At 39.1% G+C, this 72,089-nt stretch overlaps 3 protein-coding genes and 1 gene segment (V, D, J or C); 3 read left to right on the top strand and 1 right to left on the bottom strand.

The window, feature by feature from the left end:
- Window positions 1-13,188: 13,188 nt before the first annotated feature.
- On the top strand, window positions 13,189-16,116 carry LOC129621101 (T cell receptor alpha variable 1-1-like). The segment is given in 3 exon segments: window positions 13,189-13,312; window positions 14,934-15,055; window positions 15,359-16,116. Coding segments are annotated over 3 exon segments (579 nt in total).
- Window positions 16,117-40,113: 23,997 nt separating this feature from the next.
- LOC129621100 (olfactory receptor 1509) lies at window positions 40,114-41,055 on the top strand. Its single transcript, XM_055537121.1, has one exon. The coding sequence runs from the start codon at window positions 40,114-40,116 to the stop codon at window positions 41,053-41,055; it is 942 nt and encodes a 313-aa protein (XP_055393096.1).
- Window positions 41,056-44,979: 3,924 nt separating this feature from the next.
- On the bottom strand, window positions 44,980-49,700 carry LOC129621098 (olfactory receptor 4E1). Its single transcript, XM_055537120.1, has 2 exons — window positions 49,244-49,700; window positions 44,980-45,945 (listed from the first exon to the last, which is right to left on the bottom strand). Exon 2 carries the CDS (start codon window positions 45,925-45,927, stop codon window positions 44,980-44,982), a length of 948 nt encoding a protein of 315 aa, XP_055393095.1. The 5' UTR covers window positions 45,928-45,945; window positions 49,244-49,700.
- A 6,938-nt stretch (window positions 49,701-56,638) lies between these two features.
- LOC129622052 (histone H2B 1/2-like) lies at window positions 56,639-60,414 on the top strand. The gene is made up of 2 exons (XM_055538973.1): window positions 56,639-56,717; window positions 60,176-60,414. The coding sequence occupies exons 1-2, from the start codon at window positions 56,639-56,641 to the stop codon at window positions 60,412-60,414; spliced, it is 318 nt and encodes a 105-aa protein (XP_055394948.1).
- Window positions 60,415-72,089: the final 11,675 nt, after the last annotated feature.

Below are 72,089 nucleotides of genomic sequence, written 5' to 3'. Positions count from 1 at the left end.
CAAGGGACCATCTCATTCTGATGCATTATGGGTCTAGTTTTGTTATAAAAAACTCCAAAGACCTTTCACATTTTTTATTGCTCCAGGATATCATTTAGATTTATTAGTTGATTTATGTGGTTCATTGGTTTGGGATTGGATTTTTTTGGTAAAGTGTTTCAGAGGAATTCTTACTGTTTATTGTACAAGCTTTGATTAATGCAGGACTTAATCTTCAGTTTGTACATATATATAGAATTATAGCTAGATCTTGGTCTAGATATATTGTTGACTTTTGAACAACATGAGGGTTAGAGGCACTGACCCCTATGCTGTTAAAAATTGAGTATTGCTATCTCTGCCTCACAAACAAACAAACTGATTAATAGCTTGTGATAAATCATAATGGAAAGATAATGGAAAGAGATATAAAAAAATGTATATATATGTATGTATAACTGAATCATTTTGCTGTACAGCACAATTTAACATAACATTGTAAATCAACTGTACTTCAATTAAAAAAACAACCCCCCCCAAAAAAAACAACCCCCAAAACCCCACAAAGAAATTGATAAGTGTGTTACCAAGAGGTGGGAAGCATAAACACTTTGGATAGAATCAGGACTGGACCTTTTGATTCCACATGTTGTGATCTCTAATGGAACAAACTTTTCATGACTTTCCCTCTAACGTAATTAATTAAAATCTCTGTAAATTGAAAATACAGGTACTATATTGAAAAAAATCCAGTTATAAGTGAATCTACATAGCTCAAACCTGTGCTGTTCATGGATCTATTATATGTTGCCATTTACCATACAATAACACTCTCTGAAAACCTGAAAAGAATTTGAAGTACCTAATCCACAGGATAAGAAAAAACAGAGCGATGACATATGCTTGTTTCATTTATTTTCTCAAATATTCTATTTGAGATTTTTTTCCCCCTACTAGGGTTTGAGTGCTATCATCTGTCATTTTCCAATAAATTAACTTTGTTACTTAAATGTCTATTTTCAAGAAGGAATTAATGTAATAGAGATTAATTATAAATTATGTGGGAGTATTAGTAGATTTAACCATTTACTCTCCATCAGGAAAGTCATCAAGGTATTTTATCATGGTTATTTTATAAAATAACATAATTCATATATTAACATTTAAGAGATATTAATAGTAATAATGATACATAATAAACCTGGTTCTTCAGAAGCCATAGAAAATATTAAGCATACCCTTCTGCTTGCAAAGAAAGAAGAAACACCAGGTTTTTACTGTCTGAGTTTCAGGAAGACACTCCGATTTATTTGACAACTAATTGGATGACTATTTGGCTAGAATACAGTGAAGGGATAGAAAGAGTTGAATTAAGATTATGTTTAAAATGCAAATAATGAGCCAAGGTAATTTTTATTTTTGTCAATATATATGTGTAATACCAGTGTGCTTCCATTTAGGCAAGCAATACAGTCCTGAAGTGTTTTATGAAAATCAATTGTATATCAAATCAGACAGAACTGTAGCACTGGGAGAATTGTTTGGAGGATTTCCATAATATGTATTTATGTATAGTGAAAAAATTCTCCCTAATTTATCTGCTTTTCAAGTCTGATTTTTCCCATTTGTTGTGCATAAATCTGGTTCCACCTCTCCCAGATGCCCTGTTATATGAAAGCTTCCTTTACCTCTATGTTCTGGGAGAGGATGGCGGCTTTGACTTGGGGTATGGTGTTCTGGGGCTGCATAGGAGGGCAATCTGTGATTTAGAGAGATGGGCAGAGTAGATTTCCAGAAGGTGGATTTGGAAGAAACAGGTAATGTGTTTGATGAGGATTAAATCTCTCCATGAGAGAAACAGTCTGCCCCCACCGCCCCACCCCTCCCTGGCCCCTCTGCTGCAGTTTCATGTGTCTTTTTGTTTTAGGTCTGCTCCTGTTCTTTAGCTATGGAAACTTAGTATATTTAAAGCAAAGGAATAGACAGACTTAAAGAATTTCAAAAAATGAAAAACAATTTTAGTTTAGCCAATCAGGTAACAAACTAAACATTTCCCAAGTTTTAGACTTTTTGATGTTGCTAAAATCATGCGGTAAAATAGAAATGAAATATAAAGCCCATAAAAATAGCAAAGTGTTAAAATTCAGTATAAAAAAACACCTGAAAATAAGGGCCTAGTGATATTAGAGAATAAACAATACACACTTGAAAATCAATTATCCTGGAAACTCTAGGGAAAGGCTGTGGGGGGTGGTAGTGAAAAAGCGACACTGAGAAGATAAGGACAGGTTGGGGGAGAACACGGGCACCTTCTAGAGAGCTCTATGGACCCACAGGATCATGGGCTGGGCTGCTTTCTGAGCCTCCCATCCCTCCACTACCCATCCCCAAATCAGGCCAGTTTGTTTTGAGCACATCTCTTGCAGTAACCTTCCCATTTAGAAAGACTTAGAGGAGAGCAGTCTTCCATCAAACTGTTTGAAACTTTGAATTTCCTTTTTTTTTGAAACTTTGAATTTCTACAGCTAAATTTTGGGAGCTGGGCTATTGGGAACAGTTATAAAATCCTGAAGAGGAGGAATGAAGACTGGTCTAGTGTTGTGTTAGACACACTGGGATCAGAGGACTTCTGTATTTACCCCTAGGACAAGGCCCACCCCAAAACTGTTTCTGGAGAGTATATTCTCTTTTCTTCATTATCCATTCAGTAACTAAACATCCTGGTAGAGCTAGGGCAGAGCAGGGAAAATGGATCAGAAAAGGAAGTGGCAATCCACTCCAGTATTCCTGCAGGGAGAATCCCACAGACAGAGGAGCCTGGCAGGCTACAGTCCATAGGGTCCCAAAGAGTTGGACAGACTGAGTGACCGAGCACACGAAGGGAAATGGATAGAGTTTGTGGTGGCCTAGACATATTTTATCTCTTTTCAGAAAAAGAGGCTCTTGTCCTTCTGTGTGCGCTGTGTGCTAAGTCGCTTCAATCATGTCCTACTCTTTGTGACTCTGTGGACTGTAGCCCATCAGGCTCCTCTGTCCACGGGATTCTCCAGGCAAGAATACTGGAGTTGGTTGCCCTGCCCCCCTCTCCAGGATCTTCCCGAAGGTTAAAAAGAATGAGCTTGCTTGTAGACTGCTACTCTGTATCCTCTTCATTGGAGAAAGGAAAGACTAAGAATCTGGCCTATTTATGTTTGCATAATTACCAAAGAATTTTTTTCACAAAATCTATTACTTTATCACTGCCCAGCTCTGTTCTTTGTGACTGCCAGAGAGAGAGATAGAAAGATGCAGATGAGAGATGAGAGAAAGAGAAATGAAAATAAAATAGCATTTTCTTTTGAACCACTTCTCAACCCAAAAAAGAAATTCCCTAAGTTTGGAAAGAAAGAACTTAATGCTAGTAGTTTGAGAAAGAGTTGAGGAAAAAGATGGGGAAAAGAGACTAATTAACATTTTGGGAAAAACAACAGAATGTCTGAAGTTTCCATAGTTAGTTTGTGGCCTTATTCTGAAAGGAGCTGGTTTCAGGATTGCTTTCCCATCCTTGTAGACTCACATGTACAGACCTGCAAAATTGTGGAGGAGGCTGGGTGTCCTTGAGTTGAATGGTCCAGCGCATGGAGAGATGTCCTTCAGAGAATCAGTCTAACCTGTTGTAAAGGGCTCCCATATATGTGTTGGGAACCTTTAGGATTCTTTTAGGAGTTTTGCCTGGCAAATAAATATTTAGAATCTTTGCGAGCATCTGCCTTTCAGGGCTCTTTGATGAGTGTGACTTCCATATCTCTTGAGTCATACTTTACATTGCCTTTCATCAGCTGCTGCCTCTCTCACTCTGAATAAAAGGGGAAAAAAAACTGTCAAGAGATTTGAAGAAATATTCTAGCCTCAGAAGAATTTTACTACTCTAATGTGTTTCCCTAATGAGATTGTCCCTCCCCAAATCCTCGTTATTTTGTTTTGAGGGAAGAGAGCAGGAAATGTTTCTCGTAGACCTCCAGAAATAGGACTGTGGGGGATTACCTCGCCAGTATAGTTTTGGATGATTTCCAGGTTCTTAGAGGTGTTATAATCTCTCAGTGGATTACTTTCTTTCCCCATATACCCATCAGGGATCCTCCATCATTTCTTTTTTATTTTTTTTTTTAAGACTTCCTCCTGGTGATTTTTTTTTTCCTTTTTTTTTTTAAATTTTATTTTATTTTTAAACTTTACATAATTGTATTAGTTTTGCCAAATATCAAAATGAATCCACCACAGGTATACATGTGTTCCCCATCCTGAACCCTCCTCCCTCCTCCCTCCCCATTCCATCCCTCTGGGTCATCCCAGTGCACCAGCCCCAAGCATCCAGTATCGTGCATCGAACCTGGACTGGCAACTCGTTTCATACATGATATTTTACAAGTTTCAATGCCATTCTCCCAAATCTTCCCACCCTCTCCCTCTCTCACAGAGTCCATAAGACTGTTCTATACATCAGTGTCTCTTTTGCTGTCTCGTACACAGGGTTATTGTTACCATCTTTCTAAATTCCATATATATGCGTTAGTATACTGTATTGGTGTTTTTCTTTCTGGCTTACTTCACTCTGTATAATAGGCCCCAGTTTCATCCACCCCATTAGAACTTATTCAAATATATTCTTTTTAATGGCTGAGTAATACTCCATTGTGTATATGTACCACTGCTTTCTTATCCATTCATCTGCTGATGAACATCTAGGTTGCTTCCATGTCCTGGCTATTATAAACAGTGCCGCGATGAACATTGGGGTACACGTGTCTCTTTCCCTTCTGGTTTCCTCAGTGTGTATGCCCAGCAGTGGGATTGCTGGATCATAAGGCAGGTCTATTTCCAGTTTTTTAAGGAATCTCCACACTGTTCTCCATAGTGGCTATACTAGTTTGCATTCCCACCAACAGTGTAAGAGGGTTCCCTTTTCTCCACACCCTCTCCAGCATTTATTACTTGTAGACTTTTGGATCGCAGCCATTCTGACTGGCGTGAAATGGTACCTCATAGTGGTTTTGATTTGCATTTCTCTGATAAGGAGTGATGTTGAGCATCTTCTCATGTGTTTGTTAGCCATCTGTATGTCTTCTTTGGAGAAATGTCTATTTAGTTCTTTGGCCCATTTTTTGATTGGGTCATTTATTTTTCTGCAGTTGAGCTGTAGGAGTTGCTTGTATATTTTTGAGATTAGTTGTTTGTCAGTTGCTTCATTTGCTATTATCTTCTCCCATTCTGAAGGCTGTCTTTTCACCTTGCTAATAGTTTCCTTTGATGTGCAGAAGCTTTTAAGGTTAATTAGGTCCCATTTGTTTATTTTTGCTTTTATTTCCAATATTCTGGGAGGTGGGTCATAGAGGATCCTGCTGTGATGTATGTCAGAGAGTGTTTTGCCTATGTTCTCCTCTAGGAGTTTTATAGTTTCTGGTCTTACGTTGAGATCTTTAATCCATTTTGAGTTTATTTTTGTGTATGGTGTTAGAAAGTGTTCTAGTTTCATTCTTTTACAAGTGGTTGACCAGATTTCCCAGCACCACTTGTTAAAGAGATTGTTTTTAATCCATTGTATATTCTTGCCTCCTTTGTCAAAGATAAGGTGTCCATATGTGCGTGGATTTATCTCTGGGCTTTCTATTTTGTTCCATTGATCTCTATTTCTGTCTTTGTGCCAGTACCATACTGTCTTGATAACTGTGGCTTTGTAGTAGAGCCTGAAGTCAGGTAGGTTGATTCCTCCAGTTCCATTCTTCTTTCTCAAGATCGCTTTGGCTATTCGAGGTTTTTTGTATTTCCATACAAATTGTGAAATTATTTGTTCTAGCTCTGTGAAGAATGCTGTTGGTAGCTTGATAGGGATTGCATTGAATCTGTAGATTGCTTTGGGTAGTATACTCATTTTCACTATATTGATTCTTCCAATGCATGAACATGGTATATTTCTCCATCTGTTAGTGTCCTCTTTGATTTCTTTCACCATTGTTTTATAGTTTTCTATATATAGGTCTTTAGTTTCTTTAGGTAGATATATTCCTAAGTATTTTATTCTTTCCTTTGCAACAGTGAATGGAATTGTTTCCTTAATTTCTCTTTCTGTTTTCTCATTATTAGTGTATAGGAATGCAAGGGATTTCTGGGTGTTGATTTTATATCCTGCAACTTTACTATAGTCATTGATTAGTTCTAGTAATTTTCTGGTGGAGTCTTTAGGGTTTTCTATGTAGAGGATCATGTCATCTGCAAACAGTGAGAGCTTTACTTTTTCTTTTCCAATTTGGATTCCTTTTATTTCTTTTTCTGCTCTGATTGCTGTGGCCAAAACTTCCAAAACTATGTTGAATAGTAATGGTGAAAGTGGGCACCCTTGTCTTGTTCCTGACTTTAGAGGAAATGCTTTCAATTTTTCACCATTGAGGATAATGTTTGCTGTGGGTTTGTCATATATAGCTTTTATTATGTTGAGGTATGTTCCTTCTATTCCTGCTTTCTGGAGAGTTTTTGTCATAAATGGATGTTGAATTTTGTCAAAGGCTTTCTCTGCATCTATTGAGATAATCTTATGGTTTTTATTTTTCAGTTTGTTAATGTGGTGTCTTACATTGATTGATTTGCAGATATTGAAGAATCCTTGCATCCCTGGGATAAAGCCCACTTGGTCATGGTGTATGATCTTTTTAATGTGTTGTTGGATTCTGATTGCTAGAATTTTGTTACGGATTTTTGCATCTGTGTTCATCAGTAATATTGGCCTGTAGTTTTCTTTTTTTGTGGGATCTTTGTCAGGTTTTGGTATTAGGGTGATGGTGGCCTCATAGAATGAGTTTGGAAGTTTACCATCCTCTGCAATTTTCTGTAAGAGTTTGAGCAGGATAGGTGTTAGCTCTTCTCTAAATTTTTGGTAGAATTCAGCTGTGAAACTGTCTGGACCTGGGCTTTTGTTTGCTGGAAGATTTTTGATTACAGTTTCAATTTCCGTGCTTGTGATGGGTCTGTTAAGATTTTCTATTTCTTCCTGGTCGAGTTTTGGAAAGTTGTACTTTTCTAAGAATTTGTCCATTTCTTCCACGTTGTCCATTTTATTGGCATATAATTGTTGATAGTACTCTCTTATGATCCTTTGTATTTCTGTGTTGTCTGTTGTGATCTCTCCATTTTCATTTCTAATTTTATTGATTTGATTTTTCTCCCTTTGTTTCTTGATGAGTCTGGCTAATGGTTTGTCAATTTTATTTATCCTTTCAAAAAACCAGCTTTTGGTTTTGTTGATTTTTGCTATGATCTCTTTTGTTTCTTTTGCATTTATTTCTGCTCTAAGTTTTAAGATTTCTTTCCTTCTACTAACCCTGGGGTTCTTCATTTCTTCCTTTTCTAGTTGCTTTAGGTGTAGAGTTAGGTTATTTATTTGACTTTTTTCTTGTTTCTTGAGGTGTGCCTGTATTGCTATGAACTTTCCCCTTAGGACTGCTTTTACCGTGTCCCACAGGTTTTGGGTTGTTGTGTGTTCATTTTCATTCGTTTCCATGCAAATTTTGATTTCTTTTTTGATTTCTTCTGTGATTTGTTGGTTATTCAGCAGCGTGTTGTTCAGCCTCCATATGTTGGATTTTTTAATAGTTTTTCTCTTGTAATTGAGATCTAATCTTACTGCATTGTGGTCAGAAAAGATGCTTGGAATGATTTCTATTTTTTTGAATTTACCAAGGCTAGCTTTATGGCCCAGGATGTGATCTATCCTGGAGAAGGTTCCATGTGCACTTGAGAAAAAGGTGAAATTCATTGTTTTGGGATGAAATGTCCTATAGATATCAATTAGGTCTAACTGGTCTATTGTATCGTTTAAAGTTTGTGTTTCCTTGTTAATTTTCTGTTTAGTTAATCTATCCATAGGTGTGAGTAGGGTATTAAAGTCTCCCACTATTATTGTGTTATTGTTAATTTCTCCTTTCATACTTGTTAGCATTTGTCTTATGTACTGCGGTGCTGCCGTGTTGGGTGCATATATATTTATAATTGTTATATCTTCTTCTTGGATTGATCCTTTGATCATTATGTAGTGACCATCTTTGTCTCTTTTCACAGTCTTTGTTTTAAAGTCTATTTTATCTGATATGAGTATTGCTACTCCTGCTTTCTTTTGGTCCCTATTTGCATGGAAAATCTTTTTCCAGCCCTTCACTTTCAGTCTGTATGTGTCCCCTGTTTTGAGGTGGGTCTCTTGTAGACAACATATGTAGGGGTCTTGTTTTTGTATCCATTCAACCAGTCTTTGTCTTTTGGTTGGGGCATTCAACCCATTTACGTTTAAGGTAATTACTGATAAGTATGATCCCATTGCCATTTACTTTATTGTTTTGGGTTCGAATTTATACACCGTTTTTGTGTTTCCTGTCTAGAGAATATCCTTTAGTATTTGTTGGAGAGCTGGTTTGGTGGTGCAGAATTCTCTCAGCTTTTGCTTGTCTGAAAAGCTTTTGATTTCTCCTTCATACTTGAATGAGATCCTTGCTGGGTACAATAATTTGGGCTGTAGGTTATTTTCTTTCATCATTTTAAGTATGTCTTGCCATTCCCTCCTGGCTTGAAGAGTTTCTATTGAAAGATCAGCTGTTATCCTTATGGGTATTCCCTTGTGTGTTATTTGTTGTTTTTCCCTTGCTGCTTTTAATATTTGTTCTTTGTGTTTGATCTTTGTTAATTTGATTAATATGTGTCTTGGGGTGTTTTGCCTTGGGTTTATCCTGTTTGGGACTCTCTGGGTTTCTTGGACTTGGGTGATTATTTCCTTCCCCATTTTAGGGAAGTTTTCAACTATTATCTCCTCAAGTATTTTCTCATGGTCTTTCTTTTTGTCTTCTTCTTCTGGGACCCCTATGATTCGAATGTTGTAGCATTTAATATTGTCCTGGAGTTCTCTGAGATTGTCCTCATTTCTTTTAATTCGTTTTTCTTTTATCCTCTCTGATTCATTTATTTCTACCATTCTATCTTCTAATTCACTAATCCTGTCTTCTGCCTCTGTTATTCTACGATTTGTTGCCTCCAGAGTGTTTTTAATTTCACTTATTGCATTATTCATTATATATTGACTCTTTTTTATTTCTTCTAAGTCCTTGTTAAACCTTTCTTGCATCTTCTCAATCCTTGCCTCCAGGCTATTTATCTGTGATTCCATTTTAATTTCAAGATTTTGGATCAATTTTACTATCATTATTCGGAATTCTTTATCAGGTAGATTCCCTATCTCTTCCTCTTTTGTTTGGTTTGGTGGGCATTTATCCTGTTCCTTTATCTGCTGGCTATTCCTCTGTCTCTTCATCTTGTTTAAATTGCTGAGTTTGGGGTGTCCTTTCTGTATTCTGGCAGTTTGTGGAGTTCTCTTTATTGTGGTGGTTCCTCACTGTGTGTGGGTTTGTACAGGTGGCTTGTCAAGGTTTCCTGGTTAGGGAAGCTTGTGTCGATGTTCTGGTGGATGGAGCTGTATTTCTTCTCTCTGGAGTGTAATTTAGAAATGTCCAGTAATGAGGTATGAGATGTCTATGGATTTGGGGTGACTTTGGGCAGCCTGTATCTTGAAGCTCGGGGCTGTGTTCCTTTGTTGCTGGAGAATTTGCTTGGTATGTCTTGCCCTGGAACTTGTTGGCCCTTGTGTGGTGCTTGGTTTCAGTGTCGGTATGGAGGCGTTTGATGAGCTCCTGTCAATTAATGTTCCTTGGAGTCAGGAGTTCCTTGGAGTCAGGATTTGGACTTAAGCCTCCTACTTCCAGTTATCGGTCTTATTTTTACAGTAGTTTCAAAACTTCTCCTTCTATACAGCACCATTGATAAAACATCTACATTAAAGATGAAAAGTTTCTCTACTGTGAGGGTCACTCAGAGAGGTTCACAGCGTTACATGGAGAAGAGAAGTGGAAGGAGGGAGTTAGAGGTGACCCAAATGAGATGAGGTGGAATCAGTAGTGGAGAGAGTGGGCTAGCCAATAGTCACTTCCTTATGTGCACTCCACAACTGGACCGCTCAGAGATGTTCACGGAGTTATACAGAGAAGAGAAGAAGGAGGCAGGAGACAGAGGTGGCCAGAAGGATAAAAGGGGGAAATGAAAAGGAGGGAGACAGATCCAGCCAGTAATCAGTTCCCTAAGTGTTCTCCACCATCTGGAACACACAGAAATTCACAGAGTTGGGTAGAGTAGAGAGGGGTTAGGGAGGAGATACAGGCGACCTGGTGGAGAAAACGGAGAGTCCAAAGGGAGAGAGAGCAGTCAAGCCAGTAATCTCGTTCCCTAGTGAAAAATGGGTCCTGAAGATTGGGTTCTTAAAGGTACAAAATTGGTAACAAATACATAAAAGCAAAAATTAAAAATCTAGAGTAGAGTTTGGAATTTCAAAAATGTGATGTTAATGGAAAGAAGAAGGAAAAGAAAGAGAGAAAAAACGAACAAAGGAAAACAAACAAGGTCACGAAAATTAAAAAGAAATTACAGGTACAAAATTGATAACTAATACCAAAAAGCAAAAATTAAAAATCTAGAGTAGAGTTTGGAATTTCAAAAATACAATGTTAAAAAAAAAAAAAGAAGAAGAAAAATAAAGAGAGAAAACAAACAAACCAACAAAAACAATGTCGCAAATATTATAAAGAAAATACAGGTACAAAATTGATATCAAATACCAAAAAGCATAAATTAAAAATCTAGAGTAGAGTTTGGAATTTCAAAAATACAATGTTAAAAAAAAAAAAGAAGAAGAAAAATAAAGAGAGAAAACAAATAAACCAACAAAAACAATTTCGCAAATATTATAAAGAAAATACAGGTACAAAATTGATATCAAATACCAAAAAGCATAAATTAAAAATCTTGAGTAGAGCTTGGAATTGCAGATATACGATGTTATACAAAAGAGGAAGAGAAAGAAACAGAGGAAAAAAAAAAGTCACAGAAATTATGAAAAAAACTATAGGTACAAAATTGATAACATATACCAAAAGGCTAAAATTAAAAATCTAGAGTAGAGTTTGGAATTTCAAAAATACAATGTTAAAGAAAAGAAGAAAAAGAAAAAAAAAAAGAAAAACAAAAACACGGTCAAAAAATTATAAAATATATATATGAAGTTTGCTGAAGAAGAAAAAAAAATAGGGTCTTTTTTTTTTTTTTGCAAAGTAATAGTTATAAAAGTGAAAATTAAAGGACAATAGAGGACTTAAAATTTTTTTAAAAAAATTAAAAAAAAAAAGAAAAAAAGAAAGAAAGATTGATCGTAAAAATAGTAATAATATATCTAGGTCTTTCTCTGGTTTTGTTGTGAGTATTGTGGGTTCAGTTCATTTTTGGCTAGTTCCTTGGTCTGACTTATATTTCTCAAGATCTATAGGCCCCTTCCTATGTAGTCCGTAGTAATCACAGGGTTTTAATCTATGGCCTGTAGCTTCCAAGGCATTTCCCTCTGTTATAGCTTCTTCTGTTTGCTGGTCTCTTCAGTCTCTGGTTCCCGCCCTGACACAAAGGGGACGGTGGAGGACACTATTTTTTTAATTTTATTTAGGCTCACTTGTTCAGCCGCGCTGTGGGGAGGGAGGGAGGGATGCTGCAAACAGATAACACTGGCGTGTGCTTGCAGTGCCTCAGCCACACTGGGTCTGCCCCCGCTCACGGAGCTTGTAGCCTCCCTGCCCACACTGCTCGGGCTCTAGGTTGTTCCGCCGGGAACAATCAAAGGCCGGCCCTGGGCTGAGCTCCCAAGTCCAAGCCGCTCAGGTTCAGGCACTCAGGTAGTCCTCAGAGGCGCAGACTCGGTTGGGCCTGCGTTTTGTGCTCTTCCCAGATCCAAGCAGCTCAGGTGATGAGGTGTTTGGCGGGCGCCAATGCTGCGACTTATCGCCTCCCCGCCACTCGGTTATCTGGGTGTAAAACCAGCGCACCTTCTCAGTCAGATGTTGACCGTCCAGACCTCCAAGAAGTTTTAGTTAGCAAAGAAGCCTGCTTACAGTTTTATTGATAGTGTCTCTCTTGGGCTGCGATTGCCCCCTTCCGGCTCTGGCTGCCTGTCACCGGAGGGGGAAGGTCTGCAGCCGGCTATCTCTGTTCAGTCCTTTGTTCTGTGCACGGGCCTGGCGGTGTCTTAGGTTAGGGCTGGCTTTTCGCGTGGTAGATATCCCACAGTCTGGTTTGCTAGCCCAAATTATTTCGCTCAGATAGCGCTCAGGACATTCGGGCCCGATTCTTACTCTAAGGGACACAGCCTGCGCTGCGCTTCCCTGCCCAGCCCCCGCTGGCTAATGCCGTGTGCTGGCCTCTGCGCTGCTTCTCCGCTGGGGGAGTTACCGTAGAGCTCACAATCTGCGATTTTTAATTGTTTATTTATTTTTTTTTCTCCCTGTTATGTTGCCCTCTGTGCTTCCAAAGCTCGGCACAGATTCGGCAGTGAGAAGGTTTCCTGGTGTTTGGAAACTTCTCTCTTTTTAAGACTCCCTTCCCGGGACGGAACTCCATCCCTCCCTCTTTTGTCTCTTTTTTTGTCTTTTATATTTTTTCCTACCTCCTTTCGAAGAGTTGGGTTGCTTTTCTGGGTGCCTGATGTCCTCTGCCAGCATTCAGAAGTTGTTTTGTGAAATTTACTCGACGTTTAAATGCTCTTTTGATGAATTTGTGGGGGAGAAAGTGTTCTCCCCATCCTACTCCTCGGCCATCTTGGCTCCTCCCCCTCCTCCATCATTTCTTCCGGTTTCTCTTCACATGTGACCTGATCATTGAGGGTCTCTTGACTCTCTCACTCCCCCCCTCCACTTAGCATCATATGACAAATTATATTTTACTTTTTTACTTGTTTATTGTCTCCACTCACTAGAACGTAGGCTCCATGAGAGGAGGGAGTTTTTCTCACCAAGGAATCCCCAACACACACACATTGCCTGACATATAGTAAGTTCTCAATAAATACTTTTGAATGAATGAATGAGTAGGTGAAACTGTTACACATATTAAATGCTGTGGGCAGAAAAAAGCATTACTTTCAAATGTGAACCTCAAATTTAAAGTTACCAGGGGTTGATTTGGCCTCAAATTGATTCTCACATGCATGTGCAGGTCTAGGCAGCATATGCCGGTGTAAGTGGCTTTGGATATTCATTTGTTTATTTTACAAAAGAGTCCCTTAGGCTGCAAGGAGATCAAACCAGTCAATCTTAAAGGAAATCAACCCTGAATATTCATAGGAAGGACTGATGCTGAAGCTGAAGCTGAAGCTCCAATACTTTGGCCACCTGAGGCAAAGAACTGACCCATTGGAAAAGACCCTGATGCTGGGAAAGACTGAAGGCAAGAGGTGAGGATGACAGAGGATGAGATGGCTGGATGGCATCACCGACTTGATGGGCATGAATTTGAGAAGCTCCGGGTGTTGGTGATGAACAGGGAAGCCTGGTGTGCTGCAGTCCATGGGGTCACAAAGAGTCGGACACGACTGAGCAACTGAACTGAATTGAACTGAATTTTAATCTGAGTAACGTTAGGAAACTGGCTAGAAATGAAGAAATGAAGCTTGGAGTGTGATATAAGCTTCAGGAGCCTCCATTGTAAAACAACAAAGCTGTATAAAGATAGGATGATTTCTAAGATTCATTTAAATTGTTGTTACCAAAGTTGCAGTGCTACATCTGGCCACAAGATGACAGTGTTGTTTTTTTTTTTTTTTTTATTAAAACCAAGTGCTGTGTCTGCTGCTGCTGCTGCAAAGTCTCTTCAGTTGTATCCCACTCTGTGTGACCCCATAGACGGCAGCCCACCAGGCTCCCCCGTCCCTGGGATTCTCCAGGCAAGAACACTGGAGTGGGTTGCCATTTTCTTCTCCAATGCATGAAAGTGAAAAGTGAAAGTGAAGTGGCTCAGTCGTGTCTGACTTAGCGACCCCATGGACTGCAGCCTACCAGGCTCCTCAGTCCGTGGGATTTTCCAGGCAAGAGTACTGGAGTGGGTTGCCATTGTCTGCTAGGTGGAGTAAATAGAAATAAATCCAGAGGACTCATGAGAGGTATACATTTCTTTAGCAAAGATACTGTATTATCTTTATATTAACTTGGGATACATTAGCTTGGGAAAACTATGTATTGAAGAGATAATTTCCTTCTGTGACAATTGGGAAGTAGTTTGAAATATAGCTTTCCCTCTCCTTGTCTCCCTCCTCCCTCCCTCTTTTCTTCCTTCCTTCCTTCCCTCCATCCTTCCCTCTCTCGGTGCCTTCCTTCCTTTCCTTTCTAGCCTTCTTCTCTTTCTCCTTTTCTCTCGATTTCTTTCAACTTCTCACTTTATTACATAAAAATTACCAGTCAAAACAGAAGCGTATGAGAACAGGTTAATATTCTCACCATTTCCTTTTAATCCCAACTTTCTGAAGTAACTTAAGTGAATAATTTCCTTTCTTTTTCCATCACTTCTTCTATATTCATACATATGTACAGATAGATATCTTATATTTCTTTAGATCTTTAAAAAATATCTCATTGCCTCTTTGTTGGGAGACAGATTTAGATGGTAGAAAAACATGTCCATCTCTTCTTTGTTGTCACAAATACCACCACCACACCGTGTGCATAACCTGCCTCTAATCTCACTCCCGTTTCTATTTTCTCTTGCCTTCAGAAAGACAAATTCTCCGTATTGTCAAATTGACCATTTCTGCCTTTGCCTTTCTTCTTATTTGCCATCTCTGTTCTTTATACACAATTTTATTGTTTAATATTCACAAAATCACATAGATTAATACCTGTGGATTGATCAGTAGAAAATGTTCACGTGAAAACACTCCTGAAAGGAAACCCACAGCTGCTCCCATGGAAACTTAAACCCACAGCTGCTCCCACGGAAGCTCAGTCCTTCAAGAAAGCTCCACCCGCTGCATTTTCTTCTGGGTTTTGCATCCAGATTGAGATTTCCTCCCTCAACCACAGGGAGGGAACCCGCCTTCTTTTGGCTCCAGGGGCACAGGTGCGGAGGATGCAGTGCCTGGTTTGCGGTGTCCTGCAGCAGATGTGGAATTTTTTCCTTCTTTATGTTTCCCTGACAGTGAGAGGTGAGTCTCAAATTATTAGCAAACATTGCCAGGAACTTTCAGAATAATTTTCTTCCAGATAAATGATGGCAACTCTTAACTTTTGTAATGAAAGAGTCTTTCCCCATACATATTAGTGGTGCTAATTGTCCTTGTCCCCATCCTCATCCTTGTCCCATGTCTTTCTACCAGCATTTATTTCCACCTAAGGAACTCCTCTGTCAAAGGCAGTGTTTTTTTATGACCATGTGAGAACTATCCTCTTTAATAATGATGTGGTTTCCTGGAGTGCTACCCTGATAATGGTCATGGATGTTCTCATAGGCTCTGCAGGAAAAGGCGTTGAGCAGCCCACTGAGTTGATGGCTATAGAAGGAGCCTCTACCCAGGTCAACTGCACCTACCAGACATCTGGTTTCAATGGACTGTTCTGGTACCAGCAACACGATGGTGGAGCACCTGTGTTTCTCTCTTACAATGTTCTGGATGGTTGGGAGACGAGAGGTCATTTTTATTCATTCCTTAGACGCTCTGATGCACAGGGTTACCTCCTTCTGAAGGAACTCCACATGAAAGACTTTGCCTCTTACCTCTGTGCTGTGATAGACACGGTGACTGTGAGGGCTTTCCAGCTGCTCCAAAACTCAGGCAACCACACCAGTACAACAAACCTCGAATAGCCAAAGCAATCTTGAGAAAGAAGAATGGAATCAACCTGCCTGACTTCAGGCTCTACTACAAAGCCACAGTCATCAAGACAGTATGGTACAAAGACAGAAAATTAGATCAATGAAACAGAATAGAAAGTCCAGAGGTAAATCCACGCACCTATGGACACCTTATCTTTGACAAAGAAGGCAAGAATATACAATGGAGAAAAGACAATCTCTTTAACAAGTGGTCAACCGCTTGTAAAAGAATGAAACTAGAACACTTTCTAATACCATACACAAAAATAAACTCAAAATGGATTAAAGATCTAAACACAAGACCATAAACTATAAAACTCCTAGAGGAGAACATAGGCAAAACACTCTCTAACATAAATCACAGCAGGATCCTCTGTGACCCACCTCCCAGAATATTGGAAATAAAAGCAAAAATAATCAAATGGGACCTAATTAAAATTAAAAGCTTGGGCACAACAAAGGAAACTATAAGCAAGGTGAAAAGACAGCCTTCAGAATGGGAGAAAATAATAGCAAATGAAGCAACTGACAAAGAACTAATCTCAAAAATATACAAGCAACTCCTGCGGCTCAATTCCAGAAAAATAAGTGACCCAATCAAAAAATGGGCCAAAGAACTAAATAGACATTTCTCCAAAGAAGACATACAGATGGCTAACAAACACATGAGAAGATGCTCAACATCACTCCTTATCAGAGAAATGCAAATCAAAACCACAATGAGGTACCATTTCACGCCAGTCAGAATGGCTGCGATCCAAAAGTCTACAAGCAATAAATGCTGGAGAGGGTGTGGAGAAAAGGGAACCCTCTTACACTGTTGGTGGGAATGCAAACTAGTACAGCCACTATGGAGAACAGTGTGGAGATTCCTTAAAAAACTGGAAATAGAACTGCCTTATGACCCAGCAATCTCACTACTGGGCATACACACTGAGGAAACCAGAATTGAAAGAGACACGTGTACCCCAATGTTCCTCGCAGCACTGTTTATAATAGCCAGGACATGGAAGCAACCTAGATGTCCATCAGCAGATGAATGGATAAGAAAGCAGTGGTACATATACACAATGGAGTATTACTCAGCCATTAAAAAGAATATATTTGAATCAGTTCTAATGAGGTGGATGAAACTGGAGCCTATTATACAGAGTGAAGTAAGCCAGAAAGAAAAACACCAATACAGTATACTAACGCATATATATGGAATTTAGAAAGATGGTAACAATAACCCTGTGTATGAGACAGCAAAAGAGACACTGATGTGTAGAACGGTCTTTTGGACTCTGTGGAAGAGGGAGAGGGGTGGATGATTTGGGAGAATGGAATTGAAATATGTATAATATCATATATGAAATGAGCGGCCAGTCCAGGTTTGATGCATGATACAGGATGCTTGGGGCTGGATGACCTAGAGGGATGGCACTGGGAGGGAGGTGGGAGGGGGGTTCAGGATAGGGGACACACGTATACCCGTGGCAGATTCATGTTGATGTATGGCAAAACAATACAATATTGTAAAGTAATTAGCATCCAATTAAAATAAAAAATATGAGACAGCAAAAAGAAAAAAAGAAGTTATACTTCCTGAGTGTACACTTTGTATAAGTTGAGAGCAGGGGACTTTGCAACCAGACTTTTAAATTTTCAAAGCTTTGTTAAATGTTACACCAATACAGTATACTAAAGCATATATATGGAATATAGAAAGATAATAACAATAACCCTGTATGCGAGACAGCAAAAGAGACACAGATGTATAGAACAATCTTTTGGACTCTGTGGAAGAGGGCGAGGGTGGGATGATTTAGGAGAATGGCATTGAAACATGTATAATATCATATATGAAACGAATCGCCAGTCCAGGTTCGATGCAGGATACTGGATGCTTGGGGCTGGTGCACTGGGATGACCCAGAGGGATGGTACAGGGAGGGAGGTGGGAGGGGGGTTCAGGATGGGGAACACGTGTACACCTGTAGCGGATTCATGTTGATGTATGGCAAAACCAATACAATATTTTAAAGTAATTAGCCTCCAATTAAAATAAATAAATTTATATTAAAAAAAAAAGACTGTTGACAGCCTGAGTTCTTATCTGGAGCTCAGGTCCTTCTTCAAAGTTCATTTCTGTTGTCAGAATTCTGTTCCTTGCTCTTGTAGGACTGAGATCTCCATTTCCTTGCTGTCTCTTGGTGGGGAAGTCTTCAGCTCCTTAAGCTCACTTGCATTTCTTCTCACATGATCCATTCCATTTTCAAACCAGCAATAGCATTTCAAGTCCTTCTTATACTGAGCTTCTTACTTTATAGTCTGCCTTTCTTCTCTGCCACCAGAGAAAGTTAATGTGCTTTAAAGGTCTCATGTAATTAGGTTAGGCTTGCCTAGGTATCTCCCCCTTGTAAGGTGAGCTGTGGTATTTAATACAACACAGTCACCACAAGTGGTATTCTCTCACTTTCAAGGTTCTGGAGATTAGAGCATGGAATCTTGGTGACATTGTTTGAAATTCTACCTACCTCAAAGCCAATAAAAGACAGTTATAGAAACTGCATTAAAAACTTTTAGCTGTTTATGATACAATAATGAATCAAGTAGAGCAAAGTATATAGTTAAATACATAGAATAATTATAGCTGTGTAAAAATCCACAGACATAGAAAAAGATGGGAAAGAATACCCTCTCTCCAGCTTGTCCCTTACCTAAAGTCTTACTGTATATATGTTTTCTTCTCTCTCTCTCTTTGTGATCTATATCTATTTTTAAAGAGCTTAAACAACAGAGTTATGTAGGACAAATATTGATCTTGCAGTTGGTTCTAAGACCATAATTGTTATCGATCGTCTTTTTCTATCACTCATTCTAAATTCCCCCACACTGTCACTCAGCATTCCTGCTTGTCTGGGTTTCTTGCTCAGTGAGTGACCCAGACCTTCCTCTCTGAGGGGTTTAAGCCCTTGGGTACCTTAACTTTGTTACTGTTATTGCCTGCACACTATTATCACCAGATGTGGAAACACTGAGGTATGTTCCAGTGAACCTCTAAGTTCATTCATACTTCTCTGTCCCCGTTGCAAAGTGGGCAACTCTATCTTCTGTGCTTATACAGCATTTCTCTGTGATAATAGTCAATTATTTCTGCTGGTATAGTTTTGCCAAGTTTGGGAGGTTTTCAGTGATTATTTCTTTGAATACTTTCAAATCCAGCAATGAGCTGAGCCCCTACTCTTTCATGACCTTTTCCCTGCCTCTTCCCTCTCCTCCTTCTTCCCCTTCTTCTGGGATTCCAATGATATGCGTGTTAAACGATTTGCTATTGTCCCATAGGTCTTTGAGACTCTGTTCATTTTTTTCTCCAGTCTCTTTCTTCCCTTGCTGTTGTTCAGACTGGGTAAAGTCTATTGATCTGGTCTCAAGTTCAGATATTCTATCCCTTGTCATCTCCATGTTCCTACTGAACCCATCCAAAGAGCTTTGAGCTTCAGTTACTGAATCCCTCAGTTCTTTAATTTGTGCTTACTTCTTTATATAACTTTATTTTTGCTAAGATTTTTATCTTTTTTTTCCCATTTATTTCAAGAGAATTTATAGTTGTCTGTGGAAGCATTTTTATGATAGCTATTTTAAAATCTTTGTCCCAAATTTTAACATCTGATTCATTTTGGTGTTCACATTGATTGACTGTCTTTTCTCATTCATGTTACAGACTGGACTAATTGTCCAATCAGCCCTGAAATAAAAAGTAAGCCAACAGAATCTGTCTTCCTCCTCACTTTAATTTCCTCCTTTTTATCCTCTGATTCACTCAGTAGTGAACTGAGTGTGTGTGAATTCACACAGTAGCAAACTCCTACTGTGATACCAAGTTCTAGAAGCAATTTTTGTGTTGTGTTTTGGTCACAGTATGTATCACACTGGTTTATAAATGTGGCAGATATTGCCTGTAAATGAGTTTCTTATTTAATGTAAAAGATTTTTGTTTCCAGTATCATACTCTATGCAATATTACTCAACTTTAAAAAGAAATAGGAAACTTTAGATTTCAATCACAGATCAGTACTGGAAAGGAATTTTAAGTATGGGAGTTATATATTAGAAGATCTGGATACTCCTCATAGCTTGTGAGATCTGTGTTGATAACTGTTTTTGTGTTTATTTTTTAAAAAATAATTTGATTATTTATGGCTGTGCTCAGTCATCATTACTGTGAGGGCTTTTCTCTAGGTGCTGTGAGTAGGGACTACTCTAATTGCGGAGCACAGGCTCTCGGGCGCTCCCGCTTCAGCAGCTGCGGCAGGTGGGCTCAGTAGTTGCGGTTCCTGGGCTCTAGAGCGTAGGCTCAATAGTTGTGCTGCATGGGCTTAGCTGCTCCACCTCTGTGGGATCGTGCGGGATCAAGGATTGAACCTGTGTCGCCTGCATTGGCAGGCGAATTCTTTACCACTGAGCCACCAGGGATGTCCCTTCTGTTTGCTTCTAAACTTGAACACAACATATTGTTTTTTAAAATGAAATTTATTGAGGTATAATTTACAAAGAATACAATGCAGCCATTCTATTTTAATGACTTGACATTTTTATACATTGTGAAATGATCACCACAATGAATCTAGTCAACACCTGTCACCATATATAGTTATAGATTTTTCCTTATGATAAATCCTTTTAAGATTTACTCTTTTTAGCAATTTTCAAATATACAATACAGTATTATTAGCTATAGTCATTATGCTGTACATTACATCCCATGACTTATTTATTTTACAACTGAAAGTTGTATTGTTGACCCCCTTCATTCATTTTGCCTACCCTCCACCTCTGGCAGCCACCGATGTGTTCTTTGTATCTATAGCTTGGTCATGTGTGTGTGTGTTTAGATTTTACATATAGGTGAGATCATACAGTATTTGTCTTTCTCTGTCTGATTTATTTCCCTTATAAGAATGCCCTCAAGTTCCATCCATGTTGTTGCAAGTGGTTAGATTTCATTCTTCTTTATGGCTAAATAATATTTATCTGTATATACATTTATACACCACATCTTTATCCATCCATCCATTGGTGGACATAGGTCTTTAACATATCTTGGCTACTGTACATATTGAAAACACAGTCATTTTAACTGTACAGTTCCATATGTTCTGGCAAGTAAATATATCTGGATTTCTACCTCTACAATAAAAATATATGACATTTTCATCATCCCAAAAGGTCTCTTAGTTCTTTCTCTCAGTTAATCCTCCTTATTCTTAGCTCCTACCCACAACTTCAGCTCCTGGAAATCACTGATCTATTTTCTAATAGTTTTGTCTGCTCTAAAATTTTATATAAAAGGAATTATATAACATACCTTTCTGTGTTTGACTGTTTGACTTTTTTCACCCAGCACAATCCACTGTGTCTTGGTATTAGTAGTTTTATTAAGTAGTATAATATTGTATGCATGTACCCCAGATTGTTTAGCCACTCCTCTGGTAATTATATTTGACTTGCTTTCAGTTTTTTGCCATTATGGATAAGCTGCAAGGAATGTTTGTGTTCAAGTCTTGTATGAACATATACTCTCATTTCTCTTGGGTAAAGTTTCTGGAGTAGAACTGTTTGGACATATGGTAAGTATATGTTTAGTTTTATAAGAAATTGCCACTATCTTCCACAGTGATTGTAACATTTAAAATTCACACTAGCAATGTGTATGTAAATCACTATTGTTAAATGGCGTATTCACATGTCTAGCACCACAAATTGGTTGATAGAATGAGGTTATTATATCCTAGCTGATTTTCTGTTTAATCATTCTACCAATTACTAAAAGAAGGGTGATGAAATTAACTATGATAACCATTAATTTGCCTTTTCTCTTTCAGTTCTATCATCTTTGCTTCATGTACTTTGGACCTTTGTTATATGGTGAATATACATTTATGATGCTAAATCCTCTTGATAAACTGACTGTATTCTCTGGAAATGATCTCTTTTCCCACTGGCAATATGCTTGCCCTGAAGTATAGTCTTCTGATATTGATTAACCACATCAGCTTTAAAAAATATGATTATTTGTGACCCCTTTGAACAGGCAGATACTTACAGTTGTTGATTAAGATTTTGATACAAATTCTGATGTGTGTGTGTATATGTTTTTCTCACACCGCCAAACAAGGTGTCCTATAATTAAGCTCAATTATGATATTCTCTACCAGAGATAATGTCAAATTCCAAAGATTGAGGGCTTGGTCCTATAAGACTACATTCCACTTCAGATGTTACCTGGACTTCTGACTACACATTGGGGTCCCAGATCCTCTCCTTGGATTAGTTTGCTAGTTAGTTAGGCTAACAGGACTCAAGAAAACAGTTTGTGCGCTAGATTATAGATTTACTATGACAAGATAGAACTCAGGAGCAGCCAGATAGAAGAGATGCACAGGGCAAGGTATGAGGGAACAGTGTGGCTCTTCCTTCCATGCCTTCCTCGGGCTGCCACTCTCCCCAGATCTCTAAGGGTTTACCAACCTGGAAGCTCTCAGAACTCTGTCTGTTTGGATTTTTATGGAGGAACCATTACGCACGCGTTATTGATTACATCATTGGCTATTGGTGGTTGATTCAACCCCCAGCTGCTATCCCCTCCCTGGTGAGGGGTGTGTGAGTTTGGGTGGCACTGAATGTTCCAATCCTCTAATCTTATGGTTGAGAGGGCAACTAGCTCTCATCTTTAGGTGCTTTCCAAAGGTCACCTCATCACCATAATGAAAGACCCCTTAATGACTCTCAGGAAACGAAATTCCAAGGGTTTTAGGAGTGTCGACTTATAAAAAAAATCGTGAGAGTTGCAAGTTAAGTTTTACTGGGGGCAAAATGAGGAGTGCAGCCCATGAGACAGCACCTCAGATGGCTCTGAGAAACAGCTCCTAAGAGGCAGAGGGGAAAGATCAATATATATATGATTTTGGTAAAGGGGGAATACATGAAATCAGGCACCTATTTTTCTAAATGATGTCTACTAGTCTGGTGGAGCTTTTTGCTAGTCATGGGGAACAGTCATCACTATGGAGGATTTTAGTGCTTTTCTAGATATGGGGAGATACAAGAATTAGGCTCATAAAATTGGCTCCTGAAAATATCTAACTATCTGAAGACTTGTCCTGCCAGTTTTTCCCCCAAGCACAGAATGCCTCATTTCTGCTTTCCACCCTGAACTCCTTTCAGGGGATGTTGAAGGTCAGCAACTGAAACAGCACATGATTTAATGCTTGTAGAGGTAGATGCCAAGTGCCCACAGTAAGTGCAAATATGTAGTTGACAGGAGCTTTGTGCCAGAAAAGGAGATGAAAACTAAGTATGAATTTACTGTAAATCAGATTATCACAATTGACTTTAAAAATCAAGTCATAAAATTGTATTACAAATTAAAAATGAGCTTCTTAAAAAGTTCAGCTTGACCAGATATGAAACAATTAAAAAACCCTTAAAGGTGTATCAAGAAAAACAGGCTTAAAAAAAAAACACCTTACATTTGTTAGTATCCAAAAGATAGATCTTGTTGATCTGATATAAATAGACTACCAGATGTTTCTCCAGCAAAGATGGGTTTATTTGAGACAAGTGGAAAATTGCAATTTGGCGTCTGCAACCATTCATCCATGTGCAAGTCTCCACAAGGCAATAGAAGGAGGATGTTTTTATAGAGGAGAAGGAAGTTGGGAAAGCCCCAAGAAAGAAGACGTTTTCTTCTTCCTGTTGAACTCTGCTATTGTCACAGGGCACGAGAGCTCCCCATTCTAGTCTCTCAACTCTATTTCATGGAAATTTCCATTTACTAATATTAAAGTCTATGTTAAAAGTATTAAAAACCCTAAGCTGCATAGGTAATGCAGATACTTCTAATTATCTGCTCAGTGGGCAACAACCAAGCACTGGAGGGCGTTAGCTCCAACCTCTTGCCCATTTTTTACTGCTGAAATTCCATATTTATTTCTTCTTATTGGATGACTAAATAGTAAAGCTAACCTTTACTTAGGCCAGCTCTACTTAGCCTTAGGAACAGATGAGGGCTGGTTGCCCTCACAATCGTTAAGAATAGAGGATTGAAACTTTCAGTGCTACCTCCACTCACACTTAGGGTCAGCTACTTTTGTCTCTTTGCCATGTCATGGTTTAGGGTCTTCTGGGCATCAGCAGAGGTAACTAAGGGCTTCTCTGATGGCGCAGATGGTAAAGAATCCGCCCGCAATGCAGGACACCTGGCTTTGATTCCTAGATTGGGAAGATCCCCTGGAAGAGGGCATGGCAACCCACTCCAGTATTCTTGCCTGGAGAGTCCCCATGGATAGAGGAGCCTGGTGGGCTACAGTCCATGGGGTTGCAAAGAGTTGGACATGACTGAGTGACTAAGCACAGCACAGAGGTAACTGAATCTCTGCCAACCTTGAGGTGGCTGTTGACCTTGGACTCATCTCTTTGATTTTCCTTCACCTTTTTTTGCTGTCTTTTCTATGCTGTCTTTGGTGAGGAGGGTCCCTAAGAAATCATAATCTACAACTGCAATGCATATTCTGTCTCACTGCTATTAAAAAAACAAAATTTAAGTTTAAGTTTAAAGATCAAATTGGCTTTATTCAATGATTCATGATTCAGGCAGCATCCCACCTAGTGAATAGAAAAGCTGCTGAATAGGAAAGATTTTTGTAGACAGAAGGGGGCTGCTGCTGCTGCTAAGTCACTTCAGTCGTGTCCGACTCTGTGCGACCCCGTAGACGGCAGCCTACCAGGCTCCTCCGTCCGTGGGATTTTCCAGGCAAGGACACTGGAGTGGGTTGCCGTTTCCTTCTTCAATGCATGAAAGTGAAAAGTGAAAGTGAAGCCACTCAGTCATATCTGACTCTTAGCGATCCCATGGACTGCAGCCTACCAGGCTCCTCCGTCCATGGGATTTTCCAGGCAAGAGTACTGGAGTGGAGTGCCATTGCCTTCTCCGACAGAAGCGGGCAGGCAGGGGAAAAAAGTAGATTACCTAATCTTTCTTTGGGGGATGGAAGGGGTCTCTCAGGCAGGATTACCTCATTACCACTGACCAGGAAATTCCAGACTGACCAGTTAAGATCACATTCCTGTGGAAGACTGAAATTACAATTTGGTTTGGTATTAAGTTTTGGCTTGGTGAGGTCGGCTTAGCACAAGTGACTCCATTTTGGGTCTGATGTTTCTTTTAAAACATTAGTCGACCTTGATCTCCTATCTCCTGGTTATCAGCACGCTCCTCTGTTTTTTCCTGCACCAGAGGGTTAGAAGACTGTGGCTGTTGCTCATGGGGTCTCCATGTGTAGTACAGTGGGAGCTATGGCCTGAGGTTGGGCTGGCACTGTTGGGCCTGGTCTTCTGGACCATGCTCCCATGCCTTGGTCTCTTCCCTTTTCTTCTGTTTTGGTAATTCTGGTAATTGGCAGAGAACCCCATGTGGGTAGCATCTATAGTGGTTATCGTCTGCTGCATGTTTACTGCCTTGCGCTGAAACGCCAGTAAGGCCTATAACATTGGCTGCCTCCATACCCTTTTCTCCTCAACACCACCAAATTCCACCATGTTTCCATCTCCTACACTGCAAATCTGGATGCATGTTGTATCATGTATTACTACCTCATTCCTTTCTATTACTGAAATATTTAATTTTATGGCTATTCTACACTTTGTTTACCTGTTTGTCATTTGGTAGACATTTTGTTTTTTCCACTTTTGGGCTATTATGAATAGTACTACAATTAATATTTATAGAAAAATATTTATATGGATATACAGTTCCAGTTTTCTAGGGTATAGGAGTAGATTTGCTGGGTTATGATATCTCTGTGTTTAACATTTTGAGAAGCTGCCAAATTGTTTTCCAAAGTGTGTGCATCAATTTACATTCCTGCAGGTTAATTATGTTGAAAAAAATTTTTGTGGGCTTATTGGACTATTATATACCTTCTTTGGAGAAATGTCTAGTTAAATCCTTTGTCTAGCTACCATATGACACTGTAATCCCACTTCTGGGCATATATCTGGAGAAAAACGTGATCCAAAAGGATACCTGCACCCCACTGTTCATTGCAGTGCTGTTTACAACAGCCAAGACATGGAAGCAGCCTAAATGTCCATAGTTAGTCAGCTATACCCCAATACTAAATAAAAAGTTTAAAGTTCTGGGAAAAAAATCCTTTGTCTATTTTTAAGTTTGATTGTCTTTTGTTGTTGTTTTCTTTATATATTCTGGATATGAGCTAGACCATTTATATTTAACATGACTATTGATGGGGTTTGGTTGATTTGGATTTTGCTATTTGTTTCCTATTCTCACTTTTCCTCTTTTTCTTTTTTTTTTCATGTGGATTAATTGAGTTTTAAAAAATATTTTATTTTATCGTCACTATTACCTTATTAACTATACCACTTTATCTGTAGCTGTTTCTCTAGCATTTATAGTATACATCTTTAATGTAGCATGTCATCAAATAACATGATACCACTGGCTGTATTTATCTTCTTGGACTCCAAAATCACTGCAGATGGTGGCTGAAGTCATGAAATTAAAATGCTTGCTCTTTGGGAAAAAAGCTATGACAAATTTAAATAGCATATTTAAAAGCAGAGACATTACTTTGTCAACAAAGGTCTGTATAGTCAAAGTTGTGGTTTTTCCAGTAGTCATGTATGGATGTGAGAGTTGGACCATAAACAAGGCTGAGCACCGAAGAATTGGTGCTTTCAAATTGTAGTGCTGAAGATTCTTGAGAGTCCCTTGGACAGCAAGATCAAACCAGCCAATCCTAAAGGAAATCAACCCTGAATATTCATTGAAAGGACTGATGCTGAAGCTGAAGCTCCAATACTTTGGGCACCTGATTCAAGGAGCCGATGCATTGGAAAAGACCCTGATGCTGGGAAAGATGAGGGCAGGAGGAGAAGGAGGCGACAGAGGATGAGATGGCTGGATGGCATCATTGACTCAATGGACATGAGTTTGAGCAAGCTCTGAGAGATAGTGAAGGACAGAGAAGCCTGGCGTGCTGCTTCCATGGGATCACAAAGAGTCAGTCTTGACTTAGTGACTGAACAACAAGAATTGACTGTATGGTATAAGAATCTTTCAAACTTACATTTTTTTCTCCTCCCAGCTTTTTGTTATTATTTTCATGTATTTCACTCCTGCATGCCACAAATGCCACAACGCATCATTATTATCTTTGCTTTGAGTAGTCAAAAAATTTTTAAGTATTTTAAAAAATTAGCTGGTTACAAAGTATCTTGGTTATATTTTGCTTGTTTAAAGTGATTACTTCATGTAGGCAATCTGTGAAGTGATCTGTACTTTTTTTCTTTTGGCTCTAAACTTTTACTTAAGCAATAGAAAAAGCAGGTGTTGAGTCAGATAATTCTGGAAACTAAGTTCCAAGCTGCTTACTGGGCATTTTGGGAGCCCATGGATTGATACATCTTAGTAATCATGGGTGAACTTTCACCTGTCAGCAGACGTTGAATCCCTGGTGTGTATTGTAAATTGCCAAAGGTTTGGAACTCTTCCATATTTGAAGGTGCTAGTTTTATTGTCCATTTATTAAATTGCTAAGTGGATGGAACTAATAACAGGAAATTCATTGAAATAGAAAACTTAATAATACCCCTGAGGATTCATTGGTAGCAAGTTCAATTATAGTCATGCAATGATCACTTCAAAATCCTATGTCAGATAGATAAAAATCACAAAGCTTTCAAGCATGAGATCCACCTTGTACAGAATTTTGTGCTCTGTGATTTTACATCCTAGACTTCTGTAACAGAGTGTAAGAAGAGAACTGAGTCATATAGGAATAGATGGTAAGTGTTTGATATCAGAGGAAAATCTATTTTAAACAAGCAATGTAAGTTGGTAAACAAATGTTACCTATTAAACATTGAAAAATGTTATTTTGGCCTTTAAAAGAGAGTCCAGAATTTAGCAGAGCTTCTGGGTCAATTGATTTGACTTGATGACACAGAGTTTTCCTATCTTCTTTTTGTCTCACCTTTATAAAGTGGTAATGATAATTGCTACTTATTTAAAGAGGATATTGAGGTGGGGAAGAGAGGAGATAATAAGATCTTTAAGAGAAGTTTAACTTCCTAGAGTGGTAAATGAATAGTGGTCTTTCTGTATACCTAAATTTTCCTAAACCTAAGCCACATTGCCACGTTTAAAATCATTGCAAGGAAGGTAATTGTATTAGTTAGGGTTCTCTAAAGAAACATAATCAATAGGCTCTCAGTTTATATATATCAGTTTGTTATCTATCTATCTTAAATAAATTTTATATATAAGGAGAGAGAGGGAGAGAAGGAGAGAGAGACTTATCTTAAGGAATTGACTGGTGAGTTTCTGGGGCCTGACAGATCTGAAGTCTGCAGCACAGGCTGCAGACGGGATATTCTTCAGGAGTCAGTCTTTCAGTCTTGAGTCTAAAGACAGTCTGGAGGCCAAATTCCTTCTTTTGGGGTTCTTAATCTTTTGAGAATTTCCATTGATTGTATTAGACCTATCCACATTATTAAGGGTAATCTGTTTTACCCAAAGCCTACTGATTTAAAAGTTAATCACATTCTGAAAACATTGTCATAACAACATCTAGATGATACTTGACTGCACAACTGGGTATGATGGCCTTGCCAAATTGATGTATAAAATTAACTGTCACAATAATTAAAGGTGTAAAATTGTTACCTACTTTCCAGATAATGAATATAAAGTCAAGTGACTTGCCCAAGTGAGAGATAAGTTGATTAAAGGAGTAAAAAGAAGAATTGAAATTTTTAGATACATTAATGCATGAAATAGGTCGTCACTTTTTTTTTTTAATTCACCCTTTAAAATTATTTATTTATTTATTTTTGGCTGTACTGTATCTTCATTGCTCAGTGGGCTTTTCTCTAGTTGTCATGAGTGGTAGCTATTCTTTCAGTTGTGGTGCATGGGCTTCTCAGTGAAGTGGTTTCTTTTGTTGTGGAACGTGGGCTCTAAGGCATATGGGCTTCAGTAGTTGCTAATCTTGGGCTCTAGAACACAGGCTTAGTAGTCGCCACGTATGGGCTTGGTAAAGAATCTGCCTGCAATGTTGGAGACCTGGGTTCAATCTCTGGGTGGAGAAGATCCCCCTGGAGAAGGAAGTGGCAACCTGCTCCAGTATTCTTGCTTGGAGAATCCCACAGACAGAGGAGCCTGGTGGACTACAGTCCATGAGATTGCAGAGTCAGACATGACTTAACAACTAAACCACCACCATTGGCTTAGTTGCTGTGTGGTATGTGGGATCCTGAGCCACCAGGGAAGTGCAGGTCTTCACTTGATAATGTTTTTAATTCAGCAGGGCAATAGTAGAACCTAAAATTAACTGGATTTGATTTGACACAACTCCTTAAAAACTTTTATGTTTTCTTCCCCAGCTTTACTGAAGTATAACTGACAGATAAAAAGTATATATATTTAAGGTGACAATGTGGTGATTTGCTGCATATATATGTTGTGACATGATTACTAAAATCAAAACACTTTTACATATTCTTGACACAAAATTTCAAGCCTAAAGTTAATATCATGTCATATTTCATAAAATATGCAATTTATTTATATTAACTAAAGACAAATACTGTCTATAATAAATGTTTGTTGAATGAATGAACGGCCTTTGAGTAACAGATTCTGAGACTTATTCAAATATAGTTTAAATGGTTCTCATAGTAGTTAATGATTGAAACGGAATGGCAAATAGGCTTAGTTTTACCTTTCTTGGCCAGAAGAAGGCAAGGGTATTGAAAAGGAGAAATGCAAAATTTATAGAGAATGAAGGGGATTAACAAATTCAGAGACCAATATTAAAAGGGTGAAACTATTTAAATAGAAAACCATTTATTAATGTCCAAATCATAATGTTTAAACAGAAATGATATTGTAACAGATTCAATAAAGACTTTAAAAATGGTTCACATCAAAAATATCTAAAAAAATGAGTCTATGGCATTAAAAAAATAATGCAGTATGCTGTGAAGAATAAAATCTTTAAAAAGGAAACTGCTGCTGCTGCTGCTGCTGCTAAGTCGCTTCAGTCGTGTCCAACTCTGTGCGACCCCATAGACGGCAGCCCACCAGGCTCCCCCATCCCTGGGATTCTCCAGGCAAGAACACTGGAGTGGGTTGCCATTTCCTTCTCCAATGCATGTAAGTGAAAAGTGAAAGTGAAGTTGCTCAGTCATGTCTGACTCTTTGCGACCCCATGGACTGTAGCCTACCAGGCTCCTCCGTCCATGGGATTTTCCAGGCAAGAGTTATTGGAGTGGGGTGCCATGGCCTTCTCCGAAAAAGGAAACTAAGTAAAATATATTAATACTAAAAGATTTAGGAGTTCACCTAGCTCAGCTCTCTGGAGGCAACTGCTGAGTAGTGGAAAAATCCAAGGGCAGGGGAACTGGGACAGTCTCAATTCTGCCATGCAAAAGCTGGGCAAACCACAAACCATCTCTGAACTTAGCTGCACCCCACTTTATTAGAGAAATAAAGCTGTCAAAGTTTAGAGTGTCCCTAGGAGCTTCTGCTTTCTCTCTTCTTTAGGGTTTAAGCCCCTGGCTTTCAACTGACACAGGCACTTCTTTCATACAAGATGGCTCCAAGAAAGATCAGAGAAGGAGATATATCATATAACATCCCTTATATGTGGAATCTAAAAAGAAATGACACAAATGAACTCACAAAGCAGAAAGAGACTCACAGACTTAGAAGACAAACTTATGGTTGCTGGGGGAAGGGATAGTTAGGGAGTTCGGGAAGGTCATGTACACACTGCTATATTCAAAATGGATAACCAACAAAGATCTATTGTATGGCATATGGAACTCTATCTACTCAATGTTATGTGCCAGCCTGGTTGACGGAGGGTGGGGTGGGTGGAGGTTTGCGGGAAAATGGATACATGTATATGTATGGCTGAGTCCCTTCGCTGTTCACCTAAAACAACCACAACATTGTTCATTGGCTATGCATGCATGCGTGCTAAATCACTTCAGTCCTGTCTGACTGTGACACTATGGATGTAGCCTGCCAGGCTCCTCTGTACATGGAATTTTTCAGGCAAAAATACTGGAGTCGATTGCCATTCCCTTCTTCAGGGGATCTTCCCAACCCATATCTCTTACGTCTCCTGCATTGGTAGGTGGATTCTTTACCACTAGCGACACCTGGGAAGCCCGTATACCCTAACACAACATAAAAAGTTAAAATAAAAGATCGTGGCAACTCAGGGTTTTACAAATTCCCTTTTGAAGCTAAAATGATAATAGTCTACTGCGATGGAGCTCAGTTTCCCCTTGGCAAAGGGAGTCGTCGCTAAGTGTATCTTTGCCAAGGCTTGAGCCTGTAGTGCTGAACTAGATCAGGTGGGAACAAAGAGAGAAGAGGCAGGTAAAGATGGGGTTTGGAGTATCTCTGAGCAAACAGTAAAGATAACTGGACTGAAACTGGGGATTCATGAGTTACAGGAGGCTGCTGCTTACAATGTTTGATCCCTGACAATTCACTATACTCCTGAGAAGAGTGATTTCAAATATGGGAAAATTCTTACTGTCTCCATTGCAGAGCTGGTGTGGGAACTGTGGAGCTCTTGGGAGAAAGGCAGATGGCAGGGAAAGGATAGGAAGGGACAGATTTTTATTTTCTTGTAGCATTTTATGAAGAATACCAATAACATCAACATAACAACAGTGATATCCAGTGGGGACTCTAGTCCTTTTTGTTCAGTTGCCCCTTTGTAGATAAGATTTTTATGGTTTTCCTTAAAAATCTAGGCAAATATTTTAATGCACAGATCAACTTCCTCCCAAATTTTGAAACTTCATTTCAGTGTTACTTTACAAATATTTTTTTCAGTTAGTTCATGGAATATTTGGCGAGTTTCTCCTTTGTGCCACATACTTTACTATGTGGGTAGAAAAATGAATGAGATATTTACCTTCCTTCAGGAGGTGCATACTTGCACTTTCTTCCTCCTTAAAGGACATTTTATATTTTTTGCTTTTAAGCAGCATGGCACAGAGGCTGAGAGTGTAGGCTTTTGGAAATAGGAAAATCTTTTGAACAGGAAACTCAAATCCTATTTCAATCATCTGCTAACTGAGTGACCATGAATACATAAATTAACTCAACCCTGACAACATTTTGGAAAGCAGTTTGACAGCACTGTATTTTGAGTCACAATTTTTGAGCTAGTAAATTCATTTCTAATAATTTCTCAAAGTAATAATTTAAAATATTGGAGAGTTTATAATCATGCAAAAGTATTTGTTGAGCTAACACTGTTGTTCTATGTTTCTACACTTAAAGGTCCCCATCTGCAAAATTATTTATGGGTCGGTCCATCTGTGAGTTTACTGAATGACTCAAGGAAGGAGTGAAACTTAATGTGTTTACAGCAAGATAGCACTAATCATGGGTCACCAAAAACTAAGAAGAACAATGCTTTTTGTGTACATTTCTTCCCTGCAGGTATATTGGTCATTTCAATGTGCCTCACTTCTCTAACTTTTTGATTATAGTTCCTCAGCCCTCCAGACTTTTTTATTTTCAGGCAGAAGAGAAAATATAGAACAGATATAAAATATAATATAAATATAAAACAGATCAGCATGATGGTGGACAAAGAGTGCAAAGGTTGAAGAGAAGCAGAGAAAGAGGTAATGGGATGGTTGAAGGAGGTGCTCTGCATCTTTTCAGAAGAATGAAATCTTTAAAAACCAGGAGATTGTTAAAATATACTTTCAACTGGCAGTGTATACTTGTTGTTATTTTTTATCTTATATGTTTTTATTTTTATGGACTCTTTAGGGCAGAAATGGCTTAGCATTTCTTCAGGGGCTTCTGTAGTCTTAGTCTAAGGCATGGAAGTCTTAGTCACTGCTGAACTTATTATGGCTGGGAGTTGGTATCTCATTCACTGCTGAACAAAATTTTTGGGGATGTAGTCATAAACAAAAGAGATCTAGTCTTTGTCCTCGAAGGGTTTATATTTGGAAAAGCAGACAGTAGATATGAATGCAAATAATTTAGATAATTTCAAGTCTTTATAAGTGCTACAAAAAAGATGGACTAGGATATTGTGTAAGTGAGGGGTTGTTCTTTTGGTTGTAGTTGTCTGCAGGGCCTCCATGAGAGGGTCATATTTGAGATAAGACCTTAAAAATGAGAAAGATAGAGCCCTGGGAAGTCTGGGGAAAGAATATTCCTTGGGCACAGATACTGTTGGGGCATTCACTAAATATTGTTTGATTAATCAATGAGCCCTCTCTCTTTTTCTTTCTCTCTCTTTCATATTTATTTATTTCGCTGCGTGCAAATAAATGATCCTGCATGCAAGAAAAGATCCTGCACGCAGGCTCTTTAGTTGCAGCATATGAACTCTTAGTTGCAGTATGTGGGATCTAGTTCCCCAACTAGGGATTGAACACAGGCCGCCTACACTTGGGGCCTGTAGTCTTAGCCCACTGGTCCACCAGGGAAGTCCCTCTCACTTTTTTTCACCTACTTTTTTGTGGTTCTTGTTTTAGGCTACTAAATACATGGCCTACATTTTCTCTCTTAGGGATTTCTGGGATGGTTTTTTGCAGATATCTCTTAGTTATAATAAAAAGAACAGATTTTTATGCATTACAAGTGCCAGGCTATATGTTAGCCACTTGAATAACAGTTTGTGTGCGTTCATGCCTATGTGCTAAGTTACTTCAGTCGTGTCTGATTATATGGACTATAGCCTGCCTGGCTCCTCTATCTGTGGCATTCTCCAGGCAAGAATATTGGAGCGGGTTGCCATTTCTTCCTCCAGGGGATCTTCCTGACCCAGGGATTGATTTGTATATATGAGGAAACTGGACTGGAAGAAGTACAAGCTGGAATCAAGATTTCCAGGAGAAATATCCATAACCTCAGATATGCAGACGACACCACCCTTATGGCAGAAAGGGAAGAGGAACTAAAGAGCCCCTTGATGAAAGTGAAAGAAGAGAGTGAAAAAGTTGGCTTAAAGCTCAACATTCAGAAAACTAAGATCATGGCATTCAGTCCCATCACTTCATGGCCAATAGTTGGGGAAACAGTGGAAACAGTGGCTGACTTTATTTTCTTGGTCTCCAAAATCTGCAGATGGTGCAGATGGTGATTGCAACCATGAAATAAAAAGACACTTACTCCTTGGAAGGAAAGTTATGACCAACCTAGACATCATATTAAAAAGCAGAGAAATTACTTTGTCAACAAAGGTCCATCTAGTCAAGGCTATGATTTTTCCAGTAGTCATGTATGGATTTGAGAGTTGGACTATAAAGAAAGCTGAGTGCCGAAGAACTGATGCTTTTGAAATGTGGTGTTGGAGAAGACTCTTGAGAGTCCAAGGGAGATCTATCCAGTCCATCCTAAAGGAGATCAGTCCTGGGTGTTCATTGGAAGGGCTGATGTTGACACTGAAACTCCAATACTTTGGCCACCTGATGTGAAAAGCTGACTCATTTGAAAAGATCCTGATGCTGGGAAAGATTAAGGGCAGGAGGAGAAGGGGACGACAGAGAATGAGATGGTTAGATGGCATCACCGACTCAATGGACATGGGTTTGGGTGGACTCCGGGAGTTGGTGATGGACAGGGAGGCCTGGCATGCTGCAGTTCATGGGGTTGCAAAGAGTCAGACATGACTGAGCGACTGAACTGAACTGAAGCTCAGAGAGGCTACGTAATTTTTCTAAAGTGACCTTTTTTCAAAGTCTCAGCCCACCTCTTTTTAAAACCAGAGCAAAAACTCTGTTTACTAATGGTAAATAAATTTCTCTGGAGCTAAAGAAGCAATAACTACCATCTGGTGCCCCTGGGAACAGCCTAAGGACATAAAAGAAACTACCTTGGCTTTGAAAATTTCAGCCAATCCCAAAGTTTAGTGCTTTTCATTACATTTTTTTAAATTTATTTTTTAATTGAAGGATAATTGCTTTAAAGAATTTCGTTGTTTTCTGTCAAACCTCAACATGAATCAGCCATCAGTCAGTTCAGTTGCTCAGTTGTGTCCGACTCTTTGTGACCCCATGAATCGCAGCACGCCAGGCCTCCCTGTCCATCACCAACTACCGGAGTTCACTTAAACTCACGTCCATCGAGTTGGTGATGCCATCCAGCCATCTCATCCTTTGTTGTCTCCTTCTCCTCTTGCCCCCAATCCCTCCCAGCATCAGAGTCTCTTCCAATGAGTCAACTCTTTGCATGAGGTGGCCAAAGTACTGGAGTTTCAGCTTTAGCATCATTCCTTCCAAAGAACACCCAGGGCTGATCTCCTTCAGAATGGACTAGTTGGATCTCCTTGCAGTCCAAGGGACTCTCAAGAGTCTTCTCCAACACCACAGTTCAAAAGCATCAATTCTTTGGCGCTTAGCCTTCTTCACAGTCCAACTCTCACATCCATACATGACCACAGGAAAAACCATAGCCTTGACTAGACGGACCTTTGTTGGCAAAGTAATGTCTCTTTTGAATATACTATCTAGGTTGGTCATAACTTTCTTTCCAAGGAGTAAGCATCTTTTAATTTCATGGCTGCAATCACCATCTGCAGTGATTTTTGAGCCCCCAAAAATAAAGACTGACACTGTTTCCATGGTTTCCCCATCTATTTCCCATGAACTGATGGGACCAGATGCCATGATCTTCGTTTTCTGAATGTTGAGCTTTAAGCCAACTTTTTCCCTCTCCTCTTTCACTTTCATCAAGAGGCTTTTTAGCTCCTCTTCACTTTCTGCCCTAAGGGTGGTGTCATCTGCATATCTGAGGTTATTGACATTTCTCCCAGCAATCTTGATTCCAGCTTGTGCTTCCTCCAGTCCAGCGTTTCTCATGATGTACTCTGCATAGAAGTTAAATAAGCAGGGTGACAATATACAGCCTTGATGTACTCCTTTTCCTATTTGGAACCAGTCTATTGATCCATGTCCAGTTCTAACTGTTGATTTCTGATCTGTATATAGATTTCTGAAGAGGCAGGCCAAGTGCTCTGGTATTCCCATCTCTTTCAGAATTTTCCACAGTTCATTGTGATCCACACAGTCAAAGGCTTTGGCATAGTCAATAAAGCAGAAATAGATATTTTTCTGGAACTCTTGCTTTTTCCATGATCCAGCGGATGTTGGCAATTTGATCTCTGGTTCCTCTGCCTTTTCTAAAACCAGCTTGAACATCTGCCATAGATATACATATATCCCTCCCTTTTAAACCTCCCTCGCATCTCCCTCCCTACCCCAGCCCTCTAGGTTGATTCAGAGCCTCTGTTTGAGTTTCCTGAGCCATACAGCCAATTCCCGTTGGCTATCTATTTTTAAATATGGTAATGTAAGTTTCCATATTACTCTTTCCTTACATCTCACCCTCTCCTCCCCTCTCCCCATGTCCATAAGTCTATTTTCCATGTCTGTTTCTCCATTGCTGCCCTGAAAATAAATTATTCAGTACCATTTGTCTAGATTCCATATATATGTGTTAGAATATGATATTTATCTTTCTCTTTCTGACTCACTTAACTCTGTATAATAGGTTCTAGTTCATCTACCTCATCAGAACTGACTCAAATGCATTCCTTTTATGGCTGAGTAATATTCCATTGTGTATATGTACCACAACTTCTTTATCCATGCATCTGTTGATGGACATCTAGGTTCTAGCTATTGTAAATAGTGCTGCAAGGAATAATGGGATACATGTGTCTTTTTCAATTTTGGTTTCTTCAGGGTATATGCATAGGAGTGAGATTGCTGGGTCATATGGTGGTTTTATTCCTAGTTTTTTAAGGAATCTCCATACTGTCTTCACAGTGGCTGTTCCTATTTACATTCCCACAAAGTGCAAGAGCATTTCCTTTTCTCCACATTCTCTCCAGCATTTATTGTTTTTAGACTTTTTGATGATGGCCATTCTGACTGATGTGAGGTGATATCTCATTGTGGTTTTGATTTGCATTTCTCTAATAATGAGCAATGTTGAGCATCTTTTCATGTGTTTGTTAGCCATCTGCATGTCTTCTTTGGAGAAATGTCTGTTTAGGTCTTTTTACCACTTTTTGATTGGGTTGTTTGTTTTTCTGGTATTGAGCTGTATGAGCTGCTTGCATATTTTGGAAATTAATCTTTTGTCAGTTGTTTAGATTTTTTCTTAAACATGAATATGGGCTTCAATTTTTTATGATATCCTTCAAAGTCAGAAATTCTTCCCATACCCTGGCTTCTCTCTTGATCTTTTTTGACAGAAAACTTAGACATCTGCTACAACTAATCACATAGAAAAGATGTCTAGTTCCTATGCTACAGTTCAGAAAACTGAGGCTTAGGGAAGTGAAGGCCAAACGTTATAGTTTTATGAATTCACCACATGTGCTCTTATGAAGAGCCTTCTACCTTCTCTTTCTTAGTTGAAAGCAAAACAACTCTTGGCTCTTTTCTATGAATGCATTGCTGACCAGGAGTTTATGAGAACAGGCCTCCCTATCATAGAATTTGCATCATAAGAAATATAACCATATTAGACTTGACCTAGAGAAGGAAAAATGTACTCATAATCCCACAAAGTCAGCATTTACATTTCCTTTCTGTATGCACCCACCCCCCCATGCATGGTTTTAATACTTTGTTTTAAAATAAAGTAGTTAAAAAAAAAACAAAAACAAAGTAGTTCATGCTTATGGACAAATTTGAATAATTACAGAGTGTAATATAAAAATTTAAAATGCTGCTAGTATTTTAAATTTAAAGTTGAAATCTAAAATGCACTAGTATTTCCACAGGCAACTAGTGTTAAAATAAGTGTGTAGTCTTCAACACATATCATCTTTCCTTTTAGGAATAAATACATAAAAACAGAATTCATGAATATATATGTTTCAATATGTTCATATTCACATATATATACATAAATATTTTTTGATTCCTTCCTTTGTTCGTTCTTATGACTTCCCTGGTGGCTCAGAGGTTAAAGCATCTGCCTGCAATGACGGAGACCTGGGTTCAATCCCTGGGTTGGGAAGATCCCCTGGAGAGGGAAATGGCAACCCACTCTCGTATTCCTGCCTGGAGAATCCCATGGACGGAGGAGCCTGGTGGGCTACAGTCCACGGAGTCGCAAAGAGTCAGACACGACTGAGCGACTTCACTCACTCACTCACTCACTTTGTTTGTTTATTCCTTCCTTCCCTCCCCCGCTCCTTTCCTCCTCATTCACAATATGTTTATTTATTTAAACTTATTTTTAATTGGAGGATAATTGCTTTTCAATATTGTGTTAGTTTCTGCTGTAGAGCAACATGACTCAACCATAGGTATACATACAGCCCCTTCCTCTTGAACCTTCCTCCCACCCTTACCCCCACCCCACCTCTCTCGGTTGCTACAGAGCATTGGGTTGAACTCCCTGTGTTATAGAGCAAAAATATATTTATAATATGCTCTTTTCACTTAATAATGTATGGTTGACATTTTTTGAATTTAATAGTTTGCCATCTTGGCTGTATGTTGTAGTCACCAGAGAACTTTAAAAGTACTGATAGGTCCAAACTCCAGAGACTCTGAATTAATTTTCTGAGATGAGGCCTGAGCAGCAAAATTTAGAAACCCCAACTATATGGTTTTCAAGGGCAGCTACATTGAAAACCACCATTTAAATCAATAAACATAGATTGTACTCATTCTTATTAATGGCTATATAATATTCCACACTGTGGCTGTACTAAAATTTATTCCCCTATTCCTCTTTAGATAAACATTCAGATTATGTCCGGTACTTCATTTTGCTAAATGTTTTAATAAAATGTATCACCCTGACCCAGGGATTGAACCTGTCTCTCGTATCTCCTGTATTGTAGGCGGATTCTTGAGCCACTGAGCAACCTGCAAAGTCCCAAATCATATTACAGAATAAAAAATTAAGTTTTAAGGTCACTTTTTAAGTCCATTGTGAAGGACTGGATTCTTTCGCAGGTTACCTGACAAGTTAGCTTCAGTTCAAATAAAAGTATTTTTTGCATACCTTCAGTTCAGTTCAGTTCAATACTTACTGTGTGCCAGAAGCCATGTTACGTGCTGCAAGGGATAAGTTATATGTGACCATTGCTCTTCAAGAAAATCTTGATTTAATGGGGAGCAGAAACAGATATCTTATTTTATACTTTCTTTTAGATAAAAGAAGTATGAAGGGAAGTGATAAGATTTGATTGCATCAGTTGTGTTTTCCTAAAGGTACTGCTCTTTGAGGTAATTTTAGAGGATGAATAGTATTTTAAGAGTCAGCAATGAAGAGAGTACAGTTGATTAAATGGTTATGTTTTCTGAGCAGAGGGAACAACATAAATAACAAACAAGGATTTTGGAAAGTAACAAGATGGAGGTAGCAAATAAATGTAGCAGACAGTTGCAGGCTTTGAAGGTATTTTTGATAGGAAGAGTGAAGTAGTGAATGATTTTAGCTGGGAGTTGTATTTTAGAATTCTAAATTGGTGTTGCCTGTGGGTTAGACTGAAATGAAAAAATCACCCAACTAGTGGCTAAGGGTTTTGGGCAATTTATTTATTCTTGTAGAGCTCGCTTACCTGCAAGACAGGAACAATAATGCTTATGCAATGGTGCGTTTATGCGTGCTAAGTTGCTTCAGTTCTGTCTGACTATCAGTGACCCTATGGACTGTAGCCTGCCAGGCTCCTCTATCCATGGGATTCTCCAGGAAAGAATACTGAGGTGGTTGCCATGCTCTGCTCCAGGGGATCTTCCCCACCCAGGGATCAAGCTCACATCTCTTGTGGTTCCTGCATTGCAGGCAGATTCTTTATTGCTGAGCCAGTGCGGAAGCCCATGCAATGGTACAGTTATGGCTAAACAGAATGGTGTATATAAATTGCATGGAATGGCTCCTGATAGATACTGGGTATAATATGTAGTTTAGTTGCCAAGTCGTGTCTGACTCTTGCAACCCCATGGACTGCAGCCCGTCAGGCTTCTGTATCGATGGGATTTTTCAGGCAAGAATACTGGAATGGGTTGTCATCCTTCTCCAGGGATCTTCCTGACCCAGGGATCAAACCTGGGTCTCCTACATTGCAAGCAGTCTCCTGCATTGCAGGCAGATTCTTTACCGACTAAGTCACCAAGGAAGATTGGATATTATAACAATTGTAATTAAAATTGATCTTATACTCTACATACCATGATAATAAATAAGCAACCCAGATAGAAATTCAGAGTCACTTCTGTTAGTTCCACTCCTATAACATTAAGGCTAAATTACTGTTCATATTTTTTTTCCCCACAAGGTCCTTTGGAAGCTTATCGGATGGATGCTCTAAACCAAACAAGAGTGACTCAATTTGTCTTCTTGGGACTCACTGATAACTGGGTACTGGAGATATTACTTTTCATGGCATTCTCAGTCATGTATGTGCTAACCCTTTTGGGGAACATTCTGATCATGGTTACCATAGTCTTAACTCCACGTCTTCATATCCCCATGTATTTCTTCCTGAGCAATCTGTCCTTTATTGACATCTGCCACTCATCTGTCACAGTGCCCCAGATGCTGGAGGGTTTGCTTTTGGAGAGGAAGACCGTTTCCTTTGACAATTGCATTGCACAGCTCTTCTTCCTACATCTGTTTGCCTGTGCTGAGATCTTTCTGCTGACCGTTATGGCCTATGATCGTTATGTAGCCATCTGTGCGCCATTACACTACCCCAATGTGATGGACATGAGGGTCTGCGTACAGCTTGTCTTTGCTCTCTGGTTGGGGGGTACCATTCACTCACTGGTGCAGACCTTCTTGACCATTCGCCTACCTTACTGTGGCCCTAATGTAATTGATAGCTACTTCTGTGATGTTCCTTCTGTCATCAAGCTGGCCTGCACAGATACATATCTCACAGGAATGCTGATTGTATCCAATAGTGGAACCATCTCCCTCTTCTGTTTTCTGGCTTTGGTCACCTCCTACATGGTCATCTTGGTTTCTCTTAGAAAACAGTCAGCTGAAGGGCACAGGAAAGCCCTGTCTACCTGCTCAGCCCACTTCATGGTGGTTGCCCTCTTCTTTGGGCCATGTATATTCCTCTACACTCACCCAGACACCAACTTCTTCAGTGACAAGGTGGTATCTGTCTTCTACACGATAGTCACCCCTGTGCTGAATCCCCTCATTTACACCTTGAGGAATGAGGAAGTAAAAAATGCCATGAAGCATCTCCGACAGAGGCAGGTTTTTTCCATGAAATCGTGTACATGATGGACTTGGAATTATAGATATTATTTTGGTCATATCTTTAATGAGTGACTAAGAGTAAGAAATCAAAGTTATTAGGTGAAATGACCTGGAGAGTCATTTCAGGTCAGACTTCTGTACTAAAGAGGGGGACTTATCAACTATTGCTTAAATAAAGGAAAAGGTACTTGTAACATGTAAGGGAAAAGGATTGGGACAAGTTTAAAGAAAACTTCTAGTTTCACCAGTAAAAGAACACACAGACTTTGGGGCATAGTCTTAGTTTCAGGAACAGGTAGAGTTCTGAGAGAACCTACTTTTTTGATTTGTACAGTTCTGTAGGTTATTACCTCTGGGAAGCTGTACATTACACCTGTGTTTTACACATTATAGGGATCCTGCTTTCAAATGTATTTTCAAGGTGTTTATTTAAGGTTTATATGGTATTTATTGGTTTCCCTGGTTGCTCAGAGATAAAGAATCCATTTGCCAATGCAGGGAGATGTGAGTTCAATCCCTCGGTTGGGAAGATTCCCTTGAGAAGGGAATGGCAATCCACTCCAGTATTCTTGCCTGGGAAATTCCATGGGCAGAGGAGGTCCAGGGGTCTCAAAGAGTTGGACATGACTTAGCAGTTAAAACTATAACAGCAACATATTTATATTGAATTAAACTTTGGCACTTTGAAAGTAATTCTCTTATTTATCTCTACACACATTCTGTACTTTTGGTAGTACTTTATTTTTTACAAAATCAAGGTGGAGATCTATTGGAACTTACTTTAAAATAAACTTTGTTAAGGTAGAAATTAATTACATAAAAGGTACTCATTTAAATTGTACAGTTTGATAAAATGTGACAAAGGTTCACTTATGCAACTATCTCCCTAGTCAAGATATAGAACATTTCTATCCCCCCCCAAAATTTCTTCAGAACCTTCCCAGCCAATAATCTTATCCCCACCCAAGCACCCAAGCATCTGATTTTTTCTTGCTGTAAACTAAATTTGTCTTTCCTAGAGTTTCATGTAAATTGAATCATACAGTATGTACACTTTTATGCTTGACTTCTTTGCTCTGTTGGGATAAACTTTATATAGTCATAATGAATTATTTTTTTAAAAACATTACTGATTGTTGTTTTCACATATTGCTATTCTGTGAAGAATGTTTGAATCTACATTGTGGTGGTTATTGGTCTGAAATTGTTCCTTTTCTATTTTATAAAAATGTGATTTATGGTAGCTTTTAATATCAAAATTTAAGAAATATTAATGTTCAATAAAAGAGAAATCAGAATTTATAAGAAGTAATTACATGTACCAGGAAATAGTGATGAGTTAGTTATTACATTTAATACTAAATTTAGTTAGAGCTTTTTGGAATTTGTGACAAAGGAAAGAATAAAGGTTTACAGGTGATGTGGTAAACAAAGTGAGAGTCCCCCAAAGATGTTTGCATCCAGTCTCTGGAACCTGTTAATATTTTAGGTTGAACAGCAAACAGGGATTAAGGTTTGCTAGTCAGTTGACTTTGAGATAGAAATAGTAGCCTAGATTATCCAGGTAGACCTAATGTAATCCCAAATGTTCTTAAAGATAGAAGAGGGAAACAAAGGAGAATCAGAGGGAGATATGACTACAAAAGTCAGAGAGATTCGATATTGCTGGCTTTAAAGACAGAGAAGCGGGTTACTAACTTAGGATCTGGGTGGTCTCTAGAAACTGAAAAAGGGAAGGAAATGGATTCTCTTCTATTGCCTTCAGAAAATAATTCAGCCAAACTTTCAGTTGTAAGATAAATAAGTTCTGGGGATTTAATGTATAGCACGATAACAATAGTTAATAATACTCTATTGTATACTTGAAAATTGTTGAGAGAGCAGATCCTAAGTATCCTCACCAGACAGACAGGCAGATGCATGGTAACTGTGTGAGGTGACGGATGTGTTAATTAGAATTGATTGTGGTAATAATGAAATTATCATGTTGTACACTTTAAATATATTCAATTTTTGTCAATTCAGTTCAGTTCAGTCACTCAGTCGTGTCTGACTCTTTGTGACCCCATGAATTGCAGCACACCAGGCCTCCCTGTCCATCACCAACTCCCGGAGTTCACTCAAACTCACGTCCATCGAGTCGGTGATGCCATCCAGCTATCTCATCCGCTGTCGTCCCCTTCTCCTCCCGCCCCCAATCCCTCCCAGCATCAGGGTCTTTTCCAATGAGTCAACTCTTCACATAAGGTGGCCAAAGTACTAGAGTTTCAGCTTTAGCATCATTCCTTCCAAAGAACAACCAGGGCTGATCTCTTTTAGAATGGACTGGTTGGATCTCCTTGCAGTCTAAGGGACTCTCAAGAGTCTTCTCCAACACCACAGTTCAAAAGCATCAATTCTTTGGTGCTCAGCTCTCTTCTCAGTCCAACTCTCACATCCATACATGACCACAGGAAAAACCATAGCCTTGACTAGACAGATTTTTGTTGGCAAAGTAATGTCTCTGCTTTTGAACATGCTATCCAGGTTGGTCACAACTCTCCTTCCAAGGAGTAAGCGTCTTTTAATTTCATGGCTGCAGTCACCATCCGCAGTGATTTTGAAGCCCCAAAAGATAAAGTCTGACACTATTTCCACTGTTTCCCCATCTATTTCCCATGAAGTTATGGGACCAGATGCCATGATGTTAGTTTTCTGAATGTTGAGCTTGAAGCCAACTTTTTCACTCTCCACTTTTACTTTCATCAAGAGGCTTTTTAGTTCCTCTTCACTTTCTGCCATAGGGTGGTGTCCACATTGGTCTTTTATTTCTTGGAACAGGCCAAGTTCTTTCTAAACATCGATCTTTACATCTGCCATTTCCTCTGCCTAGAGAGTTCATCACCTTTCTTTTCTTGTGGTTGGCTCTTTTTTCATCTTCCAGATTTTAGTGTAAATGGCATTTCCTCAGAGAGGCCCTTCTTAACCAAGCAATCTAGAGACAGTCTCTTCCATAACTCTCTAACATCATTGTATTTCATGGCATTTGTCATGATCTGTAATTGAAATTTGCTTATATTTTGTTTTCTTTTTTTAAAAACCTTTTTATTTTGTATTGGAGTATAGCTGATTAACAGACAATGTTGTGATAGTTTCAGTTGAACACTAAGGGACTCAGCAATACATATGCATGTATCCATTCTTCCCCAAATTCTCTTCCCACATATTTTTGTCTTCTATTTTCACTAAACTCTAAACAGCATAAAAGGAGGACTATGTATTTTATTTATGATTACTAACCTAGTACTCAGCACATAATAGATGCTCGGTAAATATTTGTCAGATGAATGGATAATAAGATATCCCCATTGTATTGTCTTAATGGAAGAGTTTTTCCTGAACACTTGAGGATATCAACTTCAGTGGTTCAAAGTCTTCCTTCTGCATTACTGAAGTTATTTGCAAAGTTACTTTGTCTGCTTTACAAGTGTTTGCAAAGCTATTGAGGCAAGTGTATGAGTGAATGATGTTGGCAAGTGCTGCCCAGAAATCTGAACATTTGTTTAGACTTTGGTTATCAGCCTAACACAAAAGCAGGGATAGGAACCATGATGTAAGGAAAATAACATGTTTGTGTTGATACATTTGGCTTAACATCCTACCTTCATCATTTCCTAGCTGGGTGACCTTGGGCACGCCGTTTGCTTTTTTGAGCTTTGGCTTCTTCATGTGTAAACAAGCTTATACATACCTCACAGGGTTGTTGTAAGAATTAAGTAATTGCACAATGCCTAGAACAATTTCCAGCCTGTGGAAGATTTAAAAATCGTAGTAATTGCTATGATTGTCAGATATTGGACTGGAATATAGTTTCACAAGTCATATAGTTTGATAAATGTGGCTTGTAACATATCTTTGCTAGGCATTTCTTTAATTGGAACTCCAAGCACCATAAGGGCTTAGACATTTTCATTTTTTTTCTCTTCCCTTCACCCTCCCCATTAACTTGTTCAAGGCATTTTTCATGTCTTCATTCCGAAGGGTGTAGATGATAGGGTTCAGCAGGGGTGTGACAGCGGTGAAAAACACAGACACCACCTTGTCCTCTGGGAGGCTGGTGGATGGACGGGAATAGATGAAGATGCAGTGTCCCAGAAAGAGTGTGACCACAGTGAGGTGGGCTGCACAGGTGGACAGGGCCTTCCGCCGGCCTTCTGAGATTTGCTGCCTCAGACTCACCAGGATGACTGCGTAGGACACCACAAGGACCACAAAACAGACCACGGAGATCAGCCCACTGTTGGAGACGATGAGCATCTCAATGATGTGGGTATCAGTGCAGGCCAGTTTGATCACCTGAGGCACATCACAGAAGAAGTTGTCTATCTCATCAGGATCACAGTAGGGCAGCTTGATGGTGAGCGAGGTCAGCGCTATGGAGTGGATGGTACCCCCTGTCCAGAGGGCCACAACCAGCAGCACACACACTTTCCAGCTCATCACTGTCATGTACTGCAGGGGCTTGCAAATAGCCACATACCGATCATAAGCCATGACAGTGAGGAGAAAGATCTCTGTGCAGGCGAAGAGGTGCAGGAAGAACATCTGAGTTACACAGGCATCAAAGGAGATGAGCTTCTCCTCTGACCAGGTGTCTATCAGCATCTTGGGGACAGTGACGGTGGAGTGGCACACATCGATAAAGGATAGGTTGCTGAGAAAGAAATACATGGGGGTATGGAGATGATGGTCATCGATAATAGTTATGACGATGAGGATGTTTCCAATCAGTGTCAGGACATAGAAAACAAGGAACATGGCAAATGCAGCCATCTGCACATTCTGATTGATAGATAAACCTCTGAGCCGAAAATATGTCACTACAGTTGTTTGATTGAGTAGAACAGCCTCTTCCATTCTCACTGTTGGACACTCCTGTCAAAAATTAGAAATAAAAAACCACTTAATATCTGCATCAATCATTTGGCCATTTAGGTTCTTCTGTGTTTATGACTTCTCTCCATCTATAATTTCTAGTGACGTATCTCATTTTAAAATCCCCATTCAGCATCTTAAATTATGCTGGACACATAGTAGTTGCTAAACACACACTTTTGGAGCAAAATCAATTTTAGAAAAAATTGATTCACTAAGATGTAAGACAATCTTTGACAGTTCAGTTCAGTTCAGTCACCAGTCGTGTCCGACTCTGCGACTCCATGACCGCAGCATGCCAGGCCTCCCTGTCTATCACCAACTCCCGAAGTCCACCCAAACCCATGTCCATTGTGTCGGTGATGGCATCCAACCATCTCATCCTCTGTCGTCCCCTTCTCCTCCTGCCCTCAGTCTTTCCCAGCATCAGGGTCTTTTCAAATGAGTCAGTTCTTCTCATCAGGTAGGGAGAAATCAAATAACTTATTTCTCCCTTATTGTATAAAATATCAGTGTTTAGCTTTAGGTTACAGTTTTATAGGAGAAGAAATGAAGGTTCTTCTTAACCTCAATAAGTAATTTTTCCAGGGTTATACAAATTCTGACCTCGAACATAGTTTTCTTTATTGTCCTGTTGACCACATGTTCACTAACCCACACCCTTACTTCCTTGTTTGCTCTGCCATCATACCCTGAGACTGTAATTTCAGTGATCTAGATTTCAGAAGGCAGAAGATTTTCACCAAGCTGCTGGCAATGTGGCTGAGATGTTCTTTGAACAATACTTTAGAGGAGGCTGGATAGAACCAGGAAAACTTGGAAAATCTAGAGAGGGTGCAGGGAGGCTTGCTTCTTCTCCACCTCTGAGTTGCGGACAGACTTGCTCATTCTTAATCTGGAGGTCAAAGTCCAGGCCTAACAGCATCACTGTTTTGGCTAGATTATCCTCAGTTCTTTTAAATTCCAACTCTCTTATCTGACTTACTGGACCATGGTAAATCAACAGTAGTTGCTTTTAAAAAAGATTAGCCTACTTTTGACCCAAGCATCACTAATTTAGTAAAAAATGTATATATTGGGACTTTCCTGGTGGTCCAGTGGCTAAGACTCCACATTCCCACTGCAGGGGGCCCAGGTTCGATTCCTGTCAGAGAATTAGGTCCCACATGCTGCAACTAAGACCTGGTGGTCTTAAATTAATAAACAAATATTAAAAAAAGAAATGTATATATTATATAGAGTCACAAGGTCTCAGTTCTTAATGGGATCTGAGAGTTTACCTAATCTTTTTTTTTTTTTTTTTTTAATAAATAGATAAAACAAAACACAGAGAGGTAAAGCAACTGGCCCAAGTTTATAAAAAACTGCAGTAATAACTGGGTCTAGAGCTTGGGCCTCCTGACTTTTGGTCCAGGCTTTCTTTACTATCTCTCTGATCTGAATTTTTGTGGTAATTGACATAATGGTGGTATAAAGTACAGTATGTCTCAGTGACAACCTCTCTTTTACTCTCCTAGGTTCATGGGGCAGGTTGGGTGGGCATCTGTGGGAAGCCTCTTTTCTCAGGCTTGCCTCTCATGTGCCACTGCCTGGAAGTGTAGCCTTTCAGGGATGGCCCACCCAAGTAAGCTGTTCTCCTGGTTCCTCAGGTACTATTATCCTATCCCGGGTGGTGCAGTGGTAAAGTATCTGCCTGTCAATGCAGGAGACATAGGAGACACTAATTCAATCCCAGAGCAGAAAGATCCCCTGGAGGAGGAAATGGCAACCCACTCTAGTATTCTTGCTGGGAAATCCCATGGACAGAGAAGCCTGGCTACAGTCCATGGGGTGGCAAAGAGTTGGACACCACTGAGCACGCATGATTATCTCATCCTATCCTGCTTTCTTCCTTGATGACTACAGGTTCTTTATTTTGTCCTCAAGATCAGGCTTTCTGTCAGTCAAATGAATCACTTCACACTGCTTATGAAAAGAGAATAGAGGAAACATTTCTCTTCTACTCCATTGCCCTTTCTTCTCAAATATTTCCTATGCCTCATTATGATGCTCTGCTGCAGACAATGCCTTTTTTTGTTGTCTGTATCAGAGGAAAGACTAATGGCAGTGTCAAATCAAGGAACTAGCAAAGCAGATCTGTCACAAGGATGGTATTTTGGAGGGCAGAGAAGTCTTTCAGTCATCATTACACAGTATCTAGTGCTTGAATTAATATTTACAGTTACATCTTAATAGCTATGGATTGATTTTACTATTTAAAACTTTTTCTTAGAGTGTCCACTTAAAGTTTTTCCTCCAGAAAACTATTTTAAATGTTTGATGATTTATATGTTATCTTTACAATTTATTACATTCTAAAAGGATAATTGCAAAATTGAAAGCTGAAGAACTAGCCAAGACTGGAGCCAGGGGTTTATTTTAAAATCAATAAGAAAAATTTTACCAGCACAGATAGAGAAGAATGTGCAGTCTGAGAACTAGGTTTGAAATAAAGACTGTTCCCTCACCAGATGATATGGATATTCATTTTTAACTAAACTTTTCCCATTGCCATCGTTTTTTTTTTTTCCTATTTCTGTGGAGCCACAGGAAAAAATGTTTTGAGAAACGGATGTGTTCAATCATAGTAGGAATTTGTTATTAGCTTATATCAAAAGTATGATTCACACATCAAAAATCTAGTGCCTATTGCATACATTTCAGGAAAACAGGAAAAAACAATTAAAAGCAGAGACATAAAAAATGAAAAAGTCTATAAAACTCACCTTGGCTTGTTTCTGACGTTCTCAGCACCTCCAAAAAGAACTGAATTGTTAGTCTTGTATTTTCAATATTAAGAGTATTTTCTTAATACTCTTAATTTTTCTGGTACTTTGTGACGACCTAGAGGGGTGGGATGGATTGGGAGGTGAGAGGGAGGTTCAAGAGAGAGGGGAAATATATAGACCTACAGCTGATTCATGTTGATGTATAGCAGAAACAAACAGTGTTGTAAAGCAATTACCATTCAAATAAAAATAAATAAATTAAAAAATAATCATTAGAAATTTTTTTAAAAAGGAGGCATGGGTTTTAAAAGATTGAACAATACTGTGCGCAGTCCTCCTGAACTGCCAAGTCAACTGTGGAATGATTTATCAGTTGTGAATTTTCACATAAATATTCAAGTGCTGTGCCTCTGAATGTACATGCAATTCCATCTGACTTAATAAAACAGTTGCCAAAAAAAGAGAGTATTATTTTCCAGTAGAAATAGAAATTTATTTTTAAGTTCGACTAATCAAATAGCCCCACTTACCTTGACTTTTTTACAAGGAAGATCAGAGCCCTTGAAGTTCCCTTGGTTCTTATTCACAGTTTTTGGCAATAAGTCACAGTAGATATATTTGGTGATATTTTACCAGAGGTACTTCAGCATTTCTGCAAAATCAGACCTTTGTACCTACGTTATTATCATGCTTTTCAATGTGTAGAGAACACAGCTCTGCTCTAAGATTTTCTGGAATTGGTTTTCAGTCAGTTGACTATGTGGTATAAGCATGATATCTTGTTTGTACTTTGTCAGGCTGTAGTGATGAGCAGAAAGGATGGAAAGCCACTCCAACCTCTTTTGCAGGCCTACTAGTTTACCAGGACATGTCTACACAAAACTCGACCTAACTGTTCAGAACCAGTGTAACTGAAGCAACTTGTGTTCTTCACAGCACACTCTCTAGGTAGAAAGTTTGTCTTGCTAGTTTTAGGTGGGTTATTCTACCTTCAAGTACTGAAGGGAAATCTGTAGAGATAGCAAGCAGCTGCGAAGGGCAGCTGCAGTGTTGGTGGTGTTCTACCTGACTTATGTAGGCTTCATGGGAACTCTTAAGCAATGACATCAGCTTCCCCTAGTCACCAGTTAGAAAAAGTTAACTCTGTGGGGACTGAAGTTATGGGCTTTGCAGTCATCACTAAGGGCATTTAATGAGAAAGCAGGACTAACACCTAAATCTTTAGGACGTGTTAACATGTGATTAAATGAACTATTATTTTAGCGATTACTTACTGTGTGCTCCCGGATGGCTCAAGTGGTGAAGAATTCGCCTGCTATGCAGGAGATATAGGAGATATGGCTTCAATTCTTGGGTAGGGAAGACCCCCTGGAGGAGGAAATGCCAACCCACTGCAATAGTCTTGCCTGGGAAATCCCACGGATAGAGGAGCTTGAAGGACTACAGTCCATGGGATTGCAAAGAGTCGAACATGACTGAGAGGTGATGGATGGATACTATGTGCTAAGTATTAGGTTAGGGGCTTTCCTGTTTTTTTTAATCCATAAAAAACATACAGCTGAGGAATGGGCAATGGAGTTAAAAACTTAATCAGTTCTCTGCAGAGAGGTCAAGTGTTGGAATTCTAGAGTGAGATTGCTTGAATACAGATTACAACATTCTAAGTGTAAATTTGGGTAAGTTATTTAACCTGGAGGCCTCCTTTTCTCATCCATTAAATATGAATAAAATGGTAACTTATTTTCAGAGCTCTTAAAATCTTTACAAAGTGTTATCTACATTAATATAATTATATGACATATAATTCAAAGAAACAAACACAAAAGCCACCACTAATTAGCCAATTCCCCACCCCCCGCATCACGTATTCATTACTTTAGATAAAGAAAATTTAGAGTCTCTTGTTCTAATTCCCATTTTGCTTTCTCTGCTTAGATACATGTGTAATACATGTATTACACAGTAGTAAAAGAAGAATCCAAAGGGGAGGGATGAAGGTTATACTTTGAATTTCAAGATTGAAGAGTTTTGTGATTAGGATGTCCAAAATAAAGGGTATGGAGTTAGGAGCAAGCATTTAGCTGACCCTCCATGTGGAAGAGAAGATGGTAAAAGAGGAAAAGGATTAGAAGTGACTGAGAATTCGGTCTTGTGGCTTGGGTTCCTTTTCCCCAGTTTTCTTGTTGGATTCATTACCACTAATCAGAGGCCAGACTTGACTATATTGAAAAACCCAGTGCTTTCAGAACTTACAGATAATGCTTCTTGGCTAACACAGGACTTGTATTGTCACTTTGGCAATCAGTGTATACATGAGGAAGAGAGAGATGCAGACCACGCTAATCTTCTGAACATTTGGAATTGAGATACTTTATCACAGGCATAATACACCAAGAGCAATATAGAAAATGATGTTCAATTGATTGTAGGCCAGTTACTATTATCAGTTATTGGTAAAATGCAAGGTTGAAAAATTAATCTTCAAAATCTTTATAATTTCTATTCCTCTTGTAACCCTCTCCCCTGGCCTGCTACTACCCTCTGACTGTACACAGGCAGCCACATAGATTATTCCACTCAGGCTTTCCATCCCTGAAAATCCCTTATGCTCCAAAATTGTGTGTCCCTATTTCCTTCACAGAATAAATGAAAGCAATTGTTTAAACTTGAACTGCACTTCAGCGTTTGAAAAACTCCTTCATGGTTATTGTTTATTTGGTCTTCACAGCACCCCTGTAAGGAAGAGAGCACTATAGAAAAATTGGACTTGATGTCAAGTGATTTTCACAGAGTTCACACGTCAGGTAAGCCCCTGAACCAGGGCTGGAACACAGGCAATCTGCTGTTGAATCCAGTATTTAGTCTCTTCCTTCATGTGGATTCATTTATAAAGGAGCAATAACTTTTATCTTACCACCTCTAGAAGATGCGTACTTAAAAGTGTTGCTTGTTCACTTATATGTTGAATCTGAATAAAAAGAAACTCAACCAATCATCCAACCAAACAAAACCCCCCAAACCAAAAAAACAAAAAAATGATCTCAGAGAAACAGAGAATAGATTGGCAGTTGCCATAGGCAGGGAGTGGAGAGTGGGCAAAATGGGGTGAAGGGGATTGAAAAGTATGAACTTCCAGCTGTAAAATAAATAATTTATGGGGATACAAAGCATAGCATGGTGACTGTAGTTGCAGAGAGTAGATCTTAAAAGTTCTCCTCACACACACAAAATATTGTACCTATGTATGGTGATGGATGTTATTGTGATGATCATTTTGAATCATATAAAGACATTAAATCATTAATTGTATTCCTGAAACTAATATAATGTTATGTGTTAATTATATCTCAATTTTAAGAGTTGCTTATTAAGTTAAATAGAATTTTTTCATAGGTATAGGGAAGAGATAATTTTTTATTATTCTTTGGCTTCACTGATTCTTTGGTATTCCTTGACTCTTTCCTACTTGCCGTTCTATTCTCTCCATTTAAAAAGATCAAAGTGACATGGTCACTTCTGAAAAGTTACTGACTCTCTACTAAAATCACTAAATCAGCCGGCAATAGTTTAAAAATTTTATTGAAGTGTAATTGATTTACAATGTTGTGTTAATTTCTTCCATACAGTCGTAGTTGAATTTTTAACATGACAGTGCATTTGCAATAACATATAAGAATATTAACAGTATACACTGATTAATGGGTTTCCCCTGTTGGGTCAGCTGTAGAAAATCCATCTGCAGTGCAGGAGGTATAAGAGACATGAGTTTAATTCCTGGGTTGGGAAGATCCCCTGGAGAAGAAAATGGCAACCGACTCTAGTATTCTTGCCTGGGAAATCCCATGGACAGAGGATCCTGGCAGGCTACAGCCCATGGGGTTGCAAAAGAGTTGGACACAACTTATAACTGCTAAACAGCAACAACAACACTGGTTAATGGCAACACAAGCAATTGCCAGGAATAAGACAATTATTAGTCCTTGTAATAAATCCTGAGGACAAGAGCTTAGGTGATTAAACTCAGGCAATAGAAACTTAACCAAATGACAAGTTGGTCTTTTCTAGAGAGCTAGAGGCTTTTATCTAGCTTACTCATGAACTGTTTTACTTGACCACCTATTATTTATATAGATTTATCAAGAGGAGTTTGCTGTAGCATAAAGTTTTTCTTGTCTAGCTAAGAGAAAATTGAGTTATGTGTTTATCCATGAAAACTCTAGCTAATGAATTGAAACTGACTTTTGGGATTCCAAAGCATAAGTTGTATTTTCATAAATGGTATTGACTCCGTAAGACAGAGACTCTATTGGGAAGATAAGCATTATTCAACTCAACAGGAGTGAGACAATTTTCGGTTCATCTTAAGGAAGGTAGATTTTTTAAAAAGTGGCATTAAACAACCCCTGCAAAATAAGCTGGAAGGTCTTAGTTTTATAATACTCAGAACAAACTGAGTATTACATCAAAGATAGCCCCAATATTAGCTTCCTTTTCTGATCAATTGACTTTTGTGGTTAGGATTATAATGACTCCAGAAGAAGATTCTGTTGTCAAAATCCAATTTTTACAAGACCAAAACTTGAGACTAATTATGTGAGAAAAACCTAAGTACGAGGGATTTCTTGGGTGGTCCATGGCTAAGATTCTCTGCTGCCAATGGAGAGGGCCTGGGTTTGATCCCTGGTCAGGGAACTAGATCCCACATGCTGTAACTAAGACCCAATGCAACCAAATAAAATAAATAAACTATATTAAGGAAAAAAAAGACTTAAGTATGATAGCAGATATGTAGAAGGAAATTTACCTTCTGAAGTGTTTAAAGGAACAGCTATTATGTTTTTGTCAGTAAGATTAGCTGAGGGATTACAAATCTGGTAATCAGTTGAACCTATAATTGTGGTCTGAGAAAGACACATAGGAGAATTATGTTTTTTCCCTAAGTGGTAGAAGACCATCAACATTATGAAGATAGGAGAGATCATGTTGATAAACCTGTTAGTCAAGAAATAGAAGGGATTAGAATACAATAATAAACAAGATTAGTGATAGAGCAAAGGAAAAGAAAAAGGGTGAAGAATCAGAAAATTAATGTTATTGTTTTCTTTGGTGTCTTCCCTGGTGGCTCAGCTGGTAAAGAATCCGCCTGCAAAGTGGGAAACCTGGATTCGATCCCTGGGTGGGAAGATCCCCTGGAGGAGGGCATGGAAACCCACTCAAGTGTTCTTGCCTGGAAAATCCCATGGACAGAGGAGCCTGACGGGCTACAGTCCATGGGGTCACAAAGAATCGACATAACTGAGTTTTCTTTTTTTTTTTTTTGATGTTTGATTTTGTTTTATTTATTTATTTTCTTTTTTTGTTCCTTATAAAATAATATTTTTATTTACTATTTTTTTTACTTTACTATATTGTATTGGTTTTGTCATACATCGACATGAATCCGCCATGGGTCTACACGTGTTCCCTATCCTGAAACCCCCTCCCACCTCCCTCCCCATACCATCTCTCTGGGTCATCCCCGTGCACCAGCCCTGAGCATCCTGTATCATGCATCGAACCTGGACTGGTGATTTGTTTCACATATGATAATATACATGTTTCAATGCCATTCTCCCAAATCATCCCATGCTCGCCCTCTCCCACAGAGTCCAAAAGACTGCTCTATACGTCTGTGTCTCTTTTGCTGTCTCTCATACAGGGTTATTGTTACCATCTTTCTAAATTCCATATATATGCATTTGTATACTGTATTGGTGTTTTTCTTTCTGGCTTACTTCACTGTGTATAATAGGCTCCAGTTTCATCCACCTCATTAGAACTGATTCAAATGTATTCTTTCTAATGGCTGAGTAATACTCCATTGTATACGTACCACAGCTTTCTTATCCATTCGTCTGCTGATGGACATCTAGGTTGCTTCCATGTCCTGGCTATTATAAACAGCGATGAACATTGGGGTACACGTATCTCTTTCAGTTCTGGTTTCCTTGGTGTGTATGCCCAGCAGTGGGATTGCTGGGTCGTATGGCAGTTCTATTTCCAATTTTTTAAGAAATCTCTACACTGTTCTCCATAGTGGCTGTACTAGTTTGCATTCCCACCAACAGTGTAAGAGGGTTCCCTTTTCTCCACACCCTCTCCAGCATTTATTGCTTGTAGACTTTTGGATCGCAGCCATTCTGACTGGCATGAAATGGTACCTCATTGTGGTTTTGATTTGCATTTCTCTGATAATGAGTGGCAGAGAAGCCTGATGGGCTACTGTCCATGGAGTCACAAAGAATCGATACAACTGAGTTTTCTTTGGTAGAAGTTTCTTTACTTCAGCAATTAGTACCTGTTCTCTTGCTTTGGGAAGAAGCCACTCATTTCTGCAGTCATTAGTTTCTGGAGAAATTGATAAAACTCCTCAATTTGAGGTCTCAACAGAATTAATTTCCAGAGTCATAAGAAACTGATATGTCTTTTCAGGAAGCAGGACTCCAAGGATAAACACCTTGAGATTTTATTGTTGTGTCAGTAAATAGTCTCTGACAAGGAGCTCTTCACTGAGACTCCAGGACAGTTTTCTCTGATGTTTTTTCCAGAAGGCTAAATATACAGAGTTCAGACTAAGCAATGGGTGTTTTGTTAATGCAGTTGCTACTTGTTGATGATAAACCTGCAGGTATTCACTTGATGTTGTGTGATGTTTAGTCATATGAACCTGTAGTAGTGTAAAGTCGTCGCACATGCGCTATGTATAGAAGTAAGATTTTTCAAATAAATGGAGTTGCTCATTATTAACTTAAAAGGAGGCTACCAGAATAGGTTGTAAGGAGGTCCCAGAATAGATCTTATTGCTTGCAGAGGAACACGTTTTAGGTGGGGGAGGTTATCTTTGAAAAATCCTGGAAAATAAGGTACATGTGAGATTATTGTAGAATTGGAAGCTATCTTATAGTTCAAAAAAGTTAGAAATTTTAACCATGAAGCCACAAATAATTAGTTTGATATCAATCTTTTCCGTATTTCTATAATGGATACACTGGATGAAGATTTGTGATTATTTAGCAAATTAAGTACTGACTGCTGGCCAAGGAGACAATAAAACAAAGTGAAAAAGAGGATGTGTGTTTGGAGTCAGGATTGATGCTGGAACTGAGTTCAAAATATGTATTTGTTAGTTAGGCTTTTTTTTTTTTTTTTTAAACAGCAGTCTAGAACAGTGGATCTCAAATTTTAGCATGCATTTGAATTAACTGGAGGACGTGTTAAAACACAGAGTTCTGATTCAGTACATCTAAGGTGGGGCCTGAGAATGTATATGTCTAGCAAGTTCCCAAGTAATTCTAGTGGAAAATATATGTGATCCTATACAATTCAATGGCACCCCACTCCAGTACTCTTGCCTGGAAAATCCCATGGATGGAGGAGCCTGGTGGGCTGCAGTCCATGAGGTCGCTGAGAGTTGGACACGACTGAGCAACTTCACTTTCACTTTTCACTTTCATGCATTGGAGAAGGAAATGCCAACCCACTCCAGTATTCTTGCCTGGAGAATCCCAGGGACAGCGGAGCCTGTTGGGCTGCCGTCTGTGGGGTCGCACAGAGTTGGACACGACTGAAGCGACTTAGCAGCAGCAGTAGCAGCAGCATACAATTTGTATGTCATAAATTAATCTTTCACAGTCCAAAAGGAGAATGTTTCCCCATCAGTTTACTTACAAATTCTGAAATTCTACTGGGGGAAACCAGAATGATGAAGGAGTTGGAAATTAGGCAACGTAAAAAGTGATTTCCTACAAAGGTTCACAGAGTTAATGGTAAAAAACATTTTGAAGTTTCTCCTATTAAGGAGAGATTAGACAAAGGGTTACAAGTTCAGATGCTTCATATGCATCAGTGGCCAGGCAGGTAATTTAAATGAATCAAGAGTAGGGACTATGGTGAACCAGAGAGTGAATGTGTCTTCTAAAATGAATGGGCACTACTTAAAAAAACTAACCATTGCTACGTGGGCATGTAGGTCCAGTACTGCTAGATCAAAAGGAGGTGGAAATCTTGAGATGCTTGAAAAATAACCCAATTAAAAAACATTGTTAACTGAAAGAAAACATTTAAAATCCATTACATTAGACACGCAGTATACATCTATACTCTCAATCTGGCCCTTGGTACTACGGTTTGCTACCTTGGGTATTTATTCAGTATTAACTCCAGAAGGGAGACATAGGAGGGAGACTATAGCTAAATGTTAAAATAAAAACTAGCACCATGATAAGAGTCAAATGTGATCAAAATCTGGATCCAAGCCCTGACTCCACCATTTACTCTCAGTGTGACCTTGAGCATATTACTTAATGCTTTTCCACTTTAGTTTCCTCATGTGCAAACTGGGTGTAATAATAATGCCTATCATGGGCTTGTAGTTAAGATGAATAGTTAACGAATGTAAAATCTCAGCACATACTAAGCTTTCAAAGAAGGCTGAGCACCCAAGAATTGATGCCTTTGAATTGTGGTGCTGAAGAAGACTTTTGAGAGTCCCTTGGACTGCAAGGAGATCAAATCAGTCAATCCTAAAGGAAATCAACCCACAATATTTATTGGAAGGATTGATGATGAAACGCCAATACTCTGGGCCATTGATGTGAATTGATGCTGACTCTTTGGAAAAGACTCTCATGCTGGGAAAGATTGAAGGCAAAAGGAGAAGAGGGCATCAGAGGATGAGATGGTTAGATAGCATCATTGACTCAGTGAACATGAATCTGAGCAAACTTAGGTTGATAGTGAAGGACAGGGAAGCCTGGCGTGCTGCATGCACTCCATGGAGTCACAAAGAGTCAGACACAACTGAACAAAAAGAACATTAAACTCTCAACAAATGTTAGCTTTGAAAAGTTAGACATGGAAGATGAAGAATAAAGACTTATCTGCCTATTAACTTTCTCTCTGAAATCAACTGAGGACAACAAGGAAAATGAGAAAAAAAAAGAAGGGGGAAGTGAAATTAAGAAAATAATTTCATGTGTAATAGTATAAAAATGTTTAGTAAAATATTTAACCAAGGAAGTACAAGACTTGTACACTGAAAACTACAAAACATTGCTGAGCAAAATTAAAAATTTCAATAAATGTAAAGACATCATGTGTTCATGGATTTGAGGACTTTTGTTAAGATGGCAATACTACTCAAAATAGTTGACAAACTCAATGCAATTCTATCTAGAAATTGAAAAGTAAATCCTAAAGTTCATGTGGAATTGTAAGGAACACAGAACAGCCAAAATAATCTTGAAAAAGAAAAATGAAGTTGGAAGACTCACATTATCAGATTTCAACTCTTCTTGCAAAGTCAGAGTAATCAAATCAGTGGGTTAATGGTGTAAGAATAAACATGTAGGTCAATGGGATAGAACTGAGAGTCCAGACATAAGCTCATACATCTATAGTCAACCAATTTTCAGCAAAGGTGCCAGGACCTTTCAGTGAGGGAAACAATAGTCTCTTTGACAAATGATTCTAGGATAACTAGATATCTATATACAAAAGACTGAAGTCAGACCCCCACCTCATATCATATACAAAAATTAACTCAAAATAAACCAAAAACCTAAATGGAAAAGTTAAAACTATGAAACTCTTAGAAGAAAACACAGGAGTAAATCTTCATGATCTTGGATTTAGCAATGGATTCTTAGAAATGACACCAAAAGCATACACACACACACACACACAAAAAGAAAGAAAAAAAATAGATACATTGGATTTCTTTAAAATTAAAAAGTTTTTGTGTTTCAGAAGACACCATCAATAAAATAAAATGAAAGGCAACCTACAAAATAGGAGAAATATTTGCAAGTCATATATCTGACATGGGATTTGTATCTAGAGTATACAAAGAACTCTTAGAACTCAATAATGAAAGGAAAAATAATCTAATTAAAAATGGGCAAAGGATCCGAATAGATATTTCTATAGAAGAGATATACAAATGGCACATGAAATGATGCCCATCATGTTTAGTCATCAGGGAAAGATGTATCAAAACTATAAGATAACACTTCAAACCCACTGGGATGGCGATAATAAAACAGACAATAACTAGTATTGGTGCAATGTGGAGAAATTAGAATTCATCCATTATCTTGGACATGGTTGGTTCTAAGCAGTTTATGTTGTGTCTTCAGTTGTGTTTATTGTCATTGTCAGTGTCATGCCCCTGTCCTGTCTCACATCTAGAACTCTGATTCACCATCTGTGGACCTTATCCATGTTGCCCAAGATGGCTGCTAGAGCTCCAGCCATTACATCCATACTGATGCTGAATTTAAAAACCTTTGTTGTTTAATGTTATGATATGGACAATAGAATATGTTATATTTTGTGTTGCTTTTCTTCCAGTTTAGTTCACACGTGTTCAAATCTTAATGAATGTTTTTGAAAACTTAATATATAATTGGAATTTGCTTGATTGTATATGATAGTGAGATGATAAGATATAAACATCAGGTCAGATAAATGAAGAAGTGGAACTTCATATTATTTTATGGGACATAGGATGTTACTGCCTTTTCTACAGAAGAGGTGAAATCATTCATCTCATTCATTGTTATAGAAATGAGAATTTATTCTTTATTAGCTTCACAAATTTCAGACTAATTATATACAGGCTGACCTTCTCATTCATAGGTGTAGTTTGTCTAGCTCTCTGTCATTTATTCTCCTTCTCCTTCTTTCTCTTTCACGTATATACCACTATCAGCTCCACCACCGCCACACAGCCAATATTACTCTAAAAATCCATCAGATTAAATCTGGCTTTCGTTTTCTGTAAAGTGCTTAGGAGAAGGATGACGAAGAAAATGAGATGGATTAGAATCTTTCAAGTTTTAACAACATCCTATGATTTTAAATTGTAGCTTTTAGAAATTATAAAGATTTTAGAGATTATATTCTGACCTAAGTTGTCAAAAATTGGACTTCAAAAACAATGCAAGCATGCTTAGATGTATCTCTGTTTCCTTCCCCCCCAACACCGGTGGGAATAGGCTCTGTGACACAAAACTATGACCAGTTTCAAAAGCACATGTTCACTTTGTAGAGAAACTTGCTCTAGGTTTTGTAGCCTAAAATTCGACCTCTGAAAACCATTATATTATTGAATCTCAGGGACAAGAGTTTTGGGTGAAGTAGAAAAGGATAGCTTTATTGCTTTGCCAGGCAAAGGGGGCCACAATAGGCTAGTGCCCTCAAAACTGTGTCCCAACCTGGGGTTGCAGGAGACCTGTGAGGAGTCCTATAGTTGGGGGTGGGGTTGGGGGGAAAGGCGGAGTTTGCTGATCAGGATCAGGGTGTGTGCAGGGTCTGGATTCCTTCAGTCCAGAGATCATCTGGAAATGTGATGATGGGCAAACTGTGATTTTCTCTGGAATGAAGAGAGCTTCATCAAGTCTTCTATTTGCTGGGGGTTTTAGTTCTGCCTCCGGACACCGGCATCTCGTCCAAGGCCATGGGAATCATGAACTCCTTCGTCAAGGACATTTTCGAGCGCATCGCTGGCGAGGCATCATGCCTGGCACATTACAACAAGCGCTCGACTATCACATCCAGGGAGATCCACACCGCCGTGCGCTTGCTGCTACCTGGGGAGCTGGCCAAGCACTCCATGTCTGAGGGCACTAAGGCTGTCACCAAGTATACCAGCTCCAAGTAAACATAATATGCCTAGCTGCTGTTAACGGAGAAGGCAATGGCTCCCCACTCCAGTACTCTTGCCTGGAAAATCCCATGGATGGAGGGCCTGGTGGGCTGTAGTCCATGGGGTCGTGAAGAGTCGGACACGACTGAGCGACTTCACTTTCACTTAGTTCTGCAGGGAATTCCCAGGTGGTGCTAGTGGAAGAGCTCAAAGACACTGTTCTGTATATCCCTTGAGAGGAAACCAGGACCCTGTCCCCAAGGCTGTGCTATTGTTTCTTGACTGCTCCTCCCTTGTCTCTGCATCCCTTCCTTTCCCTGATTTGTTCAGTCGCTCAGCTGAGTCCAACTCTTTGCAACACCATGGACGACAGGCTTCCCTGTCCTTCACTATCTCTCGGAGTTTGCTCAAACTCATGTCCATTGAGTTGATGATGCCATCCAACCATCTCTTCCTCGGTTGACCCCTTCTTCCCCTGCCTTCAATCTTTCCCAGCATCAGGGTCTTTTCCAATGAGTCAGTTCTTTGCATCAGGTGGTCAAAGTACTGGAGCTTCAGCTTCAGCATCAGTCCTTCCAGTGAATATTCAGGGTTGATTTCCTTTAGGATGGACTTGAATATGAAGGAACTGGTTCAGTTTGGAATTTTTATCACCCATGGACAAAGTGAGCCCATGAACCTGAGGAGGGATCTTTTTCTCTCCCTTTTTAGTGTAAATAAAAAGCCTTGTGTCTCTGTGGAATCATCACTTCTAGTTGGTTTCCCATGATGAAAGGATCTGCCTCCCTCCAGAATAAGACAGATGAGAACCAGAATTAGGAGAAAATAATGTGATGGAGCTGCTCTCTGGGTGTTAGATGAGTTTGGTTGCTAGACATTCACTTTCTTGTTAATGTGGCAATTACTCTATTTATAGAGATATAATTGCACATAAAAATGTAAATAAAGTGAGGAGTGTTAACAAATAAGCAATAACAATTGTGCTGTATGCTTTTGATCCTCATCCAGGAGGTATCTAAACAACTAATACACTATTAATAGAGACCACCAATGTCCCGGGGTGGTCATCACTCTCAAAGACATCACTCTGAAAATTATATACACTATTGAATATATACATATAATATATATTTTAATTAGCATCTATAGTTTTAAAAACACTTATGTAGGGCTTATCTGCAGCAGCCATGGAAACAGAAGCAAATTAAGGTATATATTCTAGTCTATTCCCTAGAACTGCCAACCCCCTCCCATGTTCCTATCCTAAGACAGATTATCAAACTGATTTGAAAACAAACTCATTAGCAACTAAAAAAATTTCTTTCATTAGTTTTACCACCTGGACACTGACAAACATATACAGGATTTGTTGATACAAATATTAATTCCAATATAAGTCATGTACTTACAGATAAGAATGATAATGCTGCGTATATGGGAGAAAATGGCAGTGTGGAAGAGGCAAGAGCATAGAAGCTGATACCACAAAGAGCTGGTTTCAAATCGTGATTCTGCCTATTACTAACTGAGTGATCTTGGAAATTTGCAGAACTTTTCTAATCTTCATTTTTCCTGCTGGAAATTGAAAATAGTAATATATACTTCATAGGACTGATGTGAAAATCTTCTTGTTGTTTAGTTGCTAAGTGGTGTCTGACAGGCTCCTCTATCCATGGGATTTCTCAGGCAAGAATACTAGGGTGGGTTGCCATTTCCTATTCCAGATATGAAAATAAATGCATTAATAAAACTATATGTGTAGTTAGTATCAGTTCAGTTCAGTCACTCAGTCGTGTCTGACTCTTTGCGACCCCATGAATCGCAGCTAGCCAGGCCTCTGTGTCCATCACCAACTCCTGGTATTCACCCAGACTCATGTCCATCGAGTCGGTGATGCCATCCAGCCATCTCATCCTCTGTCGTCCCCTTCTCCTCCTGCCCCCAATCCCTCCCAGCATCACAGTCTTTTCCAATGAGTCAACTCTTCACACGAGGTGGCCAAAGTATTGGAGTTTCAGCCTCAGCATCAGTCCTTCCAATGAACACCCAGGACTGGTCTCCTTTAGGATGGACTGGTTGGATCTCCTTGCAGTCCAAGGGACTCTCAAGAGTCTTTTCCAGCACCACAGTTCAAAATCATCAATTCTTAGGTGCTCAGCTTTCTTCAGTAGTTAGTATACATAATTACAAATATATTCAAATTAAATTGATTAGGTTATTTAAATAGGTAACTTAGTTATAATTAAATATAGATCTTGTTTTTAGTAGATATTCAATAAATGAAGGGTTTATCAGAATTTACTGTGTGAAATGTTGATGAGTACATAGAAGATTGTAATGAGAAAGTTACACTAATTTATTCATCTGAATATCTTACTGGATTTAGTGAGAGTTCTTGAAATTAGGTTAGAAATAACAAAGTTGTGATGAGGACAGAGCTCCTGACTGTGACTGGTTTTGGAGTCTGGTATGGTCAAGAGATCTGAGTTCTAGCCTGCCATTCACTCCGTGTGTGATTTTGATGGATTGACTTTACCTTTTTGCTCTCAGTATCTCTGTTTATAAAACCAGAAAGTTGTATTAAATATACTCTAAGAAAATTAGAGATACCAAGGGAACATTTCATGCAAAGATGGGCTCGATAAAGGACAGAAATGGTATGGACCTAACAGAAGCAGAAGATATTAAGAAGAGATGGCAAGAATACACAGAAGAACTGTACAAAAAAGAGCTTCACGACCCAGATAATCACGATGATGTGATCACTGACCTAGAGCCAGACATCCTGGAATGTGAAGTCAGTGGAGGTGATGGAATTCCAGTTGAGCTATTTCAAAGCCTGGAAGATGATGCTGTGAAAGTGCTGCACTCAATATGCCAGCAAATTTGGAAAACTCAGCAGTGGCCACAGGACTGGAAAAGGTCAGTTTTCATTCTAATCCCAAAGAAAGGCAATGCCAAAGAATGCTCAAACTGCCACACAATTGCACTCATCTCACACACTAGTAAAGTGATGCTCAAAATTCTCCAAGCCAGGCTTCAGCAATATGTGAACTGTGAACTTCCAGATGTTCAAGCTGGTTTTAGAAAAGGCAGAGGAACCAGAGACCAAATTGCCAACATCCACTGGATCATGGAAAAAGGGAGAGAGTTCCAGAAAAACATCTATTTCTGCTTTATTGACTATGCCAAAGCCTTTGACTATGTGGATCACAATGAACTGTGGAAAAATTCTGAAAGAGATGGGAATACCAGACCACCTGACCTGTCTCTTGAGAAATTTGTATGCAGGTCAGGAAGCAACAGCTAGAACTGGACATGGAACAACAGACTGGTTCCAAATAGGAAAAGGAGTACGTCAAGGCTGGATATTGTCATCCTGCTTATTTAACTTATATGCAGAGTACATCATGAGAAATGCTGGGCTGGAAGAAGCACAAGCTGGAATCAAGATTGCTGGGAGAAATATCAATAACCTCAGATATGCAGATGACACCACCCTTATGGCAGAGAGTGAAGAGGAACTAAAAGACCTCTTGATGAAAGTGAAAGAGGAGAGTGAAAAAGTTGGCTTAAAGCTCAACATTCAGAAAACTAAGATCATGGCATCCAGTCCCATCACTTCATGGGAAATAGATGGGGAAACAGTGGAAACAGTGTCAGACTTTATTTTTTTGGGCTCCAAAATCACTGCAGATGGTGATTGCAGCCATGAAATTAAAAGACGCTTACTCCTTGGAAGAAAAGTTATGACCAACCTAGATAGCATATTAAAAAGCAGAGACATTACTTTGCCAACAAAGATCTGTCTAGTCAAGGCTATGGTTTTTCCAGTGGTCAAGAATGGATGTGAGAGTTGGACTGTGAAGAAAGCTGAGCACCGAAGAATTGATGCTTTTGAACTGTGGTGTTGGAGAAGACTCTTGAGAGTCCCTTGGACTGCAAGGAGATCCAACCAGTCCATTCCAAAGGAGATCAGCCCTGGGTATTCTTTGGAAGGAATGATGCTAAAGCTGAAACTCCAGTACTTTGGCCACCTCATGCGAAGAGTTGACTCATTGGAAAAGATTGATGCTGGGAGGGATTGGAGGCAGGAGCAGAAGGGGACGACAGAGGATGAGATGGCTGGATGGCATCACTGACTCGATGGAGGTAAGTTTGGGTGAATTCCGGGAGTTGATGATGGACAGGGAGGCCTGGCATGCTGTGATTCATGGGGTTGCAAAGAGTCGGACAAGACTGAGTGACTGAACTGAACTGAAGTTATTATCCAGCTCTAATATTGTATGTTTTTATGAAGACGAGATGCTGAATGCAGACTTAAATATGCTAAAATTTTCACATTCTATTTGGCTGCCTTTCAACTCATGAACATTCTTTTGTATGAAAGTCATAGGCTAATCATTCCTTTATTTCTCTTCCTTCATTTCTCTTCCTTCAGTGGTGTGCAGACCTGAAATTTTTCAAGCTCTATGGTGCTCCTTGATGATGATGCTTCAGGAAATGGAGAAAGTTTGAATCTCCTGCAGCTTCAGTTCCATCATCCATGCTTTGATACCAGAAATCCAAAGGACGTTGGGGAACAGAACTCCATTTTCTGGGGAATTCAATTTATGGACATATAGTATGTGGAATTTTTCTCATGAAAACTAGAATGTCCCCTAAGATACCTATTGTATCCTGGGTAAGGCAGAAAAGAGAGTGGAAAATAATTCTGTGCTGTAATAGATACTATGAAAAGAACTCAGAGAACAATGTGTGGAAAACCCTTTGCTTCAAATGTACAGCAAGGTGGCTGAAGTTAGCTAAGCTGGGTTTAGAGCTGAGAAATTTGACTGGGTTTTATCACCCAAAAGCAGTCTATGTTCAAAGAGTTTAGTAAGATCGTGTGTTAAACTGAAGTTTCTGAAAATTGGAGTCATTTTTGGAAAACATCCCAGAGGTAGAATAGGTCTTAAAGACACCTGGGCAAATCCAAGTAGATTTCAAAGTTGCTAAGGAGACTTGTGGGGATATATCTGTATCTTATATTTCTGGGGTTGTCTCCCAATTATTTGTGTGAGGGAGATGCTGAGTTTTTGTGGGATCTTCCATTCTCCCTTGGGACTGTACTACATCATTAACTACCTCCTCACTGACACCTTCAATTTTATTCCCACTGAGTCAATCCCCTCAGCCTGTAAACATGCTTAGATCTTTCCTATAATTAAACAATTTCTAACTGTGGTTCTGTTGCCTGACTGAGCTCTTATCCTATTTTTTCTTTACTTCATTAACAAATTATTTGCTTCCAGTACTAGCTATGCACTCACTCTTCTTGCAGTTGGGTTTCTATATCTGTTAATCTGTTTTGTCTGCTATAAAAAATAGACTAGATGACTTAAACATGAAACATTTATTTCTCACATTTTTAGAAGTCCAAGACTGAGATGCTGGTGGATTTATGTCTGGTGAGAGCCCACTACCTGGTTTTCAGATGATCATTTTCTCATCATATTTTCAGACGGTGGATAGACGACAGAGAAATCCTGTGTTTTCTCAACTTTTTATAAGAGCATTCCTCTTATCATGAGGGCACCACCCTCATGACCTAGTCTAACTCTAATTACTTCCCAAAGACTCTACCTCCAAACACCGTCATATTGGGTTTAAGATTTCAGAGTATGAGTTTTGGGAAGACATAAATCTTCAGTCCACAGACCTACTTGATAGGGCCTATGTAGGGGCTCATGGTTAAAATGGCTCATTATGTTGACCTTGCAAACAAAGAATGAAGTCACAGTGACCCTTGAGACTGATCACATTGCCCAAGCGATATTCTGTTTTTCCTCTGGCGCCTGCTTTCTCAAGGCTACTCAACCACCGGATTCCAGCTGCAGGCTAAAAATTAACCACCCTCTCAGAGAATTTTCCACTGGTTGGATATAAGAAGGACCCTGTCAGAAAGGGAGGGCACTGGTTCTTCTTGAGGGCCAGTCACCAGCTCATTTTAGCTTTAATAAATTTCCTTTTCTTCCCTGACTGCCCAGATCACTCTCTTTTCTCCATACTCGCCTTACACTACTCTCTCTAGAACCCAGTCCTGTGAAGGTCACAAACGACCTCATAATGGCTATTTCAGAAAGCCTTTTTTATTTTTCACAACTGCCTTATTGAGGTATAACCTTCATACAATAAACTAAACATATTTAACATATGCAATTTGATGAATACTGACATACGTGGGCATCTATGAAGCCATCATCACAAATTAATTATAACCATCACTCCCCCACATTTTCCTGTGCACTTTTGTAATTTCCCTTTCCATGAATTAGACAAATTTAAACAAGTTATTTTGGAGTCATCAAATAGAGATTTGAGCAAAAAGTATAATTAGAACCCCTGCACTTAACATCACATGGGTAATTAAGCAGAGCAGTGACATCAAGATTATAGTTTGGGGGGCTTCCCTGGTGGCTCAGTAGTTAAGAATCCACCTGCCAATGCAGGAAACATGGGTTCAGTCCCTGGTCAGGGAGGATCCCGTATGCTGTGGAGCAACTAAGCCCATGGGCCGCAAGTATTGAGCCTGTTCTCTAGAGCCCGCAAGCCATAATTACTGAGCCTGGGAGCCCCAACAACTGAAGCCCATGCACCCTAGAGCAGGTACTCTGCAACAAGAATCTCACCCTAATGAGAAGCCCTTGCACCGCAACGAGAGAGTAGTCCCTGCTCACTGCACCTAGAGAAGAGCTCGAGCTGTACCAAAGGCCCAGCACAGACAAAACTAAATAAAATTATTTAAAAAGATTATGGTTTATTTTACTAAACAGACTGGAACATGATCTTCTTTCAGGAAGATTATTTGTCAGTGATATGCAGAATAGAGGACTTCACTCAGAGTTCAGTCAGTAAAGAATCTGCCTGCAATGCAGGAGACCTGGGTTTGATTCCTGGGTTGGAAAGATCCTCTGGAGAAGGAAATTGCAACCCACTCCAGTATTCTCACCTGGAGAATGCCATGGACAGAGGAGTTTGGTGGGTTGCAGTCTATGGGATTGTAAGAGTTGGACACAACTTAGCGACTAAACCATCAAACTACCACCATGCAGGATAGATTAGAAATAGAAATGACTGGCATGTAGAAGCCAAAGAAAGGAGGCTGTGGTAGCATTAGGTGTGGAGCACTATTCCAAGGTCACAGGTGCAGGGCCTGTACCAAGGCCACAGAAATGGAGCCTTGCACCAATGTAATCTCTGGAACTAACCAAGGCCCATAGCAACTGTTCCACAAGCCTTCTGACCTAAATCCATACTAGGTAAAAATACCCACCCTATTACCCACCCTAGAACATCCTAACAAATCACCTGATGCCACCCTTCCAGCAGGAATTTTCTTTGTCTTGAGGCTATAAAAACTGGCTACTAGCCCTTGAAAGGTGTCAGCTTCCCCTTGAGCCAGCCAGCTGTTCCAACAGTATCTCCTATTCTAATAAACTATTTTCTTCTCTCTCTGCCTCATGTCTGGAAATTCTTTCTCAACCTGTGCAGAGACCTTGACATTAGGAACATGAGTTAATAAGAACAGTGTCAATAAGAATAGAGAGAAAAGGAAAGTGGTGAGAGAGATTTCAACATTTCAAAGGAAAAAAAGCATAAGGCATCAATATTTTCCTAACCACAATTCAATGAAAGCAATCTCTTTTTTCCCCCAGACTTGTCTTCATGTGGCAGATACTCTTAATGATTTTCACTGGAAGAACACTGAACTACAGAACTAGAATTCTAACTTTCAGTTCAGTTCAGTTCAGTCGCTCAGTCGTGTCCGACTCTTTGCGACCCCATGAGTCGCAGCACTCCAGGCCTCACTGTCCATCACCGACTCCCAGAGTTCACTGAGACTCAGGTCCATCGAGTCAGTGATGCCATCCAGCCATCTCATCCTCTGTCGTCCCCTTCTCCTCCTGCCCCCAATCCCTCCCAGCATCAGAGTCTTTTCCAATGAGTCAACTCTTCCCATGAGCTGGCCAAAGTACTGGAGTTTCAGCTTTAGCATCATTCCTTCCAAAGAAATCCCAGGGCTGATCTCCTTCAGAATGGACTGGTTGGCTCTCCTTGCAGTCCAAGGGACTCTCAAGAGTCTTCTCCAACACCACAGTTCAAAAGCATCAATTCTTCAGCGCTCAGCCTTCTTCACAGTCCAACTCTCACATCCATACATGACCACAGGAAAAACCATAGCCTTGACTAGACGGATCTTTGTTGGCAAAGTAATGTCTCTGCTTTTGAATATGCTATCTAGGTCGGTCATAACTTTCCTTCCAAGGAGTAAGCGTCTTTTAATTTCATGGCTGCAGTCACCATCTGTAGTGATTTTGGAGCTTTAGATTTGTTCAATCCCAAACTTTCTGTGTGGTGTTAGGCAAGTCACGTAACCTTTTGGAGTGTCTGCTTTCTGTCCCGTAAAATGAATCAGCTACAGCAGGTAAACTCAGGTTTCTCACTTAGAAGATAAGAACTTATTAGATTTTTAGATGATAAGAATTTATTATCTTGAACTTCCACCCTAATTGGGCCTATGACAACAGACAGATTCAGATTCAGCTGGAAATGAAAAGAATAAGTGAACTGTATGGACTAACTACCCACACAGGGCCCTGGTAAAGTAGTTAACTAGTATCTAGGTTAAAAATCCTCTGTACACTGTGCTTTCTTTAATGATGAAGGAAGCTGTGCACAGAGGAATAAAGTTGTAGGGTAGTAATTTACTTCCATTCTGCTGGGTCAAATGGTACTCAAGAGGTTAGGTGTTTGTAATCTGAACACACAAAGTTCAGAGAAAAAAGAAGCCTAGAGTTCAGTTACTTTTGACAAATTACAGGTCAATAAGGACTGCCTGTTAAGATGACCCAGAGGAAAATTCATCTTTTTAATTAATCTCCTGTGTTCCTCTGTTGCATGCCAACATCATAGATAAGACCAGAGGATGCCTCTAATGATTCATTATAACTCTTGCTCTCACTGATTACTCTGGTCTCCAAATACTTCTCTGTGGTAAGAATGGTAATTAACAAAGGAGTTGGGTTCCCCAGTGGACCTTATTAAAAATGTTGTGATTACAAGGTAATTAACTTAGGTAGATTAATTAATGTAGCCAATGAACCAAGCTATGCACCCAGAACATATCCAGGTGGCAGAGAAGCACAGAGCCTAGTCACACTCACAATACTGTGCAGCATTTAAAGGTGAATTCTGGAAAGAAAGCTAAAAAGGAAACCTGAACATTATTACTTTGATTTCAAAAACACTAAACCGGAAATAACAGACATTAGAAGGTTTTTGTAGAATCTGTACATGTTGCTTTAGATAGACTACAAGAGCAAGAGTAAAAGTGCTTCGCCATTAGGGGAGGCTGGTCAGCTCAGAGGCTGTATTCAAGCTGCCTTTGAACACTGGTAGATGTCCGATTGGCATCTTAATCACAGCAAACATCACCAACTCCTTTATTGTGCCTCTTGTTATATTTCAGGGGCAGGTTAAACTTACTTTGTTGTGTACAGAGGGGTGAGTGAACTAGCCTAAAATTTCAAATCTAGGTGAATGATGGAAACAATCACAGGAATTGAAAGTCAGGAAGAGAAGCAGGCTTTGTCTGAAAAGGATAATTCAGATTTTGGCTTCTTTATAATAGTGTGTCTTAGGAGAATTGAATTTTTCTGTTAAGAAATCATTAGTTACCTTTGTGGTCCTAACTCACTAGGAATATTGGAGTTAGGTCATTATGGCACTTTTATGTGAATGACAATAGGTTGTAATGTGGTTGCAATTTACTGACTTTTGTGAAATAAAGTCTCAATTTGCTGAAATTTTGTAATAGAGATACAATTTGCTGAAAAATTGTAGTAGAGATACAAATTAATGGATTTGTGATAGGAGGCATTCTCCTGGGGTTGGGAGGTACACACTTGTATGACTATAAGCAGAGCTTGTTGGGTTACATATTTAAAAATAAATGGTTCACCTACTTCTCCAAAGTTTCATCTTTGAAAAGACTACCAGAGAGATAAAGAGCAGGAGGTGAGGGTCTAGAAATGAAACCTTAAGGAATGCCTACGAAAAGGGCAAGAAGTCAGACAAGAAGAATGGAAAGTATTCTGAGAAGTTTTAGGAGAATTTGGCTTGGGCAGAATCATGAATGTTCTCAGCATTCATTGTTCCCTCATAATCATAAAGTGGAAAGCATTCCCTTTTATTCAGTTTTTCTTTTTTTGAAGAATTTATGGAGGCTTGGGGTTCAATCTTTAGGCATTCAGTACAACTCACCAGGGAAGCCATCTGAGCCTAGACTTTTTTTTTCTGGGATTTTATTTTTATTACTAATTTGATTTTTTTTAACTTGTAGATTTATTCAGATTTTCCATTTCTTCTTGATTCAGTTTTGGTAATTTGTGTCTTCTGAGGAATTTATCCATTTCACATAGGTTATCAAATTTTCTGATACAACTGTTCATAGTATTCCCTTATAATCCTTTTTATTTCTGTAAGGTTAGTACTAATGCTCTCATTCTCAATTTTGATAATTTTAGTGTTTTTTCTTTTTTTTCTAGTCAAACTAGCTAATGGTTTGTCACTTTTGTTGATCTTTATGAAGAACTAACTTTTGGTTTCATTTGTTATTCTCTATTTTTTAATAGTTTCTACTTCATTTATTTCCACTCTGATCTTAGCAGGCAGTCCTTATCAATTTGTAATTTGTCAAAAATAGCTGAACTTTAGGTTCCCTGTAGAGATAGTAGTTTAGAGGTAGAAACTGATTGAAATTTACTTAAAGAGAACTTGATGAGATGTATAAAAAATGTGTAGTCTTTCCATAACACATAGGACATTCTCAAAAACTGAACAAGTACCAGGCTACAAAGGAAGTGTCTTTATGGGGATATTTTAGGTCTTCACGGTCTAGGAAAGATAGGAGTGACCACTATCATTGTACTGCTCACTGTAGTCCTTCAGTAGTAGCTGTGCTGCCGATGTATCCATTAATGTATATAGTGAGGTCGGTGTCTATATACTAATGGATACTAATTCAAGAGCTTTGAATACTCAGTACTTAATGTCCTTGTTCCTGGTGGAGTGAATTTGTGGTGCTGGGGCTGAGTGGTGATGACATTTGATTGCTTGATTAGAGCATTGCATGAGATGTGTTTGAGAATTCTTTTTAACTATATAGCATTGAGTCTTCACTACCTACCTCTTCTTTTAATATCTCTTAATTTTTTCTGCATAAACCAGTCAGAGTAGATTTTATTGAATTGCATCTGAAAATCTGACTGATTAAAGGGAGGTCTTGATAAAGCATATTGCTTTATAAAGCTAATAAAAGAGTATGGTAGCATTAGTGTTATAGAAACAACTAGATCAATGATATAAAATATAAAACTCAAGAACAAAGCAAATTCATAGGTAACATTATATATAATAAACATAGTAAAACAGATCTGTGGAAGAAAGGTGGGTTATTTTGTAGATAGTGTTGGGAAAACTGTCCTGCTCTATGGAGAAAAATAAAGCTGCATTTCTCTTTCAGTTCAGTTCAGTTCAGTCACTCAGTCATGTCCGACTCTTTGCGACCCCATGAATAGCATCACACCAGGCTTCCCTGTCCATCACCAACTCCAGGAGTTCACTCAGACTCACGTCCATTGAGTCAG

Source organism: Bubalus kerabau, chromosome 10, assembly GCF_029407905.1.
Source record: "Bubalus kerabau isolate K-KA32 ecotype Philippines breed swamp buffalo chromosome 10, PCC_UOA_SB_1v2, whole genome shotgun sequence".
Classification (NCBI taxonomy): domain Eukaryota; kingdom Metazoa; phylum Chordata; class Mammalia; order Artiodactyla; family Bovidae; genus Bubalus; species Bubalus kerabau.
This window is presented reverse-complemented; position numbering and strand designations above follow the sequence as displayed.

Coding starts and splice junctions, on each gene's coding strand:
- LOC129621098 (XM_055537120.1), bottom strand. CDS start 45,927: ATGGAAGAGGCTGTTCTACTCAATCAAACAACTGTAGTGACATATTTT.
- LOC129621100 (XM_055537121.1), top strand. CDS start 40,114: ATGGATGCTCTAAACCAAACAAGAGTGACTCAATTTGTCTTCTTGGGA.
- LOC129622052 (XM_055538973.1), top strand. CDS start 56,639: ATGGTGAACCAGAGAGTGAATGTGTCTTCTAAAATGAATGGGCACTAC. Junction 56,718..60,175: donor AACCATTGCTACGTGGGCAT/GTAGGTCCAGTA, acceptor TGGGGGTTTTAG/TTCTGCCTCCGGACACCGGC.